This window comes from Paroedura picta, chromosome 7, assembly GCF_049243985.1.
Source record: "Paroedura picta isolate Pp20150507F chromosome 7, Ppicta_v3.0, whole genome shotgun sequence".
Taxonomy (NCBI): Eukaryota; Metazoa; Chordata; class Lepidosauria; order Squamata; family Gekkonidae; genus Paroedura; species Paroedura picta.
This window is the reverse complement of record NC_135375.1, coordinates 61,079,760-61,151,848: the sequence shown is the minus strand read 5'-3', so window position 1 is coordinate 61,151,848 and position 72,089 is coordinate 61,079,760. Positions and strand designations below refer to the sequence as shown.

At 42.9% G+C, this 72,089-nt stretch overlaps 1 protein-coding gene across 2 annotated transcripts; it reads right to left on the bottom strand.

Moving 5' to 3' along the window:
• Positions 1-20,004: 20,004 nt before the first annotated feature.
• LOC143840993 (hippocampus abundant transcript-like protein 1) lies at positions 20,005-64,951 on the bottom strand. 2 transcript variants are annotated; one of them, XM_077344516.1, is made up of 12 exons: positions 64,471-64,951; positions 56,577-56,666; positions 50,025-50,087; positions 43,240-43,367; positions 42,773-42,887; positions 35,422-35,640; positions 32,585-32,698; positions 30,725-30,796; positions 26,974-27,086; positions 25,353-25,450; positions 23,470-23,627; positions 20,005-21,680 (listed from the first exon to the last, which is right to left on the bottom strand). In XM_077344516.1, exons 1-12 carry the CDS (start codon positions 64,903-64,905, stop codon positions 21,477-21,479), a joined length of 1,809 nt encoding a protein of 602 aa, XP_077200631.1. In that variant the 5' UTR covers positions 64,906-64,951; the 3' UTR covers positions 20,005-21,476. The 2 variants fall into 2 exon arrangements, with proteins under 2 accessions (XP_077200631.1, XP_077200629.1); XM_077344514.1 differs by having other exon boundaries at positions 56,577-56,669; positions 64,471-64,949.
• Positions 64,952-72,089: the final 7,138 nt, after the last annotated feature.

Below are 72,089 nucleotides of genomic sequence, written 5' to 3'. Positions count from 1 at the left end.
TGGAACTGAAATTACTGCAGATGCTGTTTTATACATTCCTGATTTAAATATAAATTTGCTAAGCATGCCCACATGCACACACACGCAAAACATTTACCATTCACTTTGAGCATAATGTATGTACTGTTTCTCACTAAGTTAAGCTTTATTCCACCACTGCTATCTGAAATGAAGTCTGAACTGGACTGCTAGGAACCAAAGACCTGTACAGCTAAGACAACCACTGAACAGAAGTCCCTGAAGCTTCGGCACAAGAGATTTGCTCAGTGTAACCTGGAAGCCATCTTGAAACCACAAACAAAGACTTTGTAACAGATATCAATATAAGCAAATATGCCAGTGTTAGTCATTTGTGTGTAAGATGTATAAAGGAAAAGGCAACTCAGATTTCAATTTCCAAACAAAGTCAGAGATTCTCTAATCAACCACTTGAGCTAATTCACATTGACTTATGTGTTCCTATCAAACCAGCAATAACCAGAAATAACATTTATCTTTTATTGAGGATATTTAAAGATATACTGTGTGTTATATTTTTAAAAGGAAAAATTACAAACTGCCATGATTTCTAACAAGTTCAACAGGAAACCCCAAGCCATCCTATCTGATCATGGTGGTGCATACATGTCTATATTAGTGCTGGCATTCCTAAGAGAACATGGAATCCAGCACAGACTTACTGTACCCTCACATAAGAACAGAATGGGATTGCTGAGCACAAGAATCTTTCTATGATGGACATGATCAGATGCATGCTAATTGACTCGGGACTTTCCTACAGGCACTGGGGAGAAGTGGCAATCATCACAGTTTACCAAAATAGATTGCTAATCAAAGTCACAGAGAAAACTGTGATGATTTCAGTTTTCTTATAACTCATAAAATGTTTTGGGGTAACATCATGCTAGGCACAAATTGAACCCTGTCTTGGCTGCAGGGACCTCATAAATGAAGCCATTGGTTAATGAGTTGAATGGAATTTCCTTGCTTGGAATGAAACTGTGGACTTCCCAGCAAAGCTTATTATGCATTCCGGAAATCAGCACTTTGGAAGAGAGTGTTGGTCTGATTCACCAGGGTTCTTTTGTTCTTATAAGAGGCAACAAACATAATTTTCAAAAGTGGCTCCTGTATATAGAATTTCATAGTACACAGTCTTTAAAGTGCTATTGAACATTTGAGGCATCTTTATATTACAGATTTCAACTGATTTAATAGCTATTTTACTCAGCAACCTAGAGAACTATCATCCTGATGGAGAGGGAGGGCAGATACTTCTAACAGAATTCTCAAGGTCTTCACCAAAAAAACAAATCCAGGAATTCTTGAGGAAAGCCATGACAGCAAAACAAACAAAAATAATCTTACATGTAACTGTACTTTTTTTTCCTATGAAAATCTTGTGTTTGCTTTCTAACTAGACTCCAGAGGATTGCACTTTCCCTACCTAAATCTCTTAATCCCAAAATCTTCATTTATGGACAGATTTTCTTCCAGTTTGCCCAACAAGTTACTCACAACACACAAACACATAGAAACCTTTCCTTTGTAAACTATTTCATAGCTACCCTTCTGCAGTGGTATTAAAAGACACAGGAGAGTTCCTGATAGTAAGGGCTGTTTCACAAGCTAAGGATGGTGACTCTGGCTGCATGTTAGGCTATAAAATCCTGCCAGAAAGTCTGTAAGTTCCTGACATTTGAAGAAAGCTAGAGACTCATATTCAGAGCCAAGAAGATGCTGTTGGCCAGTGAGCATCTCCCTTGTGTTATTTATAGTTATCTTATGGTCAATCTTTCTCCTCTCAGCTGTCCGGGGAAACTAGTCAAGTGAAGGGAAAAACTCATCTGTCAGCCAATGGTTTTGTATTTTCTTTCAAGCATGGCTTCAGGACAAGCCCTTCAACATTCTGTCATTCTGTGTGTGGTTTATAAGCTACCTCAGCACAGCTCCTTTCCAAGAGAATATCAGGAGCCCCAGTCATATGAGATGGAGATCAGCAATGTAGTTGCTTCCCATTCTAGAAGTATCCATTCCGGAAGGTGAGGCAATTCGTGTGAGAAGGAACCACATTTTAGACAGCTAATACATGACCTAGAATTTTTGGCATGCCTTTTGTAGCATGGGAAACAGCTGCATTTCAATAGCTACCCAAGTCACAACATTAATGTCAGAAAGTGCCCTTAACATTTATATCCTTGTTGAAAGTATATAATATGCACATAATTCAGAGAATGGGCTGATATACAAGCATGTACAAATGTCACACAAAAGACTCTGTAATGATGCATGCATTACCCTTCTAAATTAACAATTTCACATTTCTTCAGGCCTGTGGGTAGCCTTGTATTTTATTTTATCAATTTTTCCAGTTTTCTGCTTACTAAGCAAGGGTTTTTTTAATGAACACAAACTTCTGATACAGCTCTTCTATCCTGCCTCTTTCCCTCAACTAGCCTCTTGAGCTCCATATCAGGATAGGGAAGGAATCAGTGATTTAGAATTGCCACATCTAAAGCCAAACCTTTTAATCTTTGCAATAAATATTCTGTCTAATATCAGGACCTTCATAAGTGTTCAAGGATTTAGTGAATTGTTGTCTCCCCCACCACCACCACCCTCTGCTTTTTTGTAGAATGGGTAGTGTTTATAGTTCCATAAACTTGGGAAATATATCTTCAAGGTATAAAATCAACATTTGATGTAAATCTGGAAAGAGCTTGTTTCTGCAAATAGAATGAAAATGGCTTTACTGCATTGTTGTTGAACAAAAACTGCATTCAGTTTGAAGCCTAAGCTCTTCATTCATGTAATATAAATTTCAACAAATATATATAAACTAGCAAAAAAAGCCCATTTTATTTTGTAATAAAATGGGCGCTAGACTGACCGTGTGAGAGTGGGAGCGGACGTCTTCGGTGCATTCCTTGAGAACTTGTAGCCCTGTTTAACCTCGGAAGCGAAAAGCGCGCTCATGCCGCAGCCACGGTCCTTCCTACTGCATGACTACAATTCCCGTCATGCTCTCTCCACCGTCGGGCCGTGCGCCTGCGCGTTGGAAGCAGCGTCAGGGGCAGACAGGCAGTCTCTCCGGAATGTAAGATGGTGCCCGGTCTGGAAGCGGAGCACGCGGATCCTGGAGATTTCGGTCGTCGGAGCGGCTCCCCCCGGTCCCATCCTCGCTGCCCCAGAAGAGAGAGGGCGAGGAAGAGAGCGAGTGAGCGCGCCAGCCCCCGAGAGCCCCGTCACCAAGCAGCCGGCCAGGGAGGCTTCTCTTTAAAAAGAGAAGCCGGCTCGCTGGGGCGGCGGCGTGACGCGGAGCAGCCATCCAGCCGGCCAGGGAGGCTGGGCAGGGAGCCCCCGGCAGCCCGCGACTGCCGGGGGCTCCCTGCCCAGCCTCCCTGGCCGGCTGGATGGCTGCTCCGCGTCACGCCGCCGCCCCAGCGAGCCGGCTTCTCTTTTTAAAGAGAAGCCTCCCTGGCCGGCTGCTTGGTGACGGAGCTCTCGGGGGCTGGCGCGCTCACTCGCTCTCTTCCTCGCCCTCTCTCTTCTGGGGCAGCGAGGATGGGACCGGGGGGAGCCGCTCCGACGACCGGCTGGATGGCTGCTCCGCTGGCTGGATGGCTGCTCCGCAGGGAGGCTGGGCTGGGAGCCCGCGGCAGTCGCGCTCTGCGCGACTGCCGGGGGCTCCCTCGACTGGCGGCCTGACGCGGCGCTTTGCACCTCTCGCCACGTCAGGCTGCCGGCCATGGAGCCCCCGGCAGCCGCGCTCTGCGCGACTGCCGGGGGCTCCCTGCCCAGCCTCCCTGGCCGGCTGGATGGCTGCTCCGCAGGCTGGATGGCTCCCTTGGGCGGCGGCCTGACACGGCGAGAGGCGCTTCGCGCCTCTCACCACGTCAGGCCGGGAGCAACTGCGAGCCGCGCTGCGCGCGGCTCGCAGTTGCTGGGGCTGGGAATCGGAGGGACCAATCGGCAGGCGCTTTGCGCCTGCCGATTGGTCCCTCCGATTGTCTGTCATGAGGAAGGGCCCTATCCGGGCCCTTCCTCATCCCGGACACATCCCGCCTCCGAACGCCTTACTCCTTTATTTAGTCCGTGGCGCCCGCGGCGCCACGGGCGGTGTACAGATATTAGATAACTCTTTAATATGTACAAAAGATAATCTAATGGACAATGTGATTTCTTTTCTTATTCTATACTGAGCAAATCCCTAATCATATCTAGCAGTGACTAGTGGCTCTACTACAGCCTGCGTATGCTGGGGGAGCCCCTCATACATGGGGAACAGCAGGGCATCCCACCACACAGCAATGGAACGGTGGCAGCCTAGTGTGGCTGCCGCTGTGCATAATAGGTCTATAAGAGGTAAATTGATGAGCTATAATTCTACTCTGAAAAGGAAGGAGAGGGAAATAATGGCAAATATCCTGGAACATCTGCAAAAACTTGAAGTCCAACATCAACAAGGACCCTTAAAGAGGCTCCTAAAGGTAAAGGTATCCCCTGTGCAAGCACCGAGTCATGTCTGACCCTTGGGGTGACGCCCTCTAGCGTTTTCATGGCAGATTCAATACGGGGTGGTTTGCCAGTGCCTTCCCCAGTCATTACCGTTTACCCCCCCCCCCCAGCAAGCTGGGTACTCATTTTACCAACCTCGGAAGGATGGAAGGCTGAGTCAACCTTGAGCCGGCTGCTGGGATTGAACTCCCAGCCTCATGGGCAAAGCTTTCAGATGGCTGCCTTACCACTCTGCGCCACAAGACACTCCTAAAGAAGATAAAAGAAGCCTGCTTGGAGAGAGATCTATTACAAACATAAGAAATGCAGAAGAAGCTGAACTTCCTAAAACAAGGGCCATTCCGCACCGGGATCCATGTAGCAAATTGTTTGCTGAACGAAAAATCGCCATTTTAAATAGTGGAATTTGTCGTTATGCATAGCTGCCTTTGTAGTGGAATCCAGTTGTGTTTCTATCGTTTCCCACAGGGTTCCGCTCTCTGCAAAAATCGCTATAAAGGGAGCGCTATTGTTGAGCTGTGTCCCACCCCTGGCCATCAAGCAGCCAATGGGCGGCTGTTATCATGCTCCCAAACAGCCCCTTTCCCTTTAAGGAAGGTTTTGTTTTTTAAAAAACACACCCGTTGCAACGAATATGCGTTGATTCGTTGCAACGGAGAGACCCATCCAGCTAGCAGGTGATGTTTGAGCTGCCGTTTCATCGTTGCCACGCTCCCCCCAAGTGAAACCCCCCCCCTCACGGGAGCAATTTTCAGCGGAAAACAGTGTGAAAAATAAAGTGAAAATAAACCAGCAAACGGGCCTCTATGATGCTTGTGCTTTGTGACTTTAAACAGAGGGACTGCAGGCGGGGAAGCCTCGCTGGGTAAACGAAGGCTTGCCGGTGCGTTGATCTCCGCTCGCTCGGAGAAAAAAAAATGGCGATCGCTTCGCCGGAAGATCAGAGGAGAGAGCCAGGGGGAGGGACTTTGCAGAAACTGCAACAATGGTAATGCACAGAACTTTCCCGCTAGTGTTGCAGATTGGTTGCAGGAGTGTAGCGCTTTCCGGAGGGTGAATCCACTTTTTGGGATTTCCCTGAAAGCGCTACAACGAAGCGCTTTTTGTGGATCAGTTTCAGGAGTGTTGCAGATTGTCAACGACGTTGTGCATAATGGCAAAACTGTAGCGATTTCAATTTGTAACCATTGTGCTATTTTGGACGAATGTGGAATGGCCCCAAGAAAACTTTGAGTTCTCAGATAAACCAGGATGATGCCTTGCATACAGTCTAAGTAAAGAATCAGAAAGAAGGACCATAATGATGATGGAAAAAGATGGTAGGACATGCGGTCTGAGCAAGTTATTCAAGAATGTTTTGTATAATTTTACAGGGAACTATATAAAACATGCATATTAACAGGAGTTTATAGGCAAGATTACACTTTCAAAATTTACTGAAGCACATCCAGCTATTTTTAACCAAAGGATTATGACTCAAGAGGTCAATGAGGCAGTTAAATAATTTAAAAGAGACAAAAATAAAATGTTATCCTCATTGTGCTCAGTAATTTTGGGATTGTGCGCCCAAAACACATTCCTGTGTGTTTTTTCTGGCAGTTGGGTATTAACAGGGAAAGAAGCGGAAGGCATGTGATGAAGCAGCCCTCTCCCTGTTAGCTTGGTGTCCGTGCTCTGTGTTTTAAATCTTTACTGTGAACACACAATCATCAGGGTCTGGTTACCATGGCCAGCCTATCACAAATGTACCCGAAAATAAAGAGACCATTATAAGAATCCTGAAAAGAGATCTAAGGGAATGTCTCATTGTTGTGGCGTGATCCCATGGCAATGCAGATGTATATGTTTTTTTTAATAATAATAATTTTGGGGCTCTGTGGGAAGGAAGTTTAAGTTCCCAAAACAACAGCTGTGAAGGGATTAGTAGCTTGCCTTGATTGACAAGCTGAGGAACAGGGAGAGAAGTTCAGGTTGTTCTCTCTTCTGGCTTTTCTGCCACAATGAGTTGGTGGGAAAACACAGGAGGGGTCTCCTGTCAGGAAACTTGCAAATGTATGGCTTCCAATTAGCTTCTATCACAGAGGGTTCACCAGCCTGCTGATTGGCAGTGGAGAGACAGGGCCTTGCAGCAGCAGACTCCTGGCTCCACTGGAGAGGGTCTGATAACCCTAGATCTCCCTTTTCTGATATTTTCTTTTAAATAATTATTCAGTATGCAAAACTATGACATCTCAATAATTGAGATGATTCATTGACTTTAGAGGAGAAACACCTTGTACTTTAAATTGGACCCATAAGAAACTAGTAATCTGACTGATCCTGTTCCCTGACATGATCTGTATGCTGCTGCCTTTGGAGATTTGGAAGTTGCCAGTATTTTCAGTGGCTGCACAAAGAAAATGGGATTCCCCCCGTCATGAAGTCTGGCTGGCATCTTCTCTTGTGGTTTTTAGGGTAAGGTGACCAGATTTTAACATTGTAAAGCGGAACACCATTGACAGGGAGGGGGGGGGTTCTTGATTAAAATTTTGGTCTATGTGGAGCAACAAAAAGTTTCATAGAACACAAAAATAGTATTGTAATATATATATTTTTAATTTCAACATAAGTACAATTTGCCAGATACCCCCAGATGTCCCTCTAAAAGTGGGACAATCTGGTCACCTTATTTTAGGGAGATGTTGAAAATATTTCTGTGTCAAACAGGACTTTAGTTTTGAAACAGATGTCACATCCTGTTAAAATGCCAGGCTGCATTTTTTTGACCTTTACATTTTATCTGTCTTAAACAATGTTGTGTTTTATTAGACAAGACTTTAGAAACTAAAAGCTTGGTATAATCAGAAAACTGCTACAGTCCCCATCATCATATAGAACAATTGGGGTCCCTATGGACATAATCATCAAACTTTATTAACTCATCATGACATGTCTGAGATACTGCAAAACACTGAACAGTGGTGGGATTATCAAAAGTCTCTGAAACCAGACTTTCATCTCATGTGGTCAGCCAAACAACATGCACATCAGAAGACACAATATAAACCTGATTTATAAACTGCAAGCATTGTTTTATCCCCCCACCCCAGTAGATCACTCAACCAACCTACACTATCAGGATATTCAAGAGTCTGGCATACATACACTTCAAAACTTATTTAGCCCAAAATTATCCATGGGCCAAAAATCTCAGGGAAAAAGTTTTTTCCATTGCTCCATAATAATAACTTGTCTGGCCCAAAACTTGAAATACTTTATGCGATGCCAGAGCAGCTGTTCCAGTGGACAGAGAGCCGGGCAAGTGCCTCTCACAAGTATCATCACCTGCTATGACATCACAGCAAATCAGCCAATAGTATGAATAGGTAGGACAAGCAAAGAGCAACAATCAGATCAAGAGGAACCAATACAAATTGGGGAAGTAATCAGAATCATTGGAGGAAATTGTTCTAGCTTGGTGGGGTTTTTTCTTCTACTGTAAAATCTGGGTTTTAGAGATATTCTGTGGAATTACAGAAGTATGATACACATTTAGAGCAGCAAATGAGCTGGACAAGTCAGACGGAAAGAGGCATTCAGGAAAGCTTCTAAATGATAGCTGAACATATCAGTATGGCAAACACAACAAAGAGAATAATATCTGTGCGGTTCAAAGCACTGGTGACCAGGCTGACTTGAAAGCCACATTTTAAGTGGATTGTCAGTATAGCATACATTTAAATTAAATATACTATGAAAAGCCACAGAACAAAGTCTGAGTCCAGTGGGACCTTTAAGATCAACAAAGTTTTATTCAACGTATAAGCTGTCACTTCTTCAGATGCTTTAAAATGGCATTTCCTCATTACATATAGGTAGAAAGAGGGTGGGGAATTTAATTGCCAGGAAGGGCTAGCTAGAATCAAGATGGGTAAATAACTGGGCAGTTAAAGCTAAAATTGGATTAAGGCAGTTATCAAGACTGGTGAATGGCAATACATCAGCATACAAACACAAGTGTGAGACCAAGTCCAGTGATAACCCCAAGACCAAACAGAGTTTAACTCTGGGTACAAACAGGAACTGAGAAGTTTAACATATACAGATGCCTGCTGCTTCAGTTACATTGAAACAAATTTTCTTAAATATTACATAAATGTAGGGGAGAGAATTGGAATAGCACACTTGGTAAGACATAAATAGCAGCAAATTGGCAGACAGATGATAAAGGAATTATTAATAGAATTGAGTTTGAGTCCAGTGTCCACCACCCCAAACACCAACAAAGTTCAATTTCTGAGTGTGAGAGCTGAGTGATTTAGCAAGTGTATTGAGATAAGAAGCCAATATCCCTGTTAAACCTTGGGGGTTCCATTGTCCTAAGTGCTGCAATACAACAACCTCCCATTTCAGTATATTTCTGAAATTTCTTTGAGATTACCCATTGAATGTCCTGGAAGGTTGAAGTGTTCTAAAGGTTTCATTTAGAGTCCAGTGGCAACTTTAATTCCAACAAAGTTTTATTCAAGATACTAAGGGTGCTAGAGCTTGGTGGTGGGAAGAGGAAGGGCAGAGTTGTCCTGTTACTAGGGTTAAGATGGGTTAAGATGGGGGGGCATGGGGATGAAGGGGCATATTAAGGGGGGTTATGATGGTGTGGTGGCAAATAGGGGCATGGTAGTGGTGACACAGGTGTGAAGAAAGGATAGTAGGGAAGGTTAGATGGGAATGATTGCTGGCTTCAAAGGGTCTGGGTGGCAGAGGGTGGTAGGGAAGACATTTGCAGAGAGGGGGATGGCAGGGCAGCGTGTGGCTACCAAGATGCCCGTCTTGGAGGCCATTTCAGCATTTTGTTGGAGAAAGGGATCCAGGGCCTGGCTACATTAGCTGTGTTGCAAGTGAGCTTGGTTGGGGAAGGTTTGGGGGGGATGCAAGTGGGACTCAGGTTGGTTTTGGGGGTGTGGAGAGGGGGGAAGGCCTACCTCTCCCCATAACAGACACCCTGTGAGGGAGGTGTGGCTGAGAGAGCTCTCCAATTTAGAGGCCACTATTCCTTAATTGTTGGCAGGGGCTGGCAGGGACTCATTAGAATTGTATTCCATGGACACCTGAAGAGCCACAGTTTGGCCACCCCAGCCCTAGAACAAACAGGCGGACACTGTAATTCTAGGGGATCCCCAGGTCCCACCTGGAGATTGGCATCCCCAATTACAGTACCAGAGAGTTCTCCCTTCAAAGCATACATTTTTCTCTAGGGGAACTAGTCTGGAGCTATAACCGTAGGGAACCCTCCTCTCTCCCTGGTGTTCCCTCCTGGTGTTCCCCTCTGTTTGAGGTTTAGGCTGGAGCCGTTGAGCTTTTTTCAGCCTTCAGACATGCAGTGGGGGGATGGCCAATCAGAGGACTACAGGTGCCAATGATGGACCTGATTGGCCCATAACCCTTAACACCAACTCCTCCCAGGGTGTCTTACCACTTTTATTTAGACAATCATCGTTTCAGATGAGTTTTCGTGTGCATGCACACTTCAGATATAATGTCCACAGCTTCCCACTTAAATACTGCAGGTTTCTCAGTTTTGTGATTCTTGATGTCAGATTTGTTCCCATTTATCCTTTTGTATAGTGTTTGACCTGTCTGCCCTATCTAGAGAATGGAAGGGTACTGCTGGCATTTAATGGCATATCCAATATTAGACGATTAACAAGTTAATGAGCCTGAGATGGTGTAGTCGATGTTGTTAGCCCCAGTGATTGTGTTATCTGGGTGCATGTGGCAGCAAAATTGGCATCTAGATTTACTATAAACTCTGTAACCTGTGTCCAGGTTCAAATTAGATGTTGGATTATTGTGGGTGAGATTGGGGGTTCTTTGTGGGCAAGAAAAAATTGCCCCCCCCCCAGTACTCCTACTGTCATTATTGAGAGGAGGTTGTAAATCATTGAGGATGTCTTGGAAGGAACTGTTTTGAGTTGACAGCTGTGCGTGACCACTAGTAGTGTTCTGCTATTGCTACTGTTCCTGTATTTCTCGAGAATTCATCAGTGAGATACTGGAAAACACCCACCTACAACCCTGTATTTTTGCCCTCATTCTTTGAAAAAGAAACCTATAATGCTTTATAAAAGACATCTATAGTAAAAGCTGGATAACAGTGCCAGCTGGTGGCTGGTTGACTGCAAAACACAGCAGTTGGAACTGAGTCATTTCAAAAGGTTCCTCGTATTGTGACATAGCCATGTAAAAAGGTGACAAAGAAATTAGAGACAACATTCTTCACCATGCTCAGCATAAATTGACATGTCAAACCTCAGCGAAAGATGCATATGTTTATACTTGCATGGCACATGTTGCTCTTGAGTTTACCATCCCATTTCAAGCACACAAGCATATTTCAAAACTATTAAAATCCTACCTAGTCTGTAAAATGAAGGGAAATGTATTTTCCTAGCATTACCATTAATTGTTTCATCAGCATCAGCACCGTTCTTCAGCTATAAATTGTAGATGCTGCATAATTTAATCCAAATTTTTATTGCATGCCATTTTCATGACATCAACAAATGCATTATAACCATTCAAACGTGGAAAGAATATTAAAAGGATGGAGGAGCACTCTAAAGCTTTCATTATGTGGCTAAGGAAAAGTTATGCTCTCTCCGCAGTTGGCCTTATAAAAATACTTTATAATTAGGGCAGGGATATGCACATTCCTAGTTGGGTTCAATATAATGCACTATACAAGACTAAGACAGCTTTAGCAGGGGGACAAACCGAGGGGTAGTGCTACGTACAGTGCACAGAATCTGGCCTTGGCCAGAGAACTCTGATTCCTAGGATTTTCAGCTTCCCACCTCTACCAGTTTTTTAACTTTTGTGACTGCCAAGACAGGTTTGAAAGCCTATGAGCAATTCATGGGTGTTTTAGAATAGTATTTCTAGTCAGTGGTCAATGGCTTCAGTTTCATCATTTAAGCAAAACTGTGAAAAATCAACAGCGTTATAAGTCTAACAATGGAGATTGATCAAGGGCATCTATCAGCCTCATGGTCACGTCCAGCATTGAATTGTATTGCAAGTCATGGCTGGTTGGTGTTAGTTAACCGCTGAATTTTAAGACTCCATACCTATTTCTTAAAATGTTTGATACACACATGCATGGAGGGAATAGTTCTCCCTGTTGTATGGGAGCCAGTGGACACCCATGAGGTGAGAAAATGAAAAAAATATGCTCTCCACATACAAACAATGCTCCAAAAGATAGAAGCAAGCAACAAGTATTTGGACTGCTCGGTGGCCAACCCACAGAGTGTAAAAATTTATTTTGTAATCAACCATTTCTTCACTAATCTCATGTACTGCAGGACAACACTAGTTTGTGGATGATGCCAAATTTAAAATCCTCAGACAAGGTTGGCTTCTTGTCTCACTCACTTCACAACACACTTCAGAACTTCGGACCCTGGTAACAGGTGTTTTCCTTTAAAAAGGTACAAGTGGGCTGAATTTCACCAAATACAGCTTTTTCTTCTTATTTTGTTTAATGGACAGGAGATTCCATAATAGAAGTTTGTTTGTGGGTGTCTCCTCCCCCTTTCTACAACTCAGAACCTGAAGCCAAAATCTTACTGAGATCGGCATCTATCACCACCACCACCCTCCAGGTATTAGGCATTCCTAGCTTTGTCCTTCTTTCCTGCGACTTCCACCCTAGACTTTATCTTTTCTGGAGTAAATGACATTTGTATCCACAGTCCCAGATGGCACAAGTCAGCAGGGCCAAGGTAGAGATAGCTGTGTTCACTGAGGACTGATTTCATGCATTCAGCACAGAACTCTGAAAAGGTGATATATAAATGCCCTTGTGAGAGGGGAGGACCACAAGATCTGCATGTGGGACGTGGGCTGCCACTGGCCCAGCCCAGTTATAAAGCATTCAGGGCAGGGTAGGGCTTTAGTGGGCAGGACAGATTCCTCTTCCCCTGGCTGGAACAAGACAAAAAGGCAGGCCCAGCTCAGAGAGGGGATGGAGAACTGCAAAGAAAGGAGGCTTCCTAGGGAAGACTTACTTGAAGGCCACTCACTCAAGGATGTATCAGAGGTGACTCTCAAGGAAAAAAAACGGGTCCAGGGATGGAAATCCAAGAGGAACAAGCAGCAGAGAACAATAATCATAGAATCATAGAATCATAGAATCATAGAATCATAGAATCATAGAATCATAGAATCATAGAATCATAGAGTTGGAAGGGGCCATACAGGCCATCTAGTCCAACCCCCTGCTCAACGCAGGATTAGCCCTAAGCATCATAAAGCATCCAAGAAAAGTGTGTATCCAACCTTTGCTTGAATAGGCAGAGCTTCCCCTGGGAGGGGCAGTGAGGGCAGCAAGCAGGCTCCATACTTAGGGAAAGGACTGCAGACTTGTATTAAGGGGACCACCCTCTTTAGCTGTATGTGTAAAGAAGTGTAAATAAAGGGCTCATGGCAGTTATGGCAGTTATGGAAGTTGAGGATGACAGTGGGCAAAAAGGGAAACACTGTAAACAGGTGCCCCTTCCGTCTGAGGTACTGCTGAACACAAGTGTGACAGCCTGAAATAAATAAAAAATACCAGCTGCCATGTTTGAAATGAAAACCTTTGTCTTTCCCCCAGAAGTACCAGTGTGGCTCCAAACAGCATTGTTTGCAGCCTTATATGAGTGTTGTTGTTGTTAGGTGCAAAGTCATGTCCAACCCATTGCAACCCCATGGACAATGATCCTCCAGGCCTTCCTGTCCTCTACCATCCCCCGGAGTCCATTTAAGCTCACACCGACTGCTTCAGTGACTCCATCCAGCCACCTCATTCTCTGTCGTCCCCTTCTTCTTTTGCCCTCGATCGCTCCCAGCATTAGGCTCTTCTCCAGGGAGCCTTCCTTCTCATAAGGTGGCCAAAGTATTTGAGTTTCGTCTTCAGGATCTGGCCTTCTAAGGAGCAGTCCGGGCTGATCTCCTCTAGGACTGACTGGTTTGTTCACCTTGCAGTCCAAGGGACTCACAAGAGTCTTCTCCAGCACCAGAGTTCAAAAGCCTCAATTCTTTGACGCTCAGCCTTCTTTATGGTCCAACTTTCACAGCCATACATTGCAACTGGGAAGACCTTGACTAGATGCACTTTTGTTGGCAGGGTGATGGCTCTGCTTTTTAGGATGCTGTCTAGATACTGTCTATATTTGTATACATGTATAAATTTTTGCAGAAATCCTGGCCATTTTGAACCAAACAATTTCTAGATACATAGCAGTGACAGGGCTACCATGGGGAATGAGCCATTGAATTAATTTGATGACAGCACCCCACAAATGCAGTGCATTATAGAGTCACTGTAGCAGTCTTCTTTCTTCCGTTTCTACACTGGAGATTTGCAGTGGATGGGCAGAAGGGACTGTCTCGGTGCTTGTCTCAGTGGCTGTTTCTTGCATGCCCAGGGAAATGCCAATCGACATTTTGGGATCAGGAGGTGCATTTCTTCCAGGCCAGACTGGCCAGGGATTTTTTTTTTGGAGGGGGGCATCATCTAGGCATGGAATTGGTGTCATTGTGGTGGGCAGGTAGTTGTGAATTGCCTGCATTCTACAGGGGGTTGGACTAGATGATTCTGGAAGTCTCTTCCAACTCTATGATTTTCTCTGGTTATAAGGCAGATTTTTGTGGACTGGGTCAGGTCAATATGTATGGAAGTAACAAAACAGGTGAGGTGACAACTCACAGACTTTAATTGAGGCACTTACTATCTGAGATTTATATTTTGAAGAAAAATAAATGTCTTATCTTTCTTCCAGGAATTCAGGGATATTTTTCTGCAAAAATCCCTAGATCCTGGACAACAAATAAGAAGAGACTGTTGGGAACTCTATGAAGAGATCTTCAGCATTTATTGCTGAATTGCACCTATGGAACTGCACCATGGCATGGAGAAGAGGGAGTAGCTCTCCCCCCTCAATGTCATCTTCCCACCTTCAGATGGCGTCCTCTAAATATTGCCTTGCTATGTGCTACATAGTTTAGCAGTAGGTTACCTGTATGTTCTCCAAACAGGGCAAATGGGGGGGTGTCATTTGAGGTTAACAAAACAGACTGGAAACATTTAATTTCCTCCTAGTTCCAATTCAAATCAGGGCCCCCTATGCTCAGCATTTAGCAATTATTCGTGAACATATGAAGCTGCCTTATATTAACTCTGTTCATATCATACTGAATGCATGTATAACCTGTATGTATGCGCACACACCTGTTTGTAAGAAGAAGCCAAAATGCAACCACTTTACAGATGAAACAGAAGGCCAGTAAATGTGGGATTTCAGTTACACATTCAGCTATACATGTGTAGAATGTCCCAAGAGAATTACTCAGTATAAAGAAAACTCAAGTGGGCATGTACACAGGTGAACCTGCTATGACTGGCATGGACTCTCCAGGAGTGGGGTCTTTCACTTCACCTGATCCTTTTAACTGGAGATGCTGGGGACAGAACCTAGGATCTTCTGCATACAAAGCAAATGCTCAGTCACTGAGCCATAGGCCTGCCCCAATTAAAAATACATGGGGACTCAGACATTTTCACAGATCATCTGCTTTGACCGTGAAAGCACAATCTGGCCTTTAGAATACATTGTGGCTATCCATTTGTCATAACTGAACCAACAAAATATATTCCAAGCATAAACCAAGAATCTGAAAAACAGAATTAATTAACCTTTGTGAAAGCCAAACAGGAGTGGGTATTTATAGATATAAAGGGGGGGGGGGTGTCATTTGTTCAAACTTAGAGCACATCATAAACCACAACTTGCATTTTGTATGTAGTATTGGTCCAGTGTATGAATCTGAAGCAGCTTTGATATCAACACTGAACTTTATCTGTTACTCCATGAAGCTTTTTTTAGTAATAATCTTTGAGGTTTGCCATGCAATATTGAAACACAAGGCATTGCTATGCTGACAAAAAAGACCACCTGCATGTGTGTGTTCTTTTCTCAAAGAAATAAAGAAGTCTCAGATGTTAATGCCCATGATTAATGTTTTAGCTTATTCCTTGAAGGTCAATGCCTGAGGCAAAGTCAGCCTAACAACATCCTTAGTAGTATAGATGGATGCACTAGTTCAGCTACGAGCTTCTCCCATGACCATTTCTTTGTAGTAATAGGAACAGTACAATCCTTCACAGAGACACTGACAACTTAACACACTCTTGAGACTTTGCTGTGAGCCTTTCAACACAAAACAGGCAGAAGCCTGGATTTCCTGGCATTTTAACTACTAAAGCAAGCTTTTCACAAGCTATAACTCACATGGGGTGGGGTCCCAGAGTCTTTGCTCTGATGTCCGTGAGTCCCAATTATTGATACCTCCAGCAGACAAAAAAGTTTGCTCCAAAGGCGGTGTTAACAGCTTACGTTCTGCTTTGTCTTTATATCCTGCAGTTTTTTGCTGCAGAGAATTATCTCAATACTAATTGTAAATAGCACACAACTGTGTGATATCATAAAGTGAAAGAATATTGCATTAGTGTGATTTTAGGTTTTGGAAATAATTAAGCAATCATGCATTAAATGAAGGGTAATACTAAATATGGTGCTGTTTATTTAATGGAATCTAAGCACCAGCATGAAATCTGTTCTTAAACAAAAGATAGGATTACAGCTGAAAGTAGTCAGCTCATTCACTGACATAGCCATAGGGAAGACCCTGTGTCAGCATTTCATCTCACAAAGCAATAACAAAAACGTTGGAAATATTTTAGTAATGGCCCTGCACCAACAGAGTTGTATTTACCTGTAACTGTTGTTCATGTCTGCCAAAGACTTTTCCAAGCAAGCTCTGGTGGGGTCACTCGCCCCTTCTCGACAATGCATGCATCCGCCTTCCTGCCAGACACACCATGTGTTTTATGTGCAGAGCATCCCCTCTCCCCAGTTCCTGGACACTGCTGTATAACTCCCTCTGATCCAAATTCATGATTCTTTTTGGCTGGAGCTCGCAGCCAGGTCAGGAGTTATGGTTAAGCGCAACTCTTCATTTTCCATCTTGTAGCGCAGCCCCACATTGGGACTTTAGTGAGCAAGATTACCTTTGGAGCTCCTCAGTCAAAAAGGGACTATAGAACCAGCTTTCCAAACTGAGCCCCTTTTCTGCAGATCCAGGATGTAGTGCTTGATAAATGTCTCCTTGGATGACCAAGTTGCAACTCTGAAAATGTCATCAATGGCACCTGGTGAAGGAATGCAGTGGACATGCCTTGCACTCATGGGGAGTGGGCGCTCACCTCTAAAGGGCACAGAATGTTTGCTACTCTATAAGCGGTTCTAACAGGACAGGTGACAGGACAGGTCATCACCACAGAGCTATCTGACCCTGTCACTGCTAATGAGGAGTCCAAGTTGAAGTGGATGTGAGATTCTATGTGTGTGCAAGACACTGAGCAAAACAGTTACTGGTTGTTCACTGTGTGAAGGCCATCGGTCTTCAGATCTGGTAAAAATAGATTAGCATGACAACAGAGTATCTCAGATGTGAATTCTACATTTAGGAACTGGATTTAAATGCAGATATTGATGCCTATTGTCAGCTTTCTATTGTTGGATTTATTTTCAGCATGAATCAAGAGACTGAGATGTGTAATGAATACAGTGAACCAAGAAGCCAGTATCTTCAGTACTTTCAATATCTATCTGATTATTTTCCATTCAAGCTGCCTAAGTTCTTTCAGCCGCAAATTATTATGAGTAGCACTTTAATGTCATTGGAACCTCAGATAAAATAATTGGTCCCAAAAGAATTATCACCATAAAGCTTTATAATAGCCACTCCTCAAAAGGACTAGTATACAGCTTTAATATGATTGTTGCAGATTCAGTCTTATGTGTGCATAATGAAGGAAACTTTCTGACATTATTAGTAATAGGCTAGGATCTGGGGGACCTAGGCTCAAAGTACCCACTCTGCCATAAAGCTGGGTGGCCTTGGACCAGACACTCAGACTAACCTACAGACATTGGATGGACAGTGAGTAACCTTGGGCTACATATTGCCATGACAACTAAAGCATAAGCCTCCATATCCAGGTGGTAAACCAGTTATAAAAAGCAAAACTAGGGCCTCAGTGCTCTTTCTATTGGTCCTCAGATGGACCACTAGGCAGCTCCACTAGGGTTCACGTTCTTACACTATTAAGGTATAGTTTAATCACAACTATTTACAAGTCCAATGGAATGTTAAGGACTAAAAAATATAGCAGAATATGCCTTTGGTCAAAGCTTACATCCTACAATGTATGGACTGTAGCTGTCATTTATAAATATAAAATGACAAGCGGGATGGCTGGGGGGAGATATCACAAAGACTCAGAAGACAGGGTGAAAAATAATAAAATTAATGAATTCATACGTAGTGGGTAAGGGCCAATCTTAACTGCAGAAAATGGGTAGAGTAGGATAAAGAACCAAGAAAAGTGCTGTCTGAAATATCTTCCCATAGCTTTCCACCTGCTCCTTCTCACCAAGTATAAATAACTGCTATAGATCTGATGCCATGTATCTGATGCAGAGTCCATTTTCTGAAAGCTTATGCTGGAATAACTATTAGCCTTTAATGTGCCCCTGAATTTCCGCTTTATTTTGCTGCCACAAGTTATCATACATGCCTATCCCTCTGAAACTTTTAACTATAATAACAAAACAGGGACAAATGGTTCAAAAATATTATTTATATATTATTTTATTATTATACCACCCTGAGCCTCAAGGGAAGGCGGTATAGAAATGTAATAAATTGCTAAATAAATAAAATGAGCGTACCTTTCAAGTTCTGCTCCTTCCACTTTATTCAAGAGTCATGAAAATAATATTTCAGATGGTATTTTTGTTCTATCATAGTTCTGCGTAGAGAGACCTATAGCCTTACTCCTGTATTGGGCAAGTACATTGATAATTCAGAGACCTTCTTCCCTAAATTTATTTGCTGTCATGAAGTGAATTTTGCCCTTGTTGAAAAGATCAACTGTTGCCAGCCAACCAAAGTATGACCAGTCATCTTTATTCATACCATTCCTGTCAATTTAACAAGCCAAGTGTTGAGTGTACTTAACCAATAAATCAAGAGCTCAAATACCACAAATAATGTAAGCAAAATCGGGGGGGGGCAGGGCAGGTAGAGCCACTTGAAACTTAATCCTACAAAGACAGAGGTCCTCTGGCTTGGGAAGAAAGGACTGGAAGCGGAAGTGCATCTCTCCTAGCAACTTCCAGCACTATTGGGAATCTGGGGGGGGGGGGTGATCTTCAATGCCTCCATTTCATTGGAGGCTCAGATCACAAATGTAGCTTGCCAGGCATTCTATGAACTCCGCCAGGCAAAACTGGCCTCAGAAGACCTAGACCCAGTGATCCATGCAATGGTTACCTCCTGGAACACTGTAACTCACTCTATGCAGGCCTACCCTTGTCCCAGACCCAGTAATTGCAGCTGCTCGGGTCCTTAGAAGGACCCCGTGGATAGCTCATATTATACCTGCCCTCAAATACCTTCACTGTGTACCAAGTTGTTCATTCTAACCTTTACACAGACCAGGCCCTCTGTATCTGAGGGACTGCCTTTCCCAATATGTTCCCCAAAGAGCATAGCATTCAGCAAATACCAACTTGTTGGTGATCTCTGGCACCAGGGATATTTGCCTGGCCTCTACCATAGGCATGCTGGAATGAGTTGCCAGTCAAGATCCAGGCTGTAACAGAACTGTCAGAATTCTGCAGGGCCTATAAAACCACACTTTTCCACAAAGCCTATGGCTGAGGTCAGCCCTAGTTCCTCTCCCTCCCCTATATGAGGCTCCTTCTATACGGGAATCTCATTCCCATTAGAATGACTAGACTTGCCAGCTATACTATGGTGGCTATGAAACAAATTGTATATTTATTTATTTATTTATTACTTACATTTATATACCGCCGATTCCCGACAGGGCTCGCGGCAGTTTAAATAGATTTATTTATTTTTATATTTATTCTTATATTTATTCCCCGCCACTCCCGAAGCTGGCTCGTGGCAGGTTACATGGTTACATAACCATTAAACCAAGTTAAAACCCCCATTAAAAGGACATAAAAATTCAATTACAATCACAGCGAAATAGGAAACATGCCAGAAATATAATCCCAACCCTACCACTAGAGCGGAGAGGAAGGAGGGCTAGATGGCTCAAGATGTTACATAATGTTGGCCAGTGGAGGGGGGGGCACCGTCAATCTTCATCACCAACCCCGGCCTCAACCATAGACCTGGCGGAATAGCTTCATTTTGCAGGCCCTGCGGAACGCCGAGAGATCCGTGTTTATCACATTTTTATCTGTTTAAATGTATACTATAGTTAGAAAATGTCCCAAGCTCATCATTGGGGAAAGGCAGTCTACAAATTAAATTATAAAGAAATAAAGGTGCACAGAATAAAACATTAATGCCACACATGAAACCTGTATAATATAGGTTGCAAATTTATTATGCATTAGGAAGCTTATTAACTTAAAAACCAAACTGCATAGTACAAAAGGTTTGTTATCCTTGCTTAAGGCGGAACAAGTTTCAAAATATATATATATATATATATTATATATATTTAAATTTTGTTCAGTCAATACATATCCTTTATAAAAGCTGTATATCTGTCAACACCCTCATTACATTTATAAATACAAGATTTACACAGTACCTCATCTGGAAAAAGTAAAACTTCTTACAAATATCTACATATATTCAATACATATAAAACATTCATAAGAGTACTTTGTTAAGAGTTGTGTAATGGTCCATTTCCACTGCCGCAAAATACATAGAAATCTGTGCAATTTCATAAAATGCCTCTAAAAATTATAGCATGATAATTTGTAGAAATTAACCTGTCTTTTAAAGCCTCTTTTGGAAGGAGTTTCATAATTGTAATTCCGTGAGTTTCTTCAGGCAAAGAATGGATAACAAATGCATGCTAAATAGCAGTTAAGGCAGGAGTGAAATAAATGGGGGAGGAGTGCTTCATACGGCAGACAAAGTGACAAATAATGCACTAAATGCACACAAACGTAAATTGCCTCAGCATCCAACCAATTAGTCCCTATATTTGAACTGGCCACACTGGCAATTCAGTGAGCATCTGTAGCACCTTCCATCAGCAGAAAAACTTCTAAGACGAAGCGGCAAACTGGCTCTCCAGATGTCCATGGACTACAATTATCAGATGCTGGCAGGGGCCCATGGGCATTGTAGTCAATGGACATCTGGAGAGCCACAGTTTGGCCACCCCTGTTCGCAGCCCTTTAGATAGGTTCCAAATGCCTCCAAGTTAGATTCCTTAGGAGTGAGGGTGTCAGTTTCTAGGAAGTGGCTCAATTTCTCCTGCAAAATGTCATCTATCTAAAAGTCATAACACAAGATTCATTATTAGACATTGTATTAGTGAGAATATTGATTCAGGGCTTTTATTATGACCTTTATCCATCAATAATGCTTCAACCGTCCATCATATAAAACATTCTTTCCTAAACTCAAGAGGGCTACAAGGGAGTAGGCAGCAAGTCAGAAAAACAGGCATAATGGAAAACACTACTTTGGCAGGGGCTGTGCTCCACTCACAGTGAATCTGGGTGTTCAATTCTATCTGGAGATTATATTTTTTCCAAGAATGGCATTCTACATTTTCAGCCTAATTGTGAGCTTGACGGCTTTTGCTCATCATATACCGAAAAATAATTACCATGGACTGTTATGCAAAAACAGGAAGTGGTTGACATCCAGCCCCAACTGGACATTATGCCTTGTGGGTGGGTGAAATGTGCAAAGTTTCCGATGGATCAAAAGCTCACTCAAGTCCTGATCCAATTTTGGAGCTCAGTGCATGGATTTTGGATTTTGCTTGTTTGCAGTCTATTAACAGTAGGAACTTCTAGCTCTCATACACTGCTGTCTTGCAGCAGTGGCTCAATGTCTTCATCACTGCCTCGATCTCGGTTGTTGCTCTGGATACTGCTGATGCTGTTGCTGTGCTTTCTGGTACTGCTGGCTTTACTGAGCTCAGGGATGAATAAGGCAACCAGGAAAGCAAGAAGGACTGCACATGCTCCAAACAGAAAAGGTGGTCCAGGTATGATTGCGCTCTGCAGAGGAAAAATAGAGTACACTCTTACTCTATATATAGACACACACACTATATATAGACACACACACACTTTTTGAGAAATACAGACGAGGCTGCAAAAAATGATGCCTAATCATTCAGGGCTGTCTTTACATGAAGTTTCAAGCAGAACTGTTTACACCCACAAATATACCAAATTTGGCTAGCTTTGAGCTGCTAATCAAATTTTTGATCTTCACTCTGTTCTGTCTACAATGTGTATAAATTGTCAGACTAAACTTTAGAAGCAATGAAATTTTGTTGCCTTCAAAAGACAGAGACAAGCTTCTGCTCATCTTCCACCTTGAGTGAAACAGGGACTGCGAACATCCTGCTTGAAAAAAATGGCAAAACTGGGCAAGACTGCACACTCTGGAGTTGCTTGAGAGAAAGCAGTTTCTGAAGAACAGCCCATGACTAACTGGGCAGTTACTATGGGACCACCATGCATGAGCTACTGAGATGATGGTATACACTAATTGTATTTTATTTATTTATTATTGAATTTCTTACCTGCCACTCTCAGGGCAGTGACGCGTGGCAGGTTACAAGATATAAAACATATTTTAGAACTCCACATTAATAAATCCCCATTAAAACTCCATCAAAAACCCCATCATACAACAGTACCAAAATTAGCAACAAGGCGGCAAAAACCAATCCCTGTTGGATGCTATCGTATTTCTTCAGTATCTGGAGCCCTCATGGGATATTGGTGACTGGGAAATAGCATATGCCAGAGATAGAGATAGAAAAGGAGCAGTGGGAGTAGACAAGAACGATTTCCCTATTGCATGCACACACTTTGAAAACAAGCACAGGCAAAAATCATGAGCAGCGACAACCCCTTCCTTCACTATCCAAAGCTACAGCAGACAGCCTTTGGAAAAGAATAAAGTGCTGTAAGTTACAGACTCCCAGTATATTGTGGAAAGCAGGATCATTCGAGATGATCTGATTACATGTCAATCCTGATGAGCACAGCTTGAGAAACTGCCGATACTTGTAAAATGCTCTGCCCAAGAGAGCTTTTATGGCAGGCTTCAGCAGGAAACATTTGCCCCAAAACTGTAAATTATTACAATACAGGTATGCAACAGAAAAGCTGACTCAATCATAATAGTGTGGAGACTGACAGACCCATTATAAAACACCCTGAGTATATTGACCAAGGAGACTGCATAAAAGCACTGAGGTGACAAGGAAGGACAATGAATCACCAACCCATGATGAACACAAATAGCTAAGTAAACATTTAGCCTCAATACTGAACTTCTCAAAAGCTTACAGCCTCATCTCAAAAAAGAACCCCTTTATCAAAGGCTCTTAAATGCCACCTCAGAACACAAAGTACTTCTGGAATGTTGGAAACGTTCCTCAAATATTAGAAAATGGTTCTCCAATACAGGTATAGGGACCAAAATTTAAGTATGCAAGACTGTCAAGGTTGCTTGATTTGAACATTTATGAGAGGTTTAGATATGGCATGAATTTTGCAAAAAAAAGTGTTACAGTACAAGTCTGTGAGAGATGTGGCCTCAACTCTTAAGACTATGGAGACCAAGGGTCCCCAAAAGCAACATGTAGGTGGGTCAGATACTTGCAGGGGGCAGGGAGAGAGAACATGCAACATATTTCCCTTCAAGTCAGCAAAAAAAGTTAAGTAGCATCAAACACATGGGCTAGTGCAGCAATATCACAAGTATTTCTAGAGCAAGGTAAATGATCAAAACTCAATACACCAAGAACAAAATATCAGAGTTGTGTACCTCATCACTTGGATCTTGTAATGCGGTTTTATCAGAATTTGGGACAGGTGCTAAGTCATTGAGATCCACATGGAACAAGTAAAATATAAAGCCATAGAGAGCCGGACCAAGACCATTACACAGGCCTCTGATTCCAGTTATTATCCCCTGGACAACACCTGCACAAACAATAATTTAAAAGTGAAGTAAAAGAAATACTAGTGACTAACAGGATTCATGACAACAAGACCTTCAGGCTATTATCATGTTGACCTTACTACAAGCAACGATGACTAATAAGTGATAGCAGGACTGCTAAATCATAATGATAGATCTAAACTAGATGCATGGGATATTAGAATTGAGTTAATCCAATCACCAACATAGAGCTTAAATGATGGCAAATTTCACTCCTGTTTCACTATTAATTGCTAAACTGTGAAGTAGCAAATGATTATGTCCTGATGTTATAATATCCTACTTTCATAGTTTCATCTTAATTAGATACAGTCTCAGCTCCTAAAAATTGAGTCAGTATAAAAAACAGCACAGGCAATTCCAATCCACGGTATAGTTCAGTATTTCACTAGACATCGCTTCACCACTAGGTGGTGTAACTTTCTTTTTTTAATCTACCCAAAGTTCCTTCCAAGGCCACTTAAGAATTTTCTAAAAAATCAAACAAAACAACATAAAACCTGGGGGAGGGGGGTTCCTACTGTAACCTGCACACTTTTACACTCAACTTTTAAAGAATGGAATAACTGTCAAAGGCAACACTCCCATTCATTCAATATGATTCTATAAAAAATTATAGTCACTTTATAGAAGGATACTTGTTAAACTCTAGATGCCAGTGATACCCAAAGGCAAGGGAGCTGCATAGTGGCTCTTTGACATGCCATCTGTGGCTCTTTTGTACCACCTATCCCATGTTCCAAGCAGGTTAACAACGTGGCCCTTTGGGGCTTGTGATGGTCAGGTGGCTCATACCCTGAAACAGCCACCTTTGGAAGGACTGGAAAACGAGTAAGCCATAAAGTTCCCTAGGCTGCCTGCTTTGTGCCACAAATGAACAGAGCTGTCTTCTGTGTTACCCTCTGAGCATCTGCATGCAAACCCCAGAGTTTAGGCAGCTGCCAGGAGAAAAACAAACTGGCAGCAAAGAAGAGAGCAAAACCACCACCACCACCACCACGACAGCCAACTGGTAAGACATTCAACTGGCCACAGTGTGGTGATAGTATTTTAATTCCCCTTTCTCCACAGGCCCTGTCTCCTGCAGGCCCTTTGGTAACCTCACTCTTTCTCCTGAACTACAGGGCTTCTTGCTGAGGACAGGAAGCTAGAGACAGAAGACCTCCTCTCACTCCAGCTATCCAAGGCTCCACAGTGGTGTGGAGAAACAATTTAACATTAGTACTAATAAATACAATAGTATTTTATGTGTGTAATTGGTAGAGTGGCCAACAGGGCATGCAGGAGTCACATTGCTCTTTTGGCTGACAGTAACTGTGAATATGACTCTCCGTGAGCCGTAAATTACCTTTCTCTTACATGCTCGTGCACTGTTTCCAACTTTATCTGGAGATCAACCCAGTCTCAACCCAGGAGATCTTTTGTCAGAAATCTCACGATAAATATTAAGCCTGACAAGATTTCACCAATTTTTTAAAGAAGTTAATTACTCTCATACAACCATGTTTCATAATGCTCAGTTTTACTGATTAGTCACACCACACTGATCTGAGGGCAAGACTAAAGAATTGCTAGCTACTTAACGTAGATGTCTCTAGGGTTTCATTCATTACCTCATATTTATTCTCTAAGGCAACTTGATTTGGAAAGAACATAGCTCTATACAAGAAGTATCCTTGGGAAAATAGACTTGTTATTGTATTCACCTTGTTGGTCTGAGTCTGCATTTCGAGACACCAAAGCACTGACTGCTGGGAATGTAATACTTGACATAGCAGCTACAGCTCCTGCTGCCCACATCATCCTGAAAACAACGCACAATGTAATGCCACTACAAAATGGGTGGAGAAGGTACATCTCAAAAGCACAAGCCAGATCCTCCAGCTCTCATTTCATCTTATCTGCTGAAAAGCCCTTTCTGCCATTTATAATTGGGTACAGTATATTTTCCAGAGAATACAGTTAACTGAAAATTTGATTTCCATTAGTTTTTAGAACTCACTGCTTCTCCTTGCTTCCTTAACTGAAGAAGGTATGGTGGGGGGACTTGATCTTTCTGCAACGTTTTTAGGTTTTGGGGAACACTGCTATCCACATCATCCAAAGGTATGCAACAAAAATATTTTCCCCTTTAAAAAGCCACCTTTGAAATTTGTTAATTATGCACTTTCTGCCATATATCTAGAGTGTTCTGGTTTTGTTTTGTTTGTCTGTTTTTTACTTTTAAATGACATGACAATTCTGACTTAAGATCATTTTACAGTTTATAGCAGTGAGTTAGAAATAAACTAGTTTGTTTATACAGTAAGTAGTTCATGTAGTCAGTCTATCAAAGGTTTAAAAAAATCCCAATTTGTTTATAAAACAGAAACATGAGTTTTCTGTAAAATTAGAATAAAAACTTAACCAGTGCTCATTACAGATTACGAGCTAATTAAGTATGTTCATCTTGACTTTTAAAATATGTTTACTAATTCAATTTTCAAAGTACCTCATGTTGATTTTATGTCCCAATAGCAATAAATACTTGGGCTGAAATATTTGGTTAGGAAAAATTAATTGTCATTTAAATGTCAGACACAAATGAATTCAAAACTTTATGTGCAAATTATTTTTATGGGAATACTACCTATAAAAATTTAAAGACTATATAGGGTATTTCATACATGGAAATTATTTTTACTGGAATATTACATATAAGAATTTTAAGACACTGCGGCAAGTACTTCTCTTACTGAAAAGTGCTCTCTCGCTAATTTTAGCACACCCAAAGACTGGGCATGTTACACCACTTAATTATTTCAGAATGCCACTCGTTTTCACAGGGGATGCTAAGGTAACTCAAATTCATTGGCACTCTTTATGGTGTCACTTATCAGATGAGTGAATACACTATTCCTTCCACTATGTAACAGGAAAATATACGAATTTTAGCTTTATTTTTTATTTGCCCTACAGTATCCATCAGGCAAACTTTTAAACTGATTTTTCATTTGTATTGTTGTATGTACTCATGGTATTGTCTTCATCTCCGTGACTGCAAATCAGCAAAACATACCTGTCCCCTCAATTCCTAGATCTAATCACCTGAATAACATCTGTTAAAATTATGAAATCACCATGCTTGCCTGATATTGCATTAGCAATGGCATCTATTCACTGTTATTGATTTTATGAAACAATGAACCTTTAGAAATGGAAAATTTTCTGTAGAAAAACAAAGCTAGTGGAAGATTTCCCATCCCACATCTGTTAATCGACCTAATGGGTTCACAGGAGTATTTTAAAGCTACCCAGGGGCATGCCTGTTCTAAAAGCAACACTTACCAGGATTGAGAACCAAAACCATACCAAGCCAGCTGGAACATCTGGAAGCCAAGGCCAAGGAGTACTGTGTTTTTATTCCCTATGGACCTCATTAGGATACTAAGAAAGACAGTCTACAAAAACAAAAAATATTCTGTTGAAAAACCTTAAAGTTTAAGTTTTAGTAAATACAGCTATATAATGCTACAAAGGATATCAATGTAATGTCAAAATTAATGCAGATATGTTTAATGATTTAAAAAATATATACTTCTGAAAGAAGAAAAGGACTGCAGCAAGTCCAATGAAGAAAATTGGGGGGGGGGGGGAACACAACAATTGTAGGGAAAGAATTTTTAATAAAAATTAGTAAAAGCCCAACATTTTTTATATCCAGCTTCTTCAGGGGGATATCCCTTCAGACTCTCAGTGGAATTTTACTTTCCCTTCTCTAAGAATTAATATTGCCCTGAAGAAGCTTGATGCAAAACACATTGGGGTTTCACAAATATTAATGATTATTTCCCTACAAGCCCCATTATTCCCCTACTAGGGGCAAAGCCCGTTGTATCCAAGAATACAACGGGCGCTAGAGCTTGGCAGTGGGAAGAGGAAGGGGAGGAGTTGTCCAGTCTGTAACAGCATGGGGTTGAATGTGTGTGTTGTGTGGGAGGTTGTGGTGGTATGGTGGCAAATGAGGGCATGGGTGTGGAGATATGGGTGTCAAGAACCTGTGGTTTGGAATGTTCTTTGAATGTGGGAGAGGACTGACCTTTGGGAATTGTGGCATAGTGGTTACAGATGAGCTTTCCAGAGCCATGTCTTCAGATATGTGAAGGGAAAATCAGACTGGAGACTCTTCTTAGGGGGAGATTACATGGCAACCAATTCCCCCAGTTCTGCGTCATTTCCCTTCTTGTGTGAATTAGGCCACAGACACCGAAATGCCCCTCTGCCCTAATACACATGGGGTAGTCACAGTACACAGGTGTCCACCCTGTTCCTTCTTTTCCATTTTTTCATTGTTGATAAAATGTTATGTGCCTACATGCTTCTTTCATGGTTGCTCCTTTGAAGAATGGATTTTTGTACCCTATTGCTTACTACCCAAAGGAGTCTCAAAGCGGTTCACAAACACCTTTTCCATTCGTCTCTCCACAATAGTCAACCTGTGAGGTATGTGGGGTTGTGAGAGATCTGAGAGAACTGGGAATGGGCTGCAGTGACCCAACAGGCCTCTGGTGTCTCAAAGCATTTTCCAAGCATCTTCCCTTTCTCTCCCTATTTACAGTTTCAGGCTGTAAGTATTTATTTAGATCTTCCTGCACTTTCCAAACTCACAGGACTGATGCTGGTCTGCCTGTCTGTGCCTCAGAATACAAACAGTTGCTGGTAAAGGCTGCCCATAGCCCAGGAGGGACACACCTGCACCACTCCCTCCCAACTGCAGGCAAAAATGGCTCCTTTGAAGGCTGGACTCTGAGGCATTGTACGATTTTGAAGTCCCACCTCCAAACCTCCAGGAATATTTCCAGCCCAGGGGTTGCTAACCTCCAGGTGAGGCCTGGAGAGCTCCTGAAATTACAGCTCACCTGCAGAGTATAAAGATCAGCTCCCCAAGCAGAAAGGGCTACTTTGGAGAGGGTTGTGGTAAAGAAGAAACATTTAAGGCCTCCCACACAGGTTGTTGTTGTTGAATTGACAGACGAGGCCTACTGCACAGGGTTGTTGTGCAGATGAAACAGGAGACAAAAAAAAAAACAGTTTCATCTGCAGAATAACGCTGTGCAGTGGCCTCAAACCTGCAGTGAGTTGCAAAGAAGAAAGACACCTGGCTGTGTCTAACCCCCGGCCAGAGCAGTATTTTAAGTGAGAAAGGCTTTTCTGTGGCTTCCCTGTCAGGCCCTGTTTGGCAGAAGGGGAAAGTCCCCCTCCCCTCAAAAGGAAGGCCCTCAGACTCCCCTGCGTTGCTCTTGGAAAGGCCTCCTCCCCTCAGTCAGGGCCTGTCAGAGGCTCCTTCACAGCAGGCCTGAAGGGGGGGGGGGAGCACTCTGCAGCCTCCTGCCAGCTCTGTCAGGGTTCTGAGGCAATTTACAGTTGGACATGACAGTGAGGGCAGCCCTGGGGCGAAAAGGGCTGGCGCAGCCTGTCCAAGCCTCTGTTCTCACCCCCCCTTGGCAGCCCTTCTGACCTCCTCTCCCTTTGGTGGTCAGGAGCAGACTGGCAGCCATTTCTCCAGATTGCCCCTGGCTGGATGGAATTTTGGTCTGTCCTGGTGAGGGGCCAATCAGAAGGCGCTTCGCGCCTTCCGATTGGCCCCTCCGCTTGTCAGTCCAGGGCCATGGGACCAATTGTTGCCCTTCCTCATCACTGACTGAGCCCACCCCAACACCCCTTACTGTTTTATTAAGAGGGAAAAGATTCTCTATATGTACTGATTTATTAACCTTTTAACGGTATATATAGGTCAAACTTTTTCATTTGCACCACTTAGTACTTGTAAGGCACTTGTTCTTACATGCTTCATAGGTTTTATCTCAGTAACCTTGTACAACTGTCCCACAGGCTAGACCCAGTCTCATTAAGAGGGAGCAATAGTGGCTTTAGTAACTACACTCAGTTTTTCCATGGCTGAGGTACAACTTTAATTGAGGACTTTCCACTCAAAATATTTGAATCCTCAATCATTAAACTAGGTCCCCCAACGTTTAATTAGAGAAGCGATTAACAGTACTTCATACAAATCCTTCACCTCCAGCATTCCCCATGTCCCTGATCTCATTTAACATCCTATTTTTATGACTGCCTACTTCCTCACAACCCCTTCAGCTCTGAATTACAAATCCCTCATGTTAACTTTGCAGTTTATTGAGAGAGAGAGAGAGAGAGAGAGAAATTCTTCAGGTTTCTCTCACAATAGCAGACACCAGGTCTTGTGGGCAGCTCTTAGTCAAGCTGAAAGAAACTCTGTTATACCAGACTGACATTTGGCAAAAAAACAAAGCCCACATTCTATATCAAGCAAAGTCTATTCAATCTCTCATATCAAAGTCTGTGCTTATAGTGTACTTGTGTGGATTAAATAAGGTCTCAGACTTGAAAATACCTCCCTCAACCACTTTTTATACTTCTACTAATCCAGACATTTACAGGATACAAAGCGCACCATTCTAACCCCAGACTATAATTAACTTCTAAGTTTAAACTTAGTTAAAACAACGGAAACATTGTAAATTAGGTAGAAAAAAACATAGACAAAACGTCTAACCTTCAAGGAAAGGAGATTTAAACAGAGGCAACAAATCATATGCATCATGTCACGAGTCATTGTATATTACGAACTAAGAACTTAAAATATCAAATTCTTTACCCTGACTGAATGTTTAACAAGGTTGTTCAACATCATTCTTACATTTTCCCATGGGCCAGAAAAGCAGACATTCTATGTATGCAGCAATGCATAAACAGAATGCAGGTTTAGTGTTACTGTAAATGCAGTCTCATATTAAAAAATATTAAAATGTCTCACTATTAGCCAACATATGACACTTTAAATGTGACCTGTTCTACAGGTCTACAAGAACAGGTCTACAAGAATCACAGGAATGAATTTTCAGATCCCTTAATCCCAAAAGATACATTAAAAACAGCACCCAAATATTTGTTTTCTGTATATGCAAATTATGGCCCCCTGATTAGCAATGTTTGTCTTCTATCAGAAATACTCACCAAAACATGCCAAGTTCTAAAATCATACCAAAAATATGCTTACCTGAGCAACTATAGATAGAATTCCTACCACCGCTATGAATGCTGCAATGCTGGCATATTCAAATCTTATGACCTGTAGACAAAACAAAAAAGGAAGTGTTGGCTGACTTACAGTAAAAATGTGATTTTGTTGGTCTACATTTGTTATTGTTCTTATAACTTATCATAAAACCAAATTCAGAACCACAAAATTTAGACTTCCAAAGAAAAAAAAAAGAGTGGCTCTGGCCACACACAAAAGGCAACAGTCAACCAAATAGAAGCTACAAAAAGGAAATTGATTAACATTCTGAAACTATCCAAAGAGGCCTCGCTCTATACCATGGATTCCCAACCAGGGGTCTGAGAACCCCGTGGGTTCTGCGGAAGCTCCGGAGGAGGTCCATGGCCTTTCCCCTCCTACCTTAATGAACTTGGCCACAAGCTAAGGTACAGGCTGCCTCCACCCAGAAGGCATAGGCCATGGGTAAAAAATCAAAGTTGTGGAGTTGGCTGTGGCATGGTATGGGGCTCTGGGCTATCTTCTCGGCTCCTGCCCTTCCTTTCAGCCTACATGAGGCAGAACTGCCGTAATACTAAAGCCAGGGGGAGGGAGTGAAAGGAAGGGGAAGGGGAAGGGTGTTGATATCACTTCTGGGAGCCTTCAAAAACTGAAAATTTAATTCAGGGGCTCCTCCACAAAAGGCTCTATACTGTCTTTTACATGGTCTGAGACCACTGTCAATGCAATTCAAACCTTAAGTGCCCCATCATAGCTCAGAAACTTTGGTTCAAACCTTCTCACTGTTCCAAAATTCCTACCGAATATACACTTTATTATCATGTCTACAATTTTACCAATTCTGAATTATAATTCAATTTTAAAAAGCTTCCTTTCCTTTTGCTTTTCCCAGTAATTTAATCAGTTCTCTAGTTTTTTCCTGATAATTCATGCAGCTTTCCTTTATCCTCTGTTGTAATCCTTTGTGTTCTGAAAAGATCTCACATTATCCTATGGACCCAAAACAATATAACCAGCCCAGCTTCAAAGCCAGAAATCTGAGTCTGATGATGGCTAGAAACTGGAGTGCACCTCAGGGTTCCAATTTCAGGACTCTCCAGATCCCGCCTGGAGGTTGGCTACCCCTGAGCTGAAAATATTCCTTGAGGTTTGGAGGAGGCCCTTAAAATGGTACAATGCCTCAGAGTCCACTCTCCAAAGTAGCCATTTTTGTCTGCAGAGCTGATCATTATAATCTACAGATGAGCAATGATAGTAGAGATGACGGGAGAGGCTTGCAGGCTGAGGTTGGGGTGGAGTGATGTGGGTGTGTCTCACCTGGACTATGGGCTTTGGTCAAACCTTACCTGCAAATGTTTGCATTTTGGGGTGCAAATAAACAGATGGACAGACAGACCATCATGGGTCCTATGAATCTGGAAAGTGCACGAAGATCTAAATAAAGCATATTTACAGCCTAAAACTGTAAATGGTGAATAACTACATGGCTGGAGAGATATAGGAACTGAAGTGACTTTTCTCAAGCTAGCAAGAATAGATTTTCCTCCAAGAACAACAGCTCCCCATACAGAACTTCTGATTCTTAAAAGCAGCTTGAAGCAGTAAAAGATGCCTGGTTTTAAAGCAGAAAACCATGTCATTTGATGGTTTAGTATTTGTGGCAATAACATATAATTTGAATGAATTCTAGGGAGCATCATTTAATTCTTCACGATGTTCCATCTGATATAGGGCTACATTATATAGATGATGTGGTGATAATTTACAATTTTCCTTGTTGCTTAATGGTATTTTAAAATTAAAAAAAATAGGTACAGTTTTGCAGAAATAATAAAATGTTCAGAAGATATTGTTACTTACTTGTCTCAAGTACAGGAAAAAGCTAGAATACTGGCCAGCCTCAGGCAAATAAGAAAGAAACACAGTGATGCAAGTCAGCAAGATTGTAGAATCTTTTCCAACTTTTCTCAAAGACTGCCAAAAATTAAGAAAAAGTAAACATAAGTCCATGTGATCCACCAAACCATTACCATTTTAAGTGAATAATAGATTTTCAAACTATTATTTTATATGATAATATATAATGTATATGTCATTTCAATCGCTAATATATGATTATCAAAAATAAATATAGGTAAAACTAAAGAGCCTTCTCAACCATTAATATATTTAACTGTTGGATCTTCCTTGACGTGAGTTAAAAATGTGCAAAGCAAGTATTTGTTATGCTTATTAAATGCCGTCATCGAGATGAAACCACATTAAAAATTCCAAAAACCCTCAATTGCGCTCATCAGGTGATGACACAAGTGCCTGTGGTTGATATCCACACAACTGATATTTAGCCATAATATGACATCATTCAGTTGTTTTCAAACAATTACATGACAATCATGAATATGGGAGCATCATTAGTATCAGCAGTACCATTTCAAGCAGTAAACGGGGCAGTTCACAAATGCTGGGGGAAAAAACAAGCGACTCTCAAAGTAGGAATTTTAATATATTTGGGTAGGCAAGGAACACAGGAAAATACTAAACTAAAAAATTCTTTTTTATGAAAACTGAGTGTATTCTCAGAAACATGCAATGTTGAGGATAACAGCATAAATTAAAGGGGTAGTTGGGGAGAATAAAAATAAAATGAAGAAATTACTTGATGCCTAAAAAGTTTATGTAGTATCCTGGAGAGGAAGATTTAGGAGAAGGGGAAAATTCCTAGTTTACCTCAGTACAATTCCACACAAGCCACTCCCACCAACTTGTGTGATGCTAGTAGAAAAAAGGGTAGCTTCTCTCCCCTCCATCACCACAACAAGCAGCCTAATGAGAGCACAACATGCTTCGGACTGCATGGGATGTTGAGAGAAACTGTGACAGTGAAGAGGAAAAACCCAGCGAGATAGAGAGCTCGGTATTCTCAAGCTGATGCCCTCCCCTCCCCCCTGCGGTACAGTGCTGACTGCGGTGAAAACGACCGGCCACTTCGGGTGTCAAAGTGCCCAATCCTAGCTATTGCCATACACTTTTAAGTCGTTATTTATATTTTATTACATTTTTATATGGCTATTGTGATGTTATTATGTTGCTTTTAAATCACTGTTAACTTAATCTATTATGTAAAGTGTCCTGAGCCAAACTGGGAGGGTAGTATAGATATTTAATAAATAATAATAATAACTTAATCAAATGGACTAGTCAGGATTAATGCAAAACATCGCTGGATGACTCCAGGCTTGGTCTGTTTAGCCTGGAGAGGAGATGACTGAGAGGGGATTTGATAACCATCTTCAATTATTTAAAAGGCTGCCATATAGAGGATGGAGCAGAGTCGTTCCCTCTTGCCCTGGAGGGACGGACCAGAACCAATGGGATGAAATTAAATCAAAAGAAATTCCGTTTCAACATCCGGAAGAAGTTCCTGACAGTTAGAGCAGTTTCTCAGTGGAACAGGCTTCCTCGGGAGGTGGTGGGTTCTCCATCTTTGGAAATTTTTAAACAGAGGCTGGATAGCCATCTGACAGAGAGGCCGATTTTGTGAAACCTTAAGGGGGTGGCAGGTTACAGTGGATGAGCGATAGGGTTGTGAGTGTCCTGCATAATGTAGGGGGTTGGCCCAAATGACCCATGAGGTCCCTTCCAACTCTATTATTCTATGATTCTATGATTAGCAACTCAAGCAAGCATTTACTTTCAAACTCTCTTTTGCATAAGCACGAGCACCATTTCCTCTTCAACTTAATCATGTCATCTTAGTGCCACCTTCAAGTCTTCCTGAGTCATCAAAAGGGCCATTAGCCATAATTAAGCCAGGGCCCAAAGCTTTGTTTCATGCTGGTAAGGCACATGTTGTTCAATAAAAATTTCCCCCCTGGAAAGGACCAGCCTCTGGGTTCAATTTTACTATAAGGACTTGGCCTGAAAACCATCTCACTGTGGTCTTGGTACCACCCAGAAACACCCCACATGTGGAATTCTTTTTCTTTTCTTCATGGAACAAACACTGGCAGTTTCTCTACAGACCTGCTGCTTCCACGGACCTCTCCAGGACTGGTAAATATCAATGATCCCTTAAATGCTATCCCCCACTTAAATGCTATCCCCATGCCCTTCCAGTTAGCTCTTGAATGTTGTGTGTTTTTGCTGAATGAACCTTTTTTTCTCATTTTCTTTGTTAATCAAAGTAGTCTTTAATTTGAAGAAATTGTGTGTTTACTTGAGAGTTCTCACAGGGACAATCCACATAAAGGGTCTTTTTTTTGTTCCATTGCTTTCTCTCACGCAGTCTCCTATGCTAATAACCCCCCACACACCCTCTTTCCAGACAGCCTCTTTGAATAACACTTGTGGCAAATAAAGAGTCGCTGCTAAGCAAGGGCCAGAGATATTCAGAGATATTCTCAATGGACATCTAATTTACTTGATGCTCATAAGCACTGCTATACAGATATTTGGAAAACTAGTATGGTGTAAGTGCTAAACCGGAAACTAGAAGACCAAGGTTCTACCAGCCCCTGAGTTAGTACCCCACGCACTTTACAGCAGTGACTCTCTCAGCCTAACCTATGCTGCAGGGGGGAAACAGAGAACAGGAAAACAATGTATGCTGCTTTGAAGCCCTTGGATTTTTAAATATATGTGTAGTCTAAAGAACAAAAAGTTTTTTTTAATGGTAATGAATATAAACAGTAGCTTACTGCAAATGGGTCTGCTTGTTCCCATGATATAAGTGCTCCCCATGAAAGTGGTCTCATTTTTTCAGGCAGAGATTCTGGTACAGCCAGCAGGATGAAGCAGATATCTATAATAGCCACTACTGTAGCCACTAGCACAACCAAGCTATCTCCATATATATCAGACAGGTGTGCTCCTATGGCAGGACTTGTCACCAAACTTGCTGCAAATGTGGCCGATACCTAAACATGAAATCAAAAGCATTTGAATCATACTGCATTACAAGGAAAAGAATTGAAAAAGTGCTCTTTGAACAATAAAAAATGTCCATGATTTATCAATTTTATGACCTTACATTTGCATGCATTCACTATATAAGATCAGCCAAATATGCAGAAAAGACTAAAAAAGTATATAAACAATTTATCAGTAGAAAAAGACTGGCCTCAAGAGAAAACTTCTGCCTTGTTAACCTGACAGAGAATTTATATCAAGAGAAAATAGCGAAGACATGCACAAATATCTAAATCTTGGGAATTATACAGAAACGTCCTTCACAAGTCAGCTAACTCAATTTCTTAAAAACCATTTGTATTTGATACATTTTAAAACCTTTCATTAACATTTCAAAGCAAAACAAAAAGTGAAATTAAAAAGTATTCAGATTTTTCAAAATGTTCAGCTTAAGATGCTGTCATTCACATTCACGAGCTCCTCCTTCAGTCTCTTCACGAAGGGTATCACAAGTATCCTTCTTGCCAGAAATAAGTAAGCTTGGCAGCTCTATATGCAAGAGCACTATAAACATACTGCAGCAGTGAAAGTTCAAACTTGGTGCTTTTTTGGTTTTTAAACTTCTTGCTATGTGCCACAATTGGGGGGCTTTTGCACAAAACCAGTAGGTTGTACAGGACCTTGCGGTTTAAACCCAGAACTGCAACTGCTTTTCTCCTGCTTATCTAACATTAACAGCAGTTGCCTTCAGGTCGGCAGTTCAAAGGACAAAGCAGCTGGGTAATCCCTACCACTGATCTGTGCCCTGTTTGATGGAGCTGGGCTTCACCATTTTATACTGCATGTGCTTCTTTCTCTGCCATGCTGCTGCTGTAAGGGCAACTGGAAATATTAATGCTTTGCTAACCTTTGACCCAAAAGTAAAAACAGATGTCCCATGCCAGAGCCCAGTTACCTTTTACATATCAAATGAAAGAAAAGCCTTAACACCCCAATACACACACAGGCACATTTTCCTCTAGCTGCATTTTGAAAACAGAAACAACTCAGCTTCATGTGTGTCTTAGCAAACACTGATATGAAAAACTGGAATTTATCAATAGCAAAAGAAGCCTTATTCATTAAATACAGCAAGTGAATTTGTTTACTGAAAAAATATTTAGCACCAACAGGAATACAATATACACATGGGCTGAAAGTTTGTCACATACTAACACTGCAGAACGTTTACAATGAACTCCAGTATCTTGTTTAGAAAGCAGTCTCAAGTTATACCATTAGTTCAATATCAATTACTATAACTGGAAGCAGCACTCAAAAGCCTCATAAAGAGATGTCTGTAGATGGAAATGCCAGGAGTGAGCCTGGAGTGTTATCTATTCAAACTAGGCATTCTAATACTGAGCTGGGGTCCCTTACATTAAACTATATAACAATCTGACCTCAGTTTATGCCAGGGCACTGGTTTTTAAGCTTTCCAGACCTAGGACTCACCTTTAACCCCCAAACAGCAGTAGGGAGCCACTCAGACGCAACCATGCAATTGGTGATAGGGTCACATGACTGGAAGAGCGGCAAACTCTGAACCTGCCAGTGAAATCCTATTCACCACTGTATAAGTTGGCTTTGCTGTCCAGCTACCTTGCTTTGCTGTCCTACTACAGCACCCTTGGCTGTATACACATGGGCCTCAACAGGTCTTTCAAAAAAGCAACAAAAAATGGTAGCACTACAGCTTGTGGAGTCCCAAATCTCAGGGGGTGGACAGGAGTCTTTTTAGAAAGTACTTTCTCCTGCATGAGCCCACTATGCTTCCTTTGTGTTTCCAATCCCAATTCTAGCTGGTTTGTGAATTTCCTTTTTAAAACTTAAGTAGTGAATACCGTAGCTCCAGTTCTGAGTTTACTGTGAATTGTCTTGCATGTAAGGTAGAAGCACCTGGGATGTATGCAAGCATTTTTTCTCATTTATTGTGCCATTTCAAATTTAACATTTTATTCTGAATTATTTAAAACTTTATGTAAAGAACCCCAAATGCACTGGATGAATCTGTAGCTATTTATTTACCACTTGGTCTTTTTCACCTTTTCTTTCTTTCAAGAGTCTATTAGAGAAAGCATTCTGTTGCAGCCTTGTATTTTCTTGTTTGAACACTGCTATGTAGAATTCAAAACCCTTATATTTAATTTTATATTTGATCCTTCTTTTCAATTCTTTGTGAAGATTTGCCATTTTTAATATTTCCCAAAACTTGCTCTCACCACTTTATCATTCCCAGGTTGCATACAACATTCTCTTCCCTTAAGTACTGTTTTAGTATTTTTGTTTCTGTTGATGTGAGTTTAGTATTAGTTTTCAAGTTTGATTTCAGCCATTCTGCTAATCAGAAGAAGGAAAAAATACAAATATTTAAAATACCCCTGGAGATTAAGCTAGAATAACATTAGAGATATGTAGCTGAATGTCCCACTTGGCCACATTTTCTTCTTTTGGATTTAACTGGATTGGGGCTGTTGTACTGATGAGAAGGGGGACTCTGAACCCTTTCCCTTTTGAAGACTGGCTTTCATTTGCTCTAGATGTGCAAGTATGCAGGAACCTGTGTATATTCTCTCTGCCTGAGAAGTCAGAATTACCAGAGGGGCTGATTAATCTCAGGAAAGAATATGGAAAGGGACTAACATCTATAAGCTATTCTGTCTAAATCTAAGCAGGCAAACTGGAAAACAGGCTATGGCAACAGAAACGTGTATTTGCAGAACTCCAGCAGAGTCTCAGCAGAGTCTTAATGAGAAAAACAGTTTATAAATGTATATGTATATAAATATACTGCTGTGCCCTCTCCCCTTCCTCTATTACTTATGAGGGTGAGGGGTATAAAGGAGAGGCATACACTTAACCTCTGCACTCAACTGTATGGTAAACCCAGAGTTTTTGATCCTGAGAACTCGAAACTGGTATCCATTCAGGAAACACGTTTTTCTTCCAATTCCTTTCCCTCACTGCAGTCCTCTGCACTGGCATACCCTGAACCCCCTCCCCCCCAAGCCATTTCTGAGAGGCATGGGAAGGAAGACATGGGACTGCAGAGGGAGTTGGTGCCAATCACTGTGCTTCTTGCATAGTATCTTGTGTAAACCAAACAGAAGCTCATGGGTGGGGGGAGGGGGAGAGAATCTGATATATCTGCCTACTCTTTTTTTCTATTGCAGCATGCACATACATGAGCTAGAACTCATACCACTCCTTAAGAGTGACTTTTGGGAGTGGAAAGGGGCTGCAATGAGAAGGAAGAATTAGTAAAGACTTACTGTTAGATTTGCTGCTCTCTGGATCCGAGCCAAAGCATTTAGACATTAAATAAAGGGAGGGAGATGGCAGCAAGAATGGCTGGACAGGGAGACATAGGGTGGGTTTTACATGTCTTCTTTAACAATATCTTTAAACAAAAATTACAGAAAATCATCTCTTGCATGGATAAGAAGTTATGTGCATCAAAGGCAGCAACATTCGCTAGAACAGTGGTCCGCAACCTTCCGGCTGCCGCGGACCGCTGTGCCAGAGTGGAGTGAGAGGGCGGCCCGCAGCCCCGCGCACGCATGGCAGCCCCAGCGCAAACGTGCATGCACGGACTTGCCGCGCGTGCGCGTTTGCGTCCGGCAGGGGCCCAAACACACACGCACGGCAGCACTATGCGTGCATGCGCAAAACTGCCGCGCGTGCGCATTTGCGGTCCTGCTGGACGCAAACACGCATGCACTGCAGTCTGCACGTGTGCGTTTGCGCCACCACCATGCTGGCGGCCGCGGCTCCCTCTCCCTGCCCCTCCAGGCCACCAGCAAATCGGCCGCCAAAGCAGCCTATTAGCTTGCGGCCCGGCAAGCTTCTCTTCCCCCCCCCTCCCGAAGCAAGAATCTTGCCAGGCTGCAAGCTAATCGGCCGCTTTGGCGGCCGATTTGCTTGCGGCTTGGCGAGCTTCTCGCTGCGGGGGGGCAGGAAGAGGGAGCCGCGGCCCGGCACCGGGCCGCAGCCCGGAGGTTGGGGACCACTGCACTAGAAGACTGAAAATTTCCCTAAAGGATTGAAAAACCAAGTCAGCAGGCCAAACATATATTTAATTGCCAAGAAGGGCAGGAAACTACAGCATATAATTGTTTAACCAGTCTTCCTCCTACTGATGAGATGGTATGTTTTCACATGCTGCTCTTCAAACACCTGAATGCTCCTATACAGGAGTTACCATGGAGATTATGAACTGAAAAAGAAACAACTTTACAAAACTTCAACATATCAAAAGAACATTACTATGTCTGGGTGACATTATGTGCTTCATAAAGAGTCATTGTTTGGTGCAGCCATATTTCCTAACAAAGGACAGACTTCTCACAGTTACTGCAACATTCTAATTCTAGGCACAGCATCCAGCGGCAGGGCTGGAAGGTTTCTCTGCTTTTATTCAAGGGTTCCAGAAGAGAGAAAGGCATTGTGTTTAGGCAAATGGAAGACTAAGTTTTTTCCAAGTATGTCACTAAAAAGCGGAAGGGGTTCACCTTCATATGCAAGTTACAATTACATCAAATACATTGTTGCATATAATTTTTAAGGAGCACCATATATACTCACATATAAGCCAAGTTTTCCAGCACTGTTTTTAGCACTTAAAAGACCTCCTCGGGTTATATGCGGGTAATTGATTAACAGCCTGCCCCCAGCCAGCCACTCACAGCATTGCATCTGCAACCTAAGCTCTTTGCAAGTGAGCTAGTGGCCTCCAGTTAACCTTTACCTTCTGCAAAGACCTTAAAAACTAAGCTCTTTGCAAATGAGCTAATTGCTTCCAACTAACCATTGCCTTCTGCAAAGATCTTAAAAACTAAGCTCTTTGCAAGTGAGCTAATTGCTTCCAGCTAACCATTGCCTTCTGCAAATATCTTGAAAGCTTACTCTGGTAGCTTGTAGGAAATCAATGGTTTGGCTGAGGGATTCTGATATTTTCCCCCTTCTTTTCCTAATCACTTCTTCCAAACTATTCTTTTGGTTTCTGGGGGTGGGGTGGGTTTTAGGGAAGCTTTGGGATTTAAAATTTGATTTTTACAGTTCTTTCTTTCAGTGTTTTGTTCTGGGGGGCACTGTGGCCCCCAGTTTGGTAGCTGTTGTACTTGGAGTAGGTTGCGAACTTTGGGTACTATTGTTCTGCTCTGGTTTGCTGGCATGGGGGGCACTATTTGGTTCTTCTGTCAGAGCTGTTCTCACAGAGCAGTTCTGTCAGTGCTCTCTCAGGGTGTCTGGCATCAAGAGAGGAAGGGAAGGCAATTGTAAACTGCTTTGAGACTACTTTGGTTAGTGAAAAGTGGGGTACAAAAACCAGCAGCTATTCATCCTCTTGACTTTTCTGTATTTGTTGGGAGAGAGGCTGGATGGGAAAGCCTGTGATGATTGAGCATGGATTAAGCACTTAGGCCACCCTGTAAATTTACCAGCAGCCTGCTGCATTTCCCACCCTCGGCTTATATGCGAGTCAATAGGTTTGCCCAGATTTTGTGGTAAGATTAAGCGCCTCAGCTTATATGCGGGTCGGCTTATATGCGAGTATATAAGGTAATCTTACATTCAGGGTTGTCACCTTTTCAGTAAATAGGTATGTAAATCGATCACAAGCATAATTTGTATCAAATAACACCTGTTTTTTCTTCTCTAGAATGCTCAAGTTAGGTTGAAATGAACCTACGTTTTCATTTCATTTTTGCGAGTCAATCCCTCCAAGCTTCTCATCACTGTGAACTCATCACATATTACCCTCCTACTGAATCAATCACTACACGTGCACTTGAAAGGGAAGCTTGGCCAGTAATAAGCAGCTTATCTTATGTACTGCCACGAGAAACTATGGATACTCATCCTTACTCAGAAAGAGGCCTGTGGATATTCTAAAACCAAAATATGGATGCTAAGTAGAATCCATACATCAGTTCTACACACTAAATGACAGGCACATAGTTAATCCTCAATAGTCCTTGCATGGTTGGCTTCTCAAGGGAGGGATAAGGCATCTTACAAAATAAAGTTGTCACTAGCAGCACAGGGAAATCAAATGGAGACGATTGTAACTAAACCAGTTGGTATAAAGTCTTGGTATTGGCTCAATCTGGGACAATTCCATTATAACTCAGCTTTGTGGATATTCTCTTGAGCAATTTCGTTTTACAAGCTTTGAAATGCATCTTCTATGATTTCTCAAAACCAAGTGTTCACTAATGAAGTTCACCTCACAATTTCAGAGTTTTGGGTCCATTTATGGCCTATTAAACATACAACAATGAATCAGATTACAGTTCCTTTAGTACAGCAATCAGAACACTAAACCTAAAGAAACACATAGTACATATATCATATCAAGTTGGCCAACTGTCATCTTCTCTCTAAATTGCCAGGTTCAAGGAGGAGAACATTATTATTTATAAGTTAAATTCCAACCCACCCTCAACTAAGGAATAAGAACTTCAAAGTATTCAGTAGGTCATTTGGTCCTGGTCTACATCTCAACAGAAGTCACCCTACACCAAATGTAATGACTGCCCAACATTCTATCTTTGCAAGATCCAGTTTCTTGGCTGTGAGTCAAAGAACAAAGTAGGTACTCAGTTCCTCCTCTTTAATGCATTAACTGATAAGGTTCTCCTGATGTTGCCATAGTTGCGACAGGTGACTATACACTTTGCCTCAAAGCACAATGTATGCTTCATTACAATTAAACAAGAAAGAACTGCATTTATTTATTTTTAATAACTTCAATTTTTAAGCAGAAGCTTCTGGAGCAAGGAAAGGGAATCACTATGAGAACATCTTGCCAGCTCTACATCATCTCAGTTGCCTGCCTATAGGTAGGCTTGGCGTAAGATAAGCCAATACAGTGAAGCATAACAACTCAAGACCATGTTATGCATTGATTACTTAAATTCTACTGCTTAGTATGTTTGAAAATGTCTTTACGATGCTTTGGGTCCTATGGAAGGAAAGCAACACAGAAAACCTTGCATAAATAAAATAAAATTAGGACTTACCTATGAGCCCTGTAGCATACCAGAGAAGTCAGACAGACCCATATTTCTGGAACAACAGTATTTTAAGAAAGTGTCTTACCAGTCCATAAGCAGTGCTTCTCTCATGTTCCTGCGTTATGTCAGCTACATATGCAAATATCACAGAGAATGTAACAGAAAAAATCCCAGATACGGAAATCATAGCAAAATACCACCTGTAAAATTAAGAGACATCTTGGAATATGTAATGCAACTATGCAATAAACTTATAAGACTATGTATGAACATACCACAATAACCTTTAATTAAATACTTAATTTTGAACATTCCAACTAAAACAAATTACTCTGAAGATGTATTTCCTGCCTTTCCTCATGATTCAAGGTGGCTTACAACTTACAAATCACAACTTTAGAACAAGAGTAAAATAAAATCACAAACAAAATAACAGTGACCAAACCCTGCCATGAGATAAATTGCTTTCTTTTTGCCCACCATCTTTTTCTGTAAGACTGCTCTTCTAGTTCCCTCAAGCACACCGCTCCTTCCATCATTTGTGCCACTCACCATGGACTTATCTTCATTAAGGGAATTGGAACACAAGTGAAGAAAACCGTAACAAGGAGGAAAGACTTTCTTCCCCAGACATCAGACAGAGCACCTATCAATGGAGCACTCATGAAGGATAAAAACCCCTAAGGAAGAAAGAAAAATTACTTTAGGACATCTAATTCCATTTCATGACTGTATTGCATCATTTAATTCAAACAGCAAAATAATGATCTTTAAACCGCCCGTGGCGCCGCGGGCGCCACGGACTAAATAAAAGGCTAAGGGGTTCTAGGGCGGGATGTGTCCGTGATGAGGAAGGGTCCAGATTCGACCCTTCCTCTGGACAGACACTCAGAGGGACCAATCGGCAGGCGCGCAGCGCCTGCCGATTGGTCCCTCCGATTCCCAGCCCCAGCAACTGCGAGCCGCGCGCAGCGCGGCTCGCAGTTGCTCCTTGCCGGCGGCCTGAGCCGTCGGGAGGCGCTTTGCGCCTCCCGCCGCGTTAGGCTACTGGCAACGGACCACCCGCCAGCCGCGCGTAGCGCGGCTGGCGGGTGCTCCGTTGCCGGTGGCCTAACGCGGCGGGAGGCGCAAAGCGCCTCCCGACGGCTCAGGCCATCACCAACGGAGTCCGAGCTGCCTTTCCGCAGCCGCGCCCCCGAGCCCCAGCGGCAGCGCCGGCGGCGGCCCCCAAGCCAGCCAACGCCCGCAGAAAACCAGCAGGAAAACGTCCGCGTCAAGCCGCCGCCAACGGAGTCCGCCCTGCCTTCCTGCACCCGGACCCTCAAGCCCCAGCAGCACCGGTGAACGCGGCCGACGAAAAACAGCGCCAAAGCCTTGGGGGAGGGCCTGCCCAGCAGCCGCGTCTACGAGGCCGCGTTTCCTCCTTGCTGGCCGGCAGCAGCCGCGTCCCCCAAGCCAGCCAGCAGCCGCGGGACAGCTGGACCTCGACTTGCCTTCAAGAAGCGGCGTCCGCGAACCCAGCCGGCAGCTGCGGGACAGCCGGAGTCCGAACTGCCTTCCTGCAGCTGCCCGCCCGAGCCCCAACAGCAGCAGCTGCGCCGTTCCCCGAGCCAGCCAGCAGACGGAAAAAAGCCTCGGCGAGGGGGCTGGCCAGCAGCCGGCTCTCCGGTGCCGCCTCTCCTCCATGCTGCCCGGCCTCCTTGCCCACGCCCGGCCCCTTCACAGACAGGAACAGCGTGAATCCGGTGAGTGAGCCTGCAGTTCTGTCTCAGCTTCGGGGGGAGGAGCGCGGGGCCGCGTTTCAGAGGAGCCTCTGGGACACGGGGTGGGCGGGTGGCAGCGTGTCCCTTACCCCAGTGGTCCCCAACCGGCTGGGGACCGACAGGGCATCGGGCCGCGCCCGCGGATCGGGCCGCGCCCGCGGGCCGCGCCCGCGGATCGGGCCGCGCCCGCGGGCCGCGCCCGCGGATCGGGCCGCACCCGCGGGCCGCGCCCGCGGATCGGGCCGCACCCGCGGGCCACACCCGCGGATCGGGCCGCGCGGGCGCGGCCTGCACGGGCGCGGCACGGCCCTGATTCCCTCTGCCCGCCCTCCCGCAGTAAGAAGCTTCCCGGGCCGCAAGCTTGCGGCCTGGGAAGTTTTTTACTGCGGGGGGGGGGCGGGGAGAGGGAGCCGCGGCCCGGCGCGGGGACCACTGCCTTACCCTTCCCCCTTCTCCCCTTTCAAACCCCATTTTTATAAATGGGCTTTGAAGCTAGTTGAATATATTACATTTAATCTGAAGGCTGAAAAAACAGGCTAAAGAACAGCTGTTTTTTAATAAATGTGTGCACAACAGGGTAAGTCAGCTGGCTACATTTTATCTAATGTGAAAACAGTTTCTCTGAAATCTTGCTAAACACCCGGACAATATAGAAAACTGTTTCTGATGGCAGTGGCAAAAGCAAAATGCACTGAACAGGTAGGTTAAGTATTCATCACATTAGACATAAATTTATTTCATAAAGAAGCAGTATTCTTTCATTTCATAAGAGAAAAAGAATTAATGGCTAAATATTCTTGAAATCACTTAATCTAATTCATTTATACTCAATAAATCAGTATAATAGCAAATGATTTGGATCATTTGGAACAGATTGTCTGGTTTGTGTAGGAAATTTACTACCACCAAGACTTAACAGGAGAACCAGCACCTGGTCTGTTTCCAGCTGGCTTCAGGCTCAGAATTGTTAAATGGTAGGTATGCTTTCTGAGGAACTATGCAGGCACTGCCACTACTTCCTCTAAATTCTATCCCATCTCCATCTGGATAGAACTGGAAAGTATGTAGCTATTTGGAAAGTTATGCAATTAACTGTTAATGAAGTGCCCTACTGTTCCAGGGACAGGCCAATAACTGTAATAGGTCTAAATTCTGTCTACAGTTTGGAAGTCGCCACTTATGAAACTGTTTGCTTAAATGATTTAGTGAAGCTTCCATCTTAATTTTTCCATCTAGTGTTTGCTTTGAAGTTTGTAATACAATGCTAGCAAACACTGGGATATTGGAGCTGAAATGAAGTTTGTTCCACGGTCATGTCACAATTCTAATGGTGCTTTCACATACACTGAATAATGTACTTTCAATACACTTAAGCAGTTGCTTGTAAGTGGATCTTCCCATTTGACACAATAAAATCCAACTGAAAAGTGACCTGAAAAGTACATTATCTGTGAAAGGGCCCTAGGACTCAAAAGATCAAATATCCTTGATCCTCCATTGCATTTCCCAGTGCAATTATAGAAGTGCAAAATAAAATACCACACAATCACTCCCGTGAACACTGGAACATCACAATGAAAGTTAATGACAAAGTTCAGGGGAACATTTTGCATTCCCAGGACAAGCTCAGTCAGTATACCTGCAAACTATACAATTCATAATTTCTCTTGAAAAGACATCACAGCTATTAAAGTTGGGATACATAAACATTACCCTCACACAGTGTTCCAACTACAACCCCTAACCTGACTTTAATATCTGGTTCAAAGGGGAGCACAATGTGAAAAATAATGCTGTGCAATATCTGAAGTGAGGCTTTTTCCCACTGACCTAATTTCACTGGTGTTGTGTAAAGACAAGGATAGCCTATGGTTAAAGTTTGGGGGAAAGTATCTATTTAGTACTAGTTAATCCTACTTATTCATATTGTCCTTTCACACCCATTTGAAAGGAAACTGATGCTCAACTCCCTGCACAATCCCTCCTATGCTTCAAATTTCTTTTCTAAAATTAAATGGGACATTGAACAATGCTTATTATTGATACCTGCTGCCAAGTACCTGTAGGTGGCGGAAGGGGACTTCATTTTATGTAACACAGGCTTCATGGATGCAGCTACAATATTGGTATCATTTATACTTTTTAAAGTTTTCTATATTTATCACCTCATGTGGTAGTTCACAAAACAATAAAACAATTACACCCATTTAAAAACCCATAGTAATGTGATCAAAGCAAACTGCCCTATTACAACCACAAGACAGGAAAAAATTATAATGGTAAATAGAATCACCAACCAACTAAAAGCCAGCTGAAGTTAACTATTGGTCTGATATGAAGGATATCCAAATATTGTGCTGGGAGAAGGAGAGGGCATTCCAAACCCTGGGGCTGGCCATGAAGAGGCCCTGTGCTTCATAATAATCAGCCTCCTTCTGAAGATGGGGGACTATGAAGAAGGGCTGGATAAGTGAGTGCAGTGCTTTGGTGAGGCTTCATAAGACCACGGAATCCTCCAAGTATCAAAAATCCATCAAAACACAAAAGAGCCATAGAGTAATTGATCTTCCCTTCCTTCTCTGAATAGCTGCAAAACCTACAGGGACTATTCACTATATTTAATAAAAGAGTGAAAATATTGCACACCTGATGCAACCAATGTTTTACTTCCTGAAGCCTCTGTTCTTTCATTAGAACAAGGGTTTAGAGCATTTCGGTTTCCACTCCTAATGAGATAACTCTGCATCTATTTTTCACATTGTCCAAATTTCTTCTTAGCCCTCTTATCCCTCAGAGTACAGCTATAGTTGTTTTATATTCTATTTGACAATCAAAAGAATTATTTCCTTCCAGTGTGAAGCTGGTGAATGTCAACATGCAGTAAAGGATAAAAGCTCTCTGGAAACAAAGCAGCCACTTGTCTTGCTTACACTCTAAAGCACAAGGAGCATGAGAGAGATTGTTAGACTTTCTTAAGCATAAAATATGACAAATCTGTTCCGCACTGCTGCAATACCAGATTACTGTCAAGCCCATGTAACTCTTAGATAAGTAGCATAATACCAGTCTCAAGCTTCCTGTAAGTGCCTGTACAATCACTTTGAACTGGTCAAAGGAGCTCCTTTGGTATAAGAGGCAAGCAAATCACTAATACCATTCCCAAGTTGATAGTGAAGATTTATTATTCCATATTCATTTTTCTTTGTAAGTGATAGTTACTTGTCACTTCTGTTACCTGAATTTATATAAGAGGAGCAAGAGCCTGTAGCCCGTTGGTAGTTCTAATTCAGCATATGCTGTAAGTTCCCTAAAGCTCTTTACTGTGCCATGATATCCAAATGACTATTTGCACATATATATACAAACAGCCAGACTTCAGACACAATCCAAGATTTCATTACAGATCTGCACAATCCCCCACACCTCACCTTCCATAATATTGTCACATTTGTCAAAGCTCCTAATGCTCAAACATGGTGATCTAGTAATCAAATTCAGAATTTGTTTTGAATTAATTCAGACCTCAATATTTACATGTTCTCCACACAGAACACACTCAAGTCCCATAATATCCTTCAGACAATGCACTGCAAATTACATTACAGCAAAGAGACAATGTATTCACCCTCTGCATTCACAACTCATTTCAACCTTGTAGTATCACATCACATTGATTAATATTTGTAGAGTTTGAGGCTTTACTAGAAGCTTTTAAAAGACTTCCAACTTTAAATGTGATCAAAGAAGAAACTTTCTTTTAGAATTCTTTCAAAGGACATCATTCCAATTGTTTTATTTTACTTCGTAAAGAAAATGCCTTGAGTCTGAAGGGTGTGATTTTGTCAGTCTATGAAATGGAGTTGCAGGACACACATTTGCAAACATTTTCCTTTGTTGAAAACATAAAGAGCTATTGGCAGGAAAGCAGTTGAAAGACTAGAACAATATTACAAAAATAAACTTAATGGAATTATTCAGAAGTACGTTTGCTGGTTAACAGTCCATTTCTCTGAAGACAGCAATTTCATAGTTTCATTTAGGCTTCAATCCTCTGGTGATTTCAGTGGTTGGGAGGGATTTCCATCCATGAAAGCAAGACTTCTTAAACCACCACAGCAGCCCAAAATGCTGCTCCTAGAGGAAAAGTGACCTCCCCCACCCCAAACAACACTCTGGGTGGAGAGAGTTGCCTTCCTCCCATTCATTGAGACCTTTTGTTGGATTCAAAAGAGAGGAGGAAAGCACATGTATGGGATTCCCACTGAACCAAAGTGTAAATTACCAACAATACAGCTCCTCTGTGTTTTTAGCACCTATATGAAAGCAGAATTACGGTGGCATCATTACAGATGTCAAGGGAAGGATATGAAATGACACTTAAAGACCAACTGTTGCAAAGCCCTGCTTCCCAAGTCTGCTGGATGCTCGTCTGACAACACAGATATCCTGACCATCAAGGAGCCAGAAGACCTTCAGACTCAAAAGAAGCAGAATTAGACTCGCATGAAGAGAAGTAATCCATACGATTGTAACTCTTTCCCCTAATTTTGACATAATACAGAGCACAGGCTTCTGTGCTTGGCATATGAAACCTGGAAGATCAAGTGGCCTATCAGCTGCCTTTTGAGACTTTGATGAATAACTCACCATAAAAATATGCAACTTAAAAACTTAAAACAACTTGCATATTGTGGGATACATAGATATTAAAAGTATGATACCAGCAGAACTATATTCTCAATGAAAGCTTTGTTCTCAGTCGATTTTTTTTACTTCATCCACAAAATGCAGCACGTATCTCTACAGGAGTAATCCTGTTCTTTTTTACTGAACATTTCAAATACTTATAAGGACCATCATGAGCCTTTTGTACTAGCTGTAATATAAAAATATACACAGCAACAGGAAAGAAAAAATTCTGCACCATTTTTTGGAAGCCATCATTATCAGTCTCATGAAAGAATTCTTAGGAAAGGATTATTGTTCTGTCCAACATCATATCACCATAAATAAGTGTGCATATTTGGGGAAACAGAGCTGCTTTGTTGCCTCTAAATTATACAGTTTATTTCAAGTTATATTATATACTTGATGCTTTAATGATTTCTACTGCCTACTATATAACCCATGTAATTACCAGTTCAAATAGAAGTCACCCCAAACCATTAGCAATTTGCTTAAACATGAATGTGATCTTACTGCACCATCTCTTTCCCAAGTATTTTAATAACACCTTCATGAAATACTTATTCCAATCTGATGACACTTTTTCAGTGCAGTGTTTTTAATTAAACACTCCAAGCATTCTAGGTGGCCTAATACAAGGGAATGAACAATTCCCCCTTTTGGGGGGATGGGGGTCACATTACTGCATGAGTTTCTTTAAAAAACTGTCAATACTAGTAGCATAATACTGTATTCCAAGCGTATATCTTTGATGCTGTTTATGACATGCAAAATATGTCAGACACCATTATCATTTCATAGGCATTGTGCGACTTTGCCTATTATGGCTCTTGAACCAAAAAAAAACAAAAGCAATTACCATCACCAGCCTACTTAAAACATTCTTACCTTAACTCCTTGAATGAGGCCATTCATTAGAAAAGTGTGTTGAGGAAATGTTTCTCGTAAGACCTGAAGAGAAATACTTGTTATTTAAAATTTCATTCAAAGCCCTATTTTTAACTAACGCAAAAAGTAAAGAAAATGTAGCACCCCAAATTTCTGAGTACTTCTATAAAAGAACTCACAATAACTGAATGTGTCTAGATTAAACAGTTGCCTTACACATTAAATATCAGAGATTGATATTTTCAGTATTTTCTTCCAAAAGGACTTCCTCCCCTCTTCCACTGTACATCTGCCACATAATAGTTCTTTCTCTCTTCAATACACATTATTTAAATGTTTTACACACATTTCTAAATCTTTAAACATATGACAGAAGCCACTGGATGACTTGAAAATAAAACATAGCAGGCTCATAAAAACCTGAGCAAGATTAAGTATTAAACTAATCTGCAGACAATTTTCCTATGCAAAATATTTTAATCATGCCTTATCTGCTCAGACTCAAGGTAGCTAACAAAAAAAAAAGAATTGTAAAAAACAGAAGAATGGCCTGAGAATCCATCAAAAGCAATGCACACATTTAAAAAGCAACTTCAGGCTCATCTGCATATTTAAACCTTGAAAAACGATTTATCTTTAAAATATTTCAATCTAATTAAACAAGCCTTAGAGTCAGTACTGCTGCCCAAAGTTGAGACTGCGGAATGTTCATTATATAAAAGCTTTTTATTATGTAAAGTCCAGCCTTTGAAAAAAAATCACAGACCAAGATCCAAAACACTTTATAAGAAACATCCATGAGTACAAAGGGCTTCTATATTAACCACAGCCCTACAAATTATCTACAAATTATCTCCCACCAGGTAGCTGACCTTCGAAAGAAGAATCTAATCAGCACAAGGAAGTGATACCTGAACAGGGAATTTGAGAAACCATGATATGTGCACAGAGTTCTTTGGCACCAGGCCTTAGGTATGCACACTTCACACTTGTAGTTTAAATGTTACAAGACTTTACCAGTGCCCAGAAACCAAAAGACAGTGACTTACAACTGGAAATGGTTGAAAGCAATGTTAAAAGAAATTCATTTGGGGGGGGGGGTGTTCAACTTTTGTTTTGCCCTTTCTCCAACAGACTCAAAGTTCCAATAACACACAAAAATTCTAAAAATATACATTAAAAAAATTACATTAAGACATTCTAAAACCATGCAGCTACTACTACCTTTAATAGTGTTCTCATATGGGTAGGGGGTGGGGTCCAACCTTACTGAGGGAGAGAGCCTGGTGGCCATGGACAAAGTAATTGGCAGCCAGATATTACTGTAGGCTGCAACCACAGGCCCGGCAGAACACCTCTGTTTCACAAGCTCTGTAGACCTAAGACCCCACAGGGCCCTGCTCTCTTAGAGCAGAGCATTACATCAAGCCGGGGTTGAGAAAGCCCTGGCTCTGGCTGAGGCCAATTTGACTTTCCTAGGGCCAGGGATTCTAAGTAGATTCTGATAACCAGATCACAACTCCCACTAGGGTGACATATTGGGAGAAGCAGACCCGAAGATACAAGGGTCCTAGACTGTTCAGTGATTTACGGGTAAGAACCAGAACTTTGAATTTGATCTGGTCATCAACCTGGAGTCATAGAATCATACAGCTGGAAGGGGCTATACAGGCCATCTATTTCAAGCCCCTGCTCAATGCAGGACCAGCCTAAAGCATCCAGGATAAATATCTGTCCAGCCACTGTTTGAAGACTGCCACAGATCTCATTAAACTCTAGCTCTATCTTTTAGTGTTCGCTACTCCTCCCAATTTGGTGTCATCTGCAAATGTAATGAGTCATCCCCCCCATCCCCTCAGCCAGATCATTGATAAAAACATTGAACAGTACCAGACTCAGTACTGAGCCCTATGACACTCCACTGCTCACCTCCCTTCACACTGATGAAATACCACTGACAACCATTCTTTGGGTGCAGTTATCTAGCCAGTTCCTTGTCCATCTAACTAACCAAAACTCCATTCTACAGTCCTCCAGTTTACCCATCAGAACATCGTGGAGAACCTTGTCAAAAGCCTTACTGAAGCCCAGTCAATACAACAGGGAGAGCACAGGTTGTATATGGGCTCTCCACCAGGTCCCAGTAAGGACCTATGCAGTTGCATTCTGGGCCAGTTGAACCTGCCAGACCAATCTCAAGGGTAGCCCTATGTAAACTGAGTTACAGTAATCTAACCTGGAGGTGACCATTGGATGGCTCAGTGTGGTTAGGTCAGGTATTGACAGATAGGGCACTAGTTGCCACACCTATCAAAGATAAAACAAAGCCTAGCAGGCAACGTTCATGATCTGAGCCTCCATACTTAAACAAGGCATACAGTGTCATAGGCCCTTGACCAGAACTGTTGACATCTTCATCAAGAGCCAGGAATTGCAGCAGGCTAACAACCCATGCTCAACCATGTTGAATGTTGATGTCAGATCTAACAAAAGCACTGCCGACCCATGTAAGACCAACTGTTCCTGGAGATCGTTGTGAGAATGAGTAGATCCGTTTCCACCCAGTGGCAAGGTTGGAAATTGGACTGGAAGGGATCAAAAAAACTATGTTTGTTCCAGGAAACTCTGTAGTTGTTCTGCGACGACATGCCCAACTACCTTAATCCAGAAACAGCATGTGGAATTGGGTGGTAGCTGGCTGTATCATATGGATCCAGAAGTGTTTTTTTTTAATGCCCCAATCACAGCCATCTTCAAAACTTCTGGGCAGATCCCAGAAATTCAGGAAAGATTAATAATTTCCCAGAGGGGAACCTGGATCTCCTCACCACCAGTCTAAACTAGCCGTGAGGAACATATGTCCAAGAGGCATGTGGTAGGCCAAACAACTGGCAGAGTCCTGTCCACACTGGCCAAAGTGAGCCAGCTGAGGCAGTCCAAAATAGGACCTTGAGACAGCCAAGGGGCCTCCAGAACCATTACTGCATCAAAGTCAGTGGATAGGTGTTGGAGTGACAAGATTTTCTCAGCAATATAAAATTCATAAAAGCGTCACAGATAACATCAAACCATGTACTTTGGGACAATCCTATAACTAAGGATGTCAACAATTGAACTGTTATAAATGTGAGTTGGGTGTGAGTTAGCAGAGGCTCTCTTTTTGTGGCCTTTACTGCATCTTATAAGATGTTCTGGAAGCTTCATCATAGGTTTTCCACCAACTCACTCTAGCCATATCGGCTCTCATTTCCATTCATGCAACTCTGTTATACCAGACAGGTATAACAGCTGGCTTGGGACAGGAGCAGAGAAGGTGTAAGGAAGCAATATCAGACACAGTTGTGCCAGTCCCTTACCAGCTCATCCATTGAGTTGCCAGCGAGCACTGGACCCCCACAGAGCATTCCAGAAATCTGTTGGATCCAAAAGTCTCCTTGGGCAAGCATAAATCTGCACCCAGACAGGGAGGAAGTGGGACAGTGACCTGGGCCTTTAGGGCAAAGTGGTCCAATCATGGCAGTCTTACAGACTGTACCATGCTTACCCGTCCCCCCCCCCCAAAGGTCAATCCAGGATGTGGCCAGCTTGATGTATGGGACCAGCCACAAAATTTGGAAAGTACCAGTGTTGCCATGGTTGACCCTAGGTCCAAGGTCTGTGAGAAACCGGTTTTCTCCACATGATGTTGAAGTCCCCCAGGACAATCAGACTGAGGAAACAAGGCCCACTGGACCTGGGAGTACCCTAAAGGAGAAAACCTCCCGGATCAATATCACAACTCCTGCCCTCCCTCCCCGCCCTGGCCTTTCAACCACAATCGGTGGAGGACTGAGTAGGCAAGCTCCTTCAGGATGACTGTTTTACCCTCCTGCACCCAGTCATGCATGCCAGGTCCATATCTTAACACAGCCCGCGGCGCCGCGGGCGCCGCGGACTAAATAAAGCCGTAAGGGCTGTGTAGGAGGAGTTAGGGCAGGCTCGGTCCGGGATGAGGAAGGGTGCCGATTGGCCTCTTCCTCTGGACAGACCATCGGGTGAGCCAATCGGCAGGCGCTTCGCGCCTGCCAATTCCCACCCCACTCACAAGGAAGCAACTGGGAGCCGCGTGAAGTGCGGCTTGCAGTTGCTTCCTTGCCGGCGGCCTGACACAACGGAGGCGCAAAGCGCCTCCGATGCGTCAGGCTGCCGCCCAGGGAGCCCCCGGCAGCCGCGCAAAGCGCGGCTGCCGGGGGCTCCCTGCCCAGTGGCTTCACGCGGCAAGCCACAGCACAACTGAGCCCCCTGCTTCGGAATACACGCAGCCAACATCAAGAAAATGGCCGCCAGCCAGAAGACGCCGCAACCGGTAAGCCACCTTTTACTCCAGCCTCCTAGCGCCCATTGTATTTAGGATACAATGGGCTTTTTTACTAGTTAAATATAATGTTAATTCTGAAAGAGAAAAAGAAGGCTCAAGTTGTTCTATTCTGTAATTAAACTATTTAAAAATCCTCTTTAAGATGGAAGTTATAAGCCTTCTATAAAAACTATAAAAATGTTAATCAGGAAGAGAGGTGTTAAAAACTTACAAGCCAACAAATGTTTTAGTCCAGTCCAAACGCATACCAATATCAAGGTCATTTCCAGGGCTGTTCTGGCCTTTGAGAAGAAGCCTCATAGGAGCCAGGCCAGGCAGCAACCACCAGATGACTTGCTACCTCATAATTCAAACAACTCACTCAGGCTCAGCTGCTTGCTACTATTCAACAACAACTCAATAGAAGCCAGTGTGGCATAATGGTAAGAGTTTCAGACTAGCATGGGGAGACTCAGGTTCAAATCCTCAGTATAATGTAAAAGCCCACTGAGTGACTTTGTGCCAGTTTCGCATTCTCAGCCTAACATACCTCACAGAGTTCCTGTAAGGATCAATGGGGAAGAAGCAAGTGAAATAAGCTGTTTTGAGTTCCCACTGTGGAGAAAGGCAGAGTATCAATGAAATAATTACAGCTAAAGATGGAATGGAAGTAAAAGTTGTGTTGGTGGGTAGAAGGAGAGCAGGAAGCAGGGAAAGGTGAGGACAGGAAGTTACCACAAGGTGGGACTGTAGCTCATGGAAGAACCTCTGCTTTACATGCAAAAGGTCTCAGGTTCAAGTCCCAGCATCACCAATTAAAAAGACCAGATAAAGGTGATGCAGAAGACCTCAAGACCAATGTTCTGATTCCGTATAAGGCCTCTTCATGTGTGTATGAGGGGAAAATGAAATAGTATGAGAAAGGAGATACAAGAAAAAATTAGCTCCTTTCCATAGCAAGCTCTTGAGGCTTCTCCATTATATACATGGACCCGGACCCATCCAGGCTGACAGCACATAAAACTAGGCTACAGTTCTCCTTGAATGGGAAGAAGACAAGGAAGCACAAAAAGAGGAAAGGCTACTGGAACTTTCAGGGAAGTGAAAACTGGGGAAATTTGAGGGAGGGGAATTGAGGTGCCCTTCCACACATCCCCTCAGTTTCCTTCTATACTGGCTCTTTCTCAAGGCCTGTTTTAAATAAACCATTCTGTATCTTTTCGCAAATCTATAACCTATTTCACGCCACCTTTAACTCACACTGAGCTTATTTTATGTGGGCTGGCAACCAATTTACCTTTTACCAGCTTATTCAGCAACTTGTGTTTTTTTCCTATATTTTTGTCTACTATGTCTACCATGTCACTATTCTGAGTGTACTTACTACATTTATGCACTCCCATTCTACCAACGTACTCTAGCTACTGACAGTCTAACTGACATGCTATAAAAGGAAAAAGGCTGCAGAGAAGGAAGCAGAAAACAGGTAAATTAAGCTACTGACTTCTATAATAATGGATATATAACTATCAGTTAATGAGCCTCTTGTGGCGCAGAGTGGTAAGGCAGCAATATGCTGTCTGGAGCTGTCTGCCCATGAGGTTGGGAGTTCAATCCCAGCAGCCGGCTCAAGGTTGACTCAGCCTTCCATCCTTCCGAGGTCGGTAAAATGAGTACCCAGCTCGCTTGCTGGGGGGTAAACGGTAATGACTGGGGAAGGCACTGGCAAACCACCCCGTATTGAGTCTGCCATGAAAACGCTAGAGGGCGTCACCCCAAGGGTCAGACATGACTCGGTGCTTGCACAGGGGATACCTTTACCTTTACCTTTAACTATCAGTTGAAATGACTGCTACCAAAGACAATCCTGAAGCATCCCAGCTGAACAAAAAAGAAAAGGCCTTAGCGCCTTTCATCTTCCATCTTAATTTACCTTCAATTGTTCCAGCCTGTATGAGTCAGGGACCATTATTATTGATATTGCACTGTGATAGTTGACTGTAAAAATGGCCCCCTACTAAATATACACCAGATAAAATAGTTCTAATAGTTCAGCCCTAGGGTATCCCAACACTAATATTTAGCCTCCTACACTGCTTAGTACAAATCACATCGTCAACACACAGCTTCAGAACAGTGGAAAATATAAAACATGTCATATTGAAAGCAGTGATTGACATAATTCTCCAAGAAAATCCCCAAATAAGGAAACTTACAGTGAGCATGGGAGTTGTGAGCAGACCCCATGCAAAGAATTCCAGAAAGATGACGATAACAGCATGGTATACGCTTGGCCGACCGATACCCTGCTGTAAAGAAAAAGAATAAATGTGATGTGATTCTTTAAAAATTTACTTCAGGAAATAACATTTTCAAGAGAACATACAGATACAAAATTTATACCCACACATTTGCCAATCTAGTCACTGTCAAGCTAAAGTACTCTCATGGGTTGCCAATTAGAGCAGCAATGGTAGATCCATTCTGTCCGTCTCATGTCAGATTGATTCACAACACAGATTACCCTGCACTTTCAAGACGGGAGCAAATTTCTTAAGAGTGTATCCTGCCACTCAATCCTAGGTTATTCAGAGCAGCTAAAACAAAAGCCATGCAGACTTTGCCCAGTTCCTTTGAAAAGGAAGAATTCTTAATACTACCTGTGTGGGCATAACTGCACTGGTAGTAACAAAGTAAAAAGTAATTTCATACTTCAAACGCTCCAGTTTATAATCTTAGATATTAAATGTAGTCTATTTCAAGGAAGATTTCATTCAGTTACCTTAAGAAATGTAACCCAGACAGTTTTCTAAAGATTTGCCTTTAGAACAAGCCCCCTGTTCGTTTCTCCAAGGCTTCAAATGGAGGCTCGTTCTAAAAGCAAGTGTCGGTGGCCAGCTGGACAATGCTCCAGGTTGCTGCCAAGGCTTGCCTTTAGAACATGCCTCCTGTTCACCACTTGGGGGTGTGCATTCTAAAGGCAAGCCTTGGCAGCCAACTAGATGGTGCCAACACTTGCCTTTAGAACATGCCCCATTTGCTGCTCTGGGGCTCCAGGCAGTGAATGGGCGGACACATCATAAAGGCAAGCCTCAGCAGACAGGTGGCGAATGGGGTGGGGGCATTCTAAAGACAAGTCTCAACAGAGATCTGGAGCATCATCCAGCTGGCCACCAAGGCTTGCCTTTAAAACTCACCTCCCTTCCCTTGCCCTAGGCTCCACTGGTTCTAAACAAAATATTTTTTTTAAACACCATTTCATTATACTAGAATTGCATTGTTACCCAAACAGCCTTTTTTTTAAGGGCAGGGGAGGTTGGGGTAGTTGATGATGGAAGTGACATGACGGGGGTGGGGGGAGTCGGACACACTGGAAAAAAGCCTGAATGTCTACGTTTCCACATCGGCCAGCCTTGGTTCAAAAAGTGAAAACTGGATTTTGGAGGATTCCCTTGCTGCAGGGCAAGTGAGGAGGCAAATCAGGTTTGCACTCAAAAAGGGAAATGTCAGTGCAGAAAAAGACAAAAAACTTGACCCTATTCAAATGCAAATCTGAGCCAAAACCCAAGTGCAGAAACAGTCTCGGCCTCTCAATCTATCCTCCACCAAACATTGTTGATCATCTACACTAGATCCTATGCCGGTCCTGAGCAAGGGGGAGAACTAGGAGTCTTAAACTTCCTCTTTTAATCTCTGAATGTCTAATTAAGTTGTTTTAAGTTCTTTTAAGTTCTTTTATTTATTAGTAACAACTGGAATTCCTTCTCACATGTCCTTGGACCAGTTATCTCTGCTGATTAAGGAGGATTTTTAAAGCGGACTATCTACATCTGAATTCCCTTTTATCTGCTAAATGTGCAACTCGGGTAAGCACACTAAGAAGGATCACTGGTACTCATTTCTCATCTTTTCAGATATATTGGAAAAGACTGAAAGTTGATTCCGGTCTCATGGATTGTTTACTGTATACTGCCTGAGAAAGGTCCAACCTGCAAATAGTCAAAATCAGCAACTACCCATAAACAATCCTATTATAATTTATTATTATTATTATTATTATTATTATTATTATTATTATTATTATTATTATTATTAAATTTGTTACTCGCCTCTCCCCGGAGGCTCGAGGTGAGTTACAGTAATAAAAGCCCCAATAAAAACCCCATACATTAAAATCACAACAACCAAACATAATAAGCACAAAAACCAAGATACGGCATAACATATAAATTAAACTAAACTAACCCCCCCCTCCCACAATACCTGACCAAGGGGGAGGGAGAATGAGGGAGCCAGTTGATCTTAGCTACAGCTACAATAGTATGTTATGGGGGGCCAGATTGACCTTGCGGCCCAGCCTCAACCACCAACCTGGTGGAAGAGCTCCGTTTTACAGGCCCTGCGGAACGCTGAAAGCTCCCACAGGGCCCACAGCTACTCCAGGAGCTCATCCCACCAGATTGGGACCAGGACCAAAAAGGCCCTGGTCGAGGCCAGGCGCGCTTCTCTGGGACTGGGAATAACCAACAAATTCATACCCACAGAGCATAAGGCCCTGCGGGGGGGGGGGGGGCATAGAATGACAGGCAGTACCTCAGATATGCCAGGCCCAGACCGCATAAGGTCTTAAAGGCCAAAACCTTGAACCGGATCCGGAAAATAACTGGTAACCAGTGCAGCTGCCTCAATACAGGATGGATGTGGGCCTTCCACGATGTACCTGTGAGGACCCTAGCAGCCGCATTCTGTACCAATTGAAGCTTCCAGATCAAGCGTGAGGGCAGGCCAGTGTAGAGCGAGTTACAGAAATCTATTCTAGAGGTCACTGTCACATGGATCACTGTGGCCAAGTGTTCGGTTGACAGGTAGGATATTAGTAGCTGAGCTTGGCGCAGATGGAAAAACGCCTGGCTGGCTACCTTCTTGACCTGAGCCTCGAGTGTTAAGGAGGCATCGATGGTCACCCACAAATTTCTGGCTTGGGACGCGATCTTAAGTTGCATCCTGGCCAGAGTGGGTAAACGCGCTGTCTTGTGGCCTCCATCTTATGGAATGGCCTGCCTGAGGAGCTCAGGAAGGTTCCCACTCCTATGACCTTCCACAAACTACACACAACTGAACTATTCAAGAGAGCTTTTCTATGCAAGCGGCAGAGTTGCACTGTACTAAGTGGTACACAAAGTTATGTGGAAAAATTATTAAGAATTATGTACTATACTATTGTGTATTGCTTGGTGAAAACAGGATCCTACTATGTAATTTTTGCATTCTTTAACATGTCATGTTAATGATGCTTTATTTCAGCTCTGTTTTAAGACTTCTGATGTGTTCGACAACTTAATCCCTTTCTACTGTGTAATGAAAGCATAATCCTGTTGATTGTTCTGACTCACTCTGTTTGATTCACCTTTAACTCCATGGGAGGAAGGTGGACTATAAATAAATAAATAACACCTACAGGCTCACTGGATTCTATCCAGCAACTTGGTACGATGAAATTAACCAACTGAGTAGTCTTGTTTACAATTTACAAATAGGAAAATAATTCTACTTATGAACTTTGGCAATTGTATGATTTTTTTCATTTCAACTGTGACATTTTTCACAACAATGATGCATTGAGATGTTTTACCTTTACAGATAATCATTCCCTATCAAGCACAGAATGCTATAGTCAGCAAGTCACAAAATGCTCTTCCATGGTGACACAAGCTACTTATATGGTGATGTAACTCATTTCTTTTTACAAATCTCAAATGTTTCTATCTGTAATACTCATTAAAGTCTGAAACATTAAAAGCTTTTTCAGTATACTTGCCAATGGCAGACACTGTTATGTGTGATTATTCAATCTATTCAATTAACTAAGCTTTCTATTTATTTGATATGGTAAAGAATAGTGACAGGAAAAATACTTTCTGTACACCGTAAATTACTTTGAGCAGCAAGCAATATGGATTTTAATGAATTGTGTGGAATCCTCACATGCCTATCTCATCCTGCAGGCTCAGGGAACCTTAATTTCACTGAGGTTTTATTTACTACTACTCACAAAGAACTCAACAATCTGATTCAGAAACATTCAAATCACCCTACACACTGGACATGTCACCCTCTCTGCTTCTACCTTCTCCAGGACTGGTAAATATACTGATTACAATCCTTTTCCCCACTTTATTTTCCTATCCACTCAAATGCTAGTGTGCTAGATATTTTTGCCTATTTTTGTGTTATTTCCCTTCCAATAAAGTTTGGTATTATTTTACTATGAAGATGATGATGACTATCTGTTGTCTGCCTTGAATTCTAAAGGGTGTGATCACCCTACAAACATTGGCAAACAATGCTTAACACTACATTACCAAATCTTCTGCAAAGCAATTCCCCACTGCTCAATATACATGTGTCTCAGCACACGTGTGTGCATTTCTTGTAACAGTTGACCCCATCTGAGGTTGTGCTGTTTAAATGCCTTGATCCCACTGTGCTCCCGCAGTGTAGAGCCAAACAAACAGCTGATCCTCAGCTCTTTTGTCAAGCTCTGTGATGGGGGGAACCATTCAAACAGACCTAGATTTGTTTATATGTCTTCCACCCAGGTGTTTCTCCCCCACCAGCGCAGAGGCAGTGCACTGGGTGCGGAAGCCTTTAAATGCCCCAAACAGCTGATCCACAAATAGAGGTTTATCTGTTTGTCGGCTCTAGCTGAATTGATGCAGATATACTTGAATCAACTGAATCCAAATCCCTATACCACTAATGAGATTAGGGTGACTTGGGTACACACAAATGATTTGGTCCAAATTGAAACAGTACTGATTTTTTTTTATTGGTGCACATCCCTATTTCATTTTTAGCTGCAATTCAGTAGGCCAGATCCTGAAGATGAAACTCAAATACTTTGGCCACCTCATGAGAAGGAAGGACTCCCTGGAGAAGAGCCTAATGCTGGGAGCGATTGAGGGCAAAAGAAGAAGGGGACGACAGAGAATGAGATAGCTGGATGGAATTACTGAAGCAGTCGGTGAGATCTTAAATGGACTCCGGGGAATGGTAGAGGACAGGAAGGCCTGGAGGATCATTGATCGTAGGGTCGCAATGGGTCAGACACGACTTCGCACCTAACAACAACATCATAGAATCTGACTACTGGTGACAACTCCCAGTGTACAGCAAAATAAACTTCCAGACACTATTTTGATACTATTTAAATGAATCTCTAAAACCAGTCTACCATGGCCTTGCCTAATATGCAACTGTATAAAATATATATTCTGCCATCAAAACTGATACTACCAACAGAGCATTGAAAAACATCATTAAACAGCACTGGGCAGCAGGAATCACAGATCTGGTAAGGGAAGCTGGAAGTCTTGACCCACCATGGGGGCAATTCCCTACAAAGGTCAGGTTGTGGCAGCAGGTTAGACAAGACAGACAGAAAATCCTCTCCAAGTACTGGGAAAACTTTGAAAAGAGGGTGAAATAGGACCTGCAGACCTGCTCAGCCACAAGCAGTATCAATCCTTTTGTCCATATTTCACTGGACAAAACACATTTGTACCATCTTGCCTTGTAGAAGGATAGTATAGTAAAAAAGGTTTTGTTTTATGATAAAAACATTCATAATTTTCTTTTCACTTTCTCAAGTTATTAATGTGGAACATCTACTGGCACGGTCCCCCAAACGGATGTCTATGGACGTGACGTCCAAACACTCCAACCCCCAGGGACTATGCCAGTGGATGAGCAGCGGCACCAGAGCACTGGGGCACACTCAATGCTCTGGCGGCATCGCCGCTGCCAGTCTTGCAAGGCTGCTCCCTCCCTCCAGAGGATGGGGGCAGCCTCAGGAGACTGGCAGTGGTGGGGCCAGCACCGCAACACACAGCGCTATGCGCTGCTGGGCTGGTGTCACCTCCACTATCCCTTTGAGGCCACCACCACCCTCCGGAGGGTGGGGCATGGACAGACCAGCCAGCAGGTAAGGAAAGGGGGTGGGGAGAGAAGAGAGGGGCAGAGAACAAGGATTCTCACCCCTTATGTGGATGTTCCACATAAGGGGCGCGAATCTTTGATAGATTTTTTTCTACCTATTGACAGTTCTGTGAATTTTCAATCAGCAGGATGCACACAAGAAAGCAGAAGAAAATGTTTTTTGTCCCTTCTTGGAGATTTTTCACAAGTGTTTTTTTTAGCTGAAGCCTTTCAATGCCAGCTGCTCAGACAATAGTGATGGGCATGAACCTGGCCCAGACTAGAGCCCCCAAACCAATGTTCAAGGAAGATGCCTTCCCCAAACATTTACCAAACTTTTGTCCAGTTCAACTCAGTTGTTTCAGCCATTTAAACCTAACAGCTGACCAGTTGGGTTTTAATGGCTGCAAGCCATTTCACTGGTCAGTTTCACTTTCCTCTGCTTTGGAGGGCAGTGTATCGGTTGAGCTCATCTGCCCCTGTTAGGTTTAAATGGCTGGGAGCAAAACAGTATGCTGAAAGGACTATGAGTTAACTCATCAGTCGGTTTAAATTTAACAGTGGGGTGAGTCCACCCATCACCTGTTAGGTTTAAATGGCTGCCAGTCATTAAATTTATCAGTTTCCCTCCCCCTGCCTCAAAGCAGGGGGGTGAAACAGATAGATTAAATGTCTACAAGCTATTTAACTCTTCCCAGGGAATACAAATTGGCCAGTTTGAGGCACTTTTGCTTGGTTCAGGGACCATCTTGAATGGAATTCTTAGAATCATGCCCATTCCTACCAACATATCAACTCCACAGTTTCATCGTTACCCAGCAACATGTTGATGAACAATGAAGCAATAACGCTTTTACATGGGAAACCTTCTGCCAACACAGCCACTCACTCCAAGCAAGCTATAATTTATTCCAAATTAGGACCTGGTCAGATTCAATGCTCAAGGAATCCAGTGATACACTGTGCAGGTACTATTTATAAAACTTCATAGAAAGCAGCTACAGAGCAGAAACAAAAATAGGAAATAACCAAACTGCCTTATGTGCCAATGCAACTTGCTCAGGAGCTGCTGGAAAATAAGACTGCCAAACAATGGACTACATAGCACAACAATATGAGCTGACACAAAAAATATCCAATAGAAACATGTTCACTAATGTACAAGTGATGACTAATACCCAAGGTGACATCAATCATGAACTTTAAAAGCCACTATCAGAATGTGTACAAGGTATGAATTTAATGGTACAAATTTTATGAGAATTTACTTTTAGCGGCGATCAATCTTAAATTCCTCTGAAACTTTAAAAGTGCATCATAAACTGCCAAATGAAAAGGCTGAAAATAAAATGTCCCAGTGAAACCCTTATCGAGTGCCAGAGACAATGCATTTGTCTTCAACAACACATCATACTGAGACACACACAAAAAAAGACAACAAGCTGGGGGGAGCATGAAACAAACATTTTGCCTGTTCTTAACCTACTTTAAAGGCTGCAGACAAGGCAAACGGCAGTTAATCTTCAAGATACCATAACAGACTCCCAGGCAGGCTAAAAGACATCCCTATCCTACACCAAAGCAAGTATTAGGCAAAATTTCTTTAGATGCATCACGCAGATTGCAACTTTGAGATGTCCAATATGCACACTGTAGGTAAATAACGGAAGCAGTCCCATTGCCTGGACAAGACGGGCTGGCAGGGAGTCCTAGAAACTTCACTGTAAGCACCAGCCTGAAGGCCCAGAGCCTTCTTTCTGCGTGAGCGTTAGACAAGAGGCGAGGTGAACTGGTGGCGATGGGGAGAACGCCCTTGCCTCACCCCCCGCGCAGGCCTCGGACATCCTTAGAAGGCAGGCAAGCCTATCTCCAAAACGGCCCTCCGAGCGACGGGGGCACGGCAAGCGCCCATCTCGAGCGCATTTGAAAGGAAGAGGAAGAGCCGCACGCCGCCCCCCCTCGCCTCGGGCTGAAGGCACGACTGGCGGCCACGCCATGAAGCAGGGCCAGGGATGCGCCCCAGGAGTGGCAGAGACGGCGAGGAGGCACCGAGCGGAAGGTCTCGGCCGCGCCCGGCTGCTGGCTGGCAAAGTCGCCCGGGGCCACGGAGCGATCAGCCCCCCGGACACTCACCGAAGGGCCCCCGCCGGGCTTGACGCCGATCCTGCCCACCAGCATGATTCGGCTCCCCCACTTCTTGCCGCCGCCTCCCGCTCCGTCTGCGTCGCCTTCCACCACCGCCGCGGCCGCCGCCACTGTCAAGGCCACCACCTCCGCTTCCCGGGCCGGCGCCGCGAGAGGAAGAGGCGGAGGAGGAAGCGGCGGCGGCGGCGGCGGTGGTGGCGGCTCCGGCTCCGGGCTCATTTCGCTCCCATCTTCTTGGCCGGGCGGCAGCGGCGGGGCAGGGGCTCCGGGCGGCCTCCCGCCGGCTCCTTCATCGGCTGCCACCGTCGCGAGGCCCAGGCCCCGCGCGCGGGGAAGGGTGGGCAGAGGGCAGCCCCCGGCGCCGCAGCTGGACTCGGCGACGCTGACAGCCGCCTCGCTCCTCCTCGCCCGCTCAACCTCCATGGGCACGTGACCCGCACCGCGACGAAAGGCCTGGCGCCTTCCCACCGGAAGCCGCGTCACACACAGAGGCGGGACTTCAGAGTGGGCTGCGGGATGGGCGGCGCCCCCGGCGGGCCTTTGCCCTCCGCCTCGCCATTATGGTGTCGCTGTGGGCTCCGTAACATTTCACGGGGGTTAGTCACGTGGTCAGCACGGCCTCCTCCTATCTGTCTCTCTCTCTCTGTCTCTCTGCCGGACGTGGCTTGCCTGTTTCCTGTCTCGGTCGTGAAATCTTCGCGGTTCAGTCTGAAGCTAGACTGATTTCCTTGTGATTTCCAGTCCGGGAGAGAGAGGGCCGTATGCTTCCTCAGCGGGATAGGAAAGCAGCTCTTGGTGTTCGCGCACCCTCTGTCTTTCTAGGAAAGCAAGGCTCCTCCGCCTCGTCCATGTTGAGTTTGGGGGCTCAGACGGAGCCTGGAACGCTTAATAGTAACATTCACATTCACAGGGAGTGGTGCGCATCTTGTGTGTAGACATGGAGACGGGGGGGGGGGGGGTCGCATTGCCAGTTGTGTAGCAAAGCATTGGCACTAAACGCCATCAAATCCACTAAACCCATCAAATCCATGGACAGCATTTATAAGATATATAACACGGACAAGGACAGTGGGATTGCGGATCTCTCACACGCACACCTCAAGATACCCAGACATTTCTGGGGTTAATTTAATAGCATGTGGAAAGATGCTGAGTGTAGCATCTACCAATGCTGAGGTCAAACTTTTTGTGCACCACCAGCTTGCAGTTTGCCTGGATCCAGCCTGTCTTGCCTATTCTACAAAAGTGTGGAGTGGAGGTTTTTTTAATGTTAGTAATAATTAGTTTGTAATAAGCAAACACTAGTGTTGCTAACTTGAGAGCCATAACATGTTAAAAATTAAGCCCTGCAGTAATTAAAACTACCGGGAGTGTGGCATGGGAGGAGTACTTTCATTATCACTGGTGCTCAGTATTAGTGGTAAACAATACATACAATAGTGTATTCATAACTAGTGATGATTATAATACAGATGGAAAACAGAAGAACCCTGGTTACAAATACAACCTTAGATAATTTTCCAATGTGGAGAGGGGTCAAGTAAAATAATGACAGCATCCTTATGGCTTTCAAACAAATATTGAATTGCTTAAAAAACATTCAAGTTGTTATAGTTTTTAGGGTAACATAATAAACCCAACAACTTTACAACTTCATGTATAACTGAATCATGTTCCTTTGAATATAGCAACAGTCGCAGATGGGTTCTTCAGTGTCCTTTGGAAAGGGCACTCTGAACAAAGGCAAGTCCAAACTGTTAAATCAGAAGGTTCAGGGGTGGACACAGACACTGGAAGCGATTTGAGCTCTTTATTAAGACCTCGGCATGGTACAAGAGTTACCGAACACCAACAAACCCCTGCAGGAACCTCAACTTATATACAGTGGCAGACAAAGGATTATCTAGGGTAGCGATCCCCAACCTGTGGGCTGCGGACCACATGTGGTCCTTAGACTAATTGGAGGTGGGCCATAAAGGACGCCTTCTTCCCCCCCCCCGTCCCTTTACAACACACTTCGGGTGTCATTGTCTCCCATCACTCCCAGATGGGACTATCTCGTTGCAGAGAAACAAGCTCAGGGTTCCCATTGATTTGTCATTGTCATGAGTTAAAATTTCCATGAAAATAAAATGTTCCTTATGTTTATTGTTGTGGTGTGTCTGTATCTTATTTTGAAGGGATGTTGAAACATTACCATAGCGATCAGAGAGCATTAGGGCAGTGGTTGAGAGTAGAGGAGTAAACTACTTCCCCCTCCCCACCGGGCCTCAGTAAAATTGTCAAGCGTTGAGTGGTCCCTGGTGATAAAAAGGTTGGGGACCACTGATCTAGGAGACGTGTGATCTTGATCAGTTTGTTTAAACTGACTGGATCCAACAGTGGAGCTCTAGCCATGCTTTGGTCAAGTAAAGTGCTCACTTCATTCCTGCTTTGGACCTCAAGCGTGGTCCTTGGCAGAACCACAAACACACTAACATAGGATGCTCAGTAACACCAAAAAAGTCCAAAATTTTAACTCGAGAAGTCTAGGGTTTCTTTTTCCTGTATGTTCTTACATATCCTTTAGCTTCTATTGCTAATATTTTATTTCTAACTGGGGCCTGCAAAGACATTAGCAACTCCCTCTGTCAAGCTCTAGGCCTTCTCTCTCCTACAGCAAGGCAGACTGACGGAGGGAGTAGGCCTCCTGCCATGGGTAATAGAGGAGTAACTTTAATTATTGCACATACTTGGTAACCTTTCGCTACTGAGGCACTAGATTCTAGCCCCTTTAATATGACATGGGTACACAGACAGGTACCAAGAGTACCTTGTTTCTTGAGTGAAATTCATAGATCATATAGATAAGGTTATAGCCATTAAGTCTACAAATCTAGACTGTCTTCTCAGCTCCTACTCTTCTGTCCAGCCTACATGAGGCAAAGTAGTAGTAGCGGGGGGGGGGGGGGAGGAAAAGGTGGGCTAAAGGTGCGGATACTGATGTGTCACTTCAGATTTATTATTGCTGAAGTTTACTGTATCAGAAAATTAATGCTTAGAGCTATTATTATTAGTGTATCAACACATCACAAAATTTAAGATAATACTTCCTGCTGAATAAGACTGGTTGCCTATCAAATCAGATAATTCTTATGACTACCACTTTTATAGAGATCTTCTCTGCCTGACAGCTAAGAACTAAATAGTGATTAGAACTCAGGCCACCTATATACAAAGTCTGCGTCTGGCCACTGACTGTTGCTTGATTATTCTAATTTTGATGTTAAGGATTCTATTCTAATATATTGGTTTTGTCACCAATCAGATTCAGAGAGAGAAAAAAATCGAATTTGGAGCCATATAAGAAATATTAATTGCCCCTTTTGGCAGAGAAGATGCATCTATTGCATCTATGAGCACTCTCATTAATTAGAACAAAGTGCTCCAACTTATATTCAGCACTAGGTACCTTGCTGAAGTCAGCTTCCCTTGCTTCATGACGGCAACAGAATAATCTTTCCTAATCATTTGAAAAGAATTAAGATTTTACAACTCTCTTCATCAAATAAATATTGTGATTATGAATTTGATCATTGAAGCTATGATTCTATTAGGGGGACGTCAAAAGTACTGTAGTCCAAATACAAACACATAACTGAATATAGGGCTGCTTATAATGATAGCATCAAGATTGGATTTAACCTTTTCATCCAGCCATGAAGTTACAGCAAGTGAACAGTTTTTAAATTTCTCACAGGGCAGCAGGCAACAGTAAGTTAATCAGCTGTATGGATCACAGACACAGTTCTGATTTGTTGTGATTTGTCAACAGTAGAAAAATGATTGCCTCCTCTTTTTGAAGAGCTCTTACCTAGGCAGAAATTCTTGTTTCAGTTTTTATTAAATGAGGAAGAATCTTCAAACAGACTTTCTAATGTGCATGTTCTTTTTTACTGGGCTGACAAGATCTACTTCATGGGGGGTAGGGAAGAACCATGAGATATTAACAGCCTAATCCTGAAGGAATACATCAGTTCCCGTGGCACATACATATGCTGGCACCATTGCAGGTAGAATAGTATTCTGAGTGTGGTAAGGGGGTGGGGGGAGAGTTTTCCATCTTGGGGGGGAGAGCCAAATTTTCCCCTGAGAAGCCCCCTTTGATATGCAGGAGGAGTCTCAAGAGTCTGAGCCAGCCTTCTTATGGAAAACAGCTCTGCCTCTGCAGTCAGACTGAGATCTTGATCCAACAGCCCCATTGCAATCCTTGTTGCTGTAATATGAAATGGCACCTTAAAGTACTAGCAGCTGGCTTCTAAAAGAGGAGAGGCCTGTATTTCCATCCCCTTGCAGTATGGTTGAAGGCATTAATTCATCTTTGCTGGAGCAACATCTATGTTGGCTCCAGTTCCTGACTTGCCCTGGACTCTTGCTTTTACTTCCAGGCCTCAGTCTTTTGCAGAATGGTCATATACATGCCTAAATATAGTTCCCAAGTACTATATTGCAAAAGCAAAACTTACAGCATTTTCGCACCCTTTAAATATAGTGTAATGCTTACCATTAGTAGTCGTTATTTTCCAGCCCTGCCACATGACGTCGCCAACATGCAGCGTTTGGGCAATACACCAAGCTGGCTGTAATATGTTGCACGAATAGGAATTAAATTAAACTGAAAATGACTAATGGCATGAAGATCCACTGTTCATGATTGTATATAAATTGTTTTTTTTTTCCTGGGGTTTCTCAGTTCCGTTCTGCCTCTTGTCCCACCATGCCGATCTCGCTCTTTTCCACTGCTCCAGACAGACAGACAAGCACTCTATCTCGATCTACCCTGGCCACGCTGCTCACCCTGCCGCAATCCCTGTGAAAGGGTTGTTCGACCTCCAAAGGGGTCCCGACCCCCAGGATGAGATCCACTGTCCTATATCAGTGGACACAATTGTTGTTGTCAATGGTGTGGCTTTCACCTCTGCAGTAAAAAGTGCATTGAGCTATCACAGTGCCACCACATAGACCCCAGGCAAAGGGACAAGCAGTGTGAATGGTGTTGGTGCAACATGTTACAGCCAGCTTGGTGTACTGGTTAGGAGTGCCGACTTCTAATCTGGCGAGCCGGGTTTGATTCCTCACTCCCACACACACAGCCAGCTGGGTGACTTTGGGCGTCGGAGCACTGAGAAAGCTGTTCTGACCGAGCAGTAATATCAGGGCTCTCTCAGCCTCATCTACCTCACAGGGTGTCTGTTGTGGGGAGAGGAAAGGGAAGGCAAATGTAAGCTGCTTTGAGACTCCTGCTTTGAGAAAAGTGGCATATAAGAACCAACTCTTCTTTTTCCACTTCCTCTCCAGATGGGTGAGTTGCTTATGGGTCATTATCTCAGGACATGCCTAGATCATGTAATATTATTCCTGTAAGTATCAACAACTCAATTTGGGTTTATTATCCCTTGTTACCAACCTCCTTTTACTGAAGTGGGGGTATACTAAACAGTGCCATCCAAAACCTACCCTATAAAATTAAAATTGATGGCCTTAGAAGTATGTCACTTTGCTTAGGATTGCACTGTACGTAGTATGTTTTGTGCAAGTTTTTTGCTTTATGCCTTCTCAATTCTGCAACTATTTTAATTGTATAGTATTTAATGCAGACTTACTGCATTCCAATCATTGTCTGCTAATATGAACCTCAGTGTCATGTTGGTTTCTCTCTGGGTAACTGTTTGACTTTTATTTCTGGCTGTATTCACTTGAGATAGCTTAAACTTGAATTTAATTTTGAAGCTTTCCCTATCTGGATGACAATATTGATGTCCTGTAAATAAAAATATCAGTTTCAATCTATGTTTCTTTCTCTCCCAGGATGATCAACCCGCTTATTTCAATGACTTCTACATGCTGACAAGTGAGATACTATTAATCTTTTTTCTAGCAGATTGCCTGTTCACAAGTTTATTCCTCCCTCTGGAATTGCACATATTTCACTATAATAGGGCAGTCATTTGTAATTTTAAAAAAAGGCTTATCTCACTATAAAATTGGGGACGTGTATAGAAACAATACAGAGTAAAAGGCTAGATTTTTAATCTAGTTCCCCCCTCCCCGCTCTTAATAGCTTTAAAAATATATATCTTTATGATAATATTTTGCAATATGAATTGTCCTAAAATGGTATTTATGCATGGATGGTATAGTAAGAATGGTTGGATACTTTATATAATCATGTTGTGTGATTAGTAAAATATTTCTTTTGAGTTTGGTATGTACTGTTCAACCTGCTTCTTTTAGGTATACCTCTGTGCAGACATCTGCCTTTAAATTACATGTCAAGTTTATGATATACTGATCAAGTCTAACATGCTGTCTCACACAATAAAGCAGTTACTTTGGAGGCCAGCAATAGGGTATAGATGCCAAGGTCTTCTCCTGATGATGCCTTCTAGCACTGGTTTAGTACCTTTGATGGTGGAGATTCCCTTTAGTCACTAATGGGCCTATCCTTCATGGATTTATGCACACCTCTTTTAAAGCCATATATATTGTAACTATCACTACATTCTCAGGCATTGAATTGTACCTTTTAATCACTCATACAGGATTTCTTCTGAATTCATGGTCCATTAACTTCATTGAGTGTGTTAGCTATGGAGATTGGGTTGATGTTGTTAGGTCCTAACCTACCTTTCAGGGGTTAGTAGTTAGAAGTAAGTAGCTTCACAGATTAACAGCAGACCAAGATTGAGCTGCTAGGCTCCTGTGGGAAATATGCTCTCAGTGATCCAATGCCATACACATAGCCTGCCACGGAAGGATGGATCAGATCTTTCCCCCAAAATAGCATTAGCCCAGATGAGAGCAATCTCAACGTTCTCTGCCATTTCCTAGAGATTCACAGAAACATGCTCTTGTCTAGAGCAGGGTTTACTCAGCAATGGTCAGATAACAAGAAAATAGCCCAACCCCCCCCCCAAAAAAGAACACTGACTCCCCATATTAGGCAAGAGAAACAAGCAACAGACTCACATAAAGAAAAATTACCTGACCTGTGGTGCAGTGGGCAAAGGAAGACTGTTGCAACAAGGTCACCCCTCTGTTTTTATAAATAAAATATTATATTTTTGGTTTATTATTTTTTTGCTTAGAACCTGTACAACACGTGTGAACTTCACGTGAACCATGATGTGTTTGGCTGAAGAGACATTGTAATTGTTGTTTTGCCAGCAACATTAGACAAGTAGACCATGGGAAAGAAGTTTGGGTTAGTTGGTACCGTCTTGCACCATGGGAAAGAAGTTTGGGTTAGTTGGTACCGTCTTGCCAATTAGCACATTTTCTTATCTGCATCTAAGCCAAGTTGAATAAACAGACCTTGAAAGTCAAATTTCAGTAATTTCAGAGGGACATGAGAGATGTTCATATCTTCTCCCATCCGTGCACATAGTCCAAAGAGGATTTTTTTTTGGGGGGGGGGAGGTTAGAGCTGGGAGACTTTGTGGGAGATGAGCAGGAGACAAAAGGGAAATGTCATGTAATCCAAAATGATAAATGCTGTTGCTTGTTTGTAAATGGGGCTTCTGCCTTTTTTGGGGGGGGGGGGTTACATTGTCTGTGATGTATGTTAC

What these genes read in the sequence shown, in the direction of transcription:
- LOC143840993 (XM_077344514.1), bottom strand. Translation starts at nt 64,905, where the DNA reads ATGGAGGTTGAGCGGGCGAGGAGGAGCGAGGCGGCTGTCAGCGTCGCC. An exon ending in TCACAACTCCCATGCTCACT is followed by an intron (nt 50,088 to 56,576) that starts GTAAGTTTCCTT and finishes ATTTCTCTTCAG; the next exon opens with GTCTTACGAGAAACATTTCC. An exon ending in TTAATGAAGATAAGTCCATG is followed by an intron (nt 42,888 to 43,239) that starts GTGAGTGGCACA and finishes TTAATTTTACAG; the next exon opens with GTGGTATTTTGCTATGATTT.